Raw genomic sequence first — 60,948 nt, forward strand, 5'->3', positions numbered from 1 at the left:
TCTTTAAAAGACTGGCAGGGCCTCACTTTCCAATGGCTCTGCTCCTCTGCCCCCCACCTCAGAGCTCTAAGGACCCATCACTGATTCTGCAGTTGTATGCTCTTGCATGGTTGTGTAGCAGAAAAAATGACAGGGGACTCATCGAAGAGTCTGAAGATGATGAAAGAGCCACCTCCTCAGTCTGGGAAGGTGTAGAAGGGAGTGAACTAAGGGCTCACTCTTGAGTGGGATTACCTATGATTCATCTGAATCCACCTCAGAGTGACATTGGTACCTATATGCAGGGGACATGGCAATGAGGATCCCTAACATATTGAAAGGCCTTCTGTTTTCAACAGATCACATTGAGCTCCATCAGCATGTGAACTGGATTATTATTATTAGTATTAATATTCATAGTAGTAGTAGTAGTAGTAGCATTTCAATTTTTACACACCCTTCAACTATCAGGTCCTAGGCTGGGTTACAGCCATTTAAAATTCAATATTAAAAATAAATTACTGTCGCAGGAATAGGGTGGGTTCTGAAAACATATCGCTCAAGCATCAAAGGCCAAGGTAAACAGGTACATCTTCAATAGGTGATGGAAATGATATAATGAAGGTGCCACATGCACCTCGATTGGGAGAAATTCAATAAACTGTATGCCCTGGGATGCCATGGGATCTTGATGTTCAAGTCCATGCCCTTACCAGCATGTGCACTAGAAACAAGATTTAATGTCTAGAGAACCTGAGGAGAAAAACCTAGCAAGTCACACTAACAACAAAGCACTCCCAAAAATAGAAAACTAGGGACAAAACAGAGAATGCCATCAACAAGGACCAGAAAATCAGGCCTGTTTCTGGTAAATAAGCTATAAGAGCAGGTACCAAGAGAGGGTCCGTAGGGAGAGTATTTCAATGGCAGGTGGTAACTTCTCAGTGAAAGACCTTCTGACCTGGACTGACCTCACCCACTCAGGTTAGTCATTGGATCCTCCTGGACAGGAAGGAGTACAACAAGGCTTCCTGTTCCCTGTGGTGATCAGTGTCTCTAATGTCAGTGGGGCAGTAAATCTGCCCCAGGTTTTAAGCTTCAGCACCTTAGACAGCACCTTGAAAGTTTGGACTAAAACTCAGAGTGGATTCACTGACTTCAGAGCCACAAGTCTTCACTGCCTATTCCAGTTGAGATTTGTTTGGGCAACGAGGTCTTCCTGAACTGTGGTGTGTTCCTGAATATTTGGTTATTCTTCAGTTTTGACTTCTAGCTGTGCATCGACTCTACCTTCTGATTTCTCCTCTGGTCCTGACAGCTGGCTTCTTGGGTTCTGTCTCACCTCAGACTGGAAGGGCTGAAGCTCAGTGGTAGACCATCTACCTTGCAAGCAGAAAGTCCCAGATTTGATCCTCAGCATCTCCAGGTTGGGCTGGGAAAGCCTCCTGCCTCGAACCCTGGAGAGCTGCTGCCAGTCAGTGTAGACAGTACTGAGCTAGATGGACCAATGGTCTGACTCAGTATAAGGCAGCTTCCTATGTCCCTATGTTCCTGATGGCAGGATGCCACAACTGAGAAGGCCCTCTCCCCAGTTTGGGAGGAGGGATCTGTAGGCAGGCTTCCATAGATTTATCTAAGTGCACAAGCAGGATGTGAGACTGGGTGTTTTTTTCAGGCCCCTAGCTTCCAAGTTGTGTAGGGCTTTAAAGCTAGGCACACACCAGCACTAGGAATTGTGCTCAGAAAACTGCTCAAGAGTCAGTTGCTTAAGGACTGTTGAGACGTGTTCCCATCAGCCAGTCCCAGCTAGCATTGTAAGAGCTATATTTGAACTAGGTGCAGTTTCCAAACAGTCTTCAAAGACAGCCCCACGTACAGCACATTACGGTAGTCTAATGTAGGAGTTGCCAACTCGTGCATAACTGTGGACAGGAATAGAAAGCCAAAGAGAGAGTGTGTAAGTTTCCTAATCATATTTTTGATTGTGATGGAGGAAATGGCAAGATGATGATGATGATGATGATTAATAAATAATCACTTTTGGAAAAATGGTCTTGGGCAGGAAGGATTTCTAAAGGACTTGTATTTCACAGCACATCTGCCCCCTTGTGGCCATCTCTATCTTTAGCAATATGACTTCAGGGTAAATATAACCCCTCCATCTGAAAAAATTGGGGCCTCATCTACATGCGGACAGTAGGAAGAGGACAGAGTGGGAAAAGGTGCGGCCAAGAGACCCAGTGGGCTGAACCAAGGCTTAGCAAGGGTGCTGCAAAATTTCCAAAGAGCGGTTGCAAACCAGGCAAAATCTGGGAAGGAACAATACAAAGTGGCTTCTCAAGCCCTAGCTAACGTGTGTGTGTGTGTGTGTGTGTGTTTCATCTGGAAGAGCAGCTTCGGTCTCTTAAGTATTGCTGGCCTTGTGCAAAGATGGTACAGTTTCACCTCTTAAGGTATTGTCACCAAATTTTGCAAGATGATTCCTGAGATCAAGGAGCAGGCTTTCGTCTGTGTTTGGATAAAGTCGGGTGCCGTTCTGAATCAAGATGGTGGACTGAACCTTTGAAAATGTCATGGATTTGGAACCTCTTAAGATATAACTGTCATTCCCTGCTGGAGGAATCCTCTTCAAAGGAGGACCTGGCGCTACCCAAAGCAAACATTACAGAGGAGCAAGCTGTGTCAATGGACAGTGTGTAGTCAGAACAGGGGGATCTGGGGCCTTCAGGGGTCACGGCACCCCAACCTCCTCCACAAGACACAGAATGGGAGGCAGAGGCTAAGCCACCACGGACAGACTGACAAACAATTTCCACAAATAGATATAGATAAATTGAATCTTTTTCTCTCTTATTCTGGTATTTGTCAAGGGGGCCGGAAGCATAATGTGCCTTTAACACAGGGTGGAGATTCCTAACCCACCCCGTCTCTTAATCTGAGCCTCAGAAGATAATAACAAAACCTTTGCAAGCTACAGATCCCTCTGCTCCAGTTAATGGGATTATTATGCTGTAAAATAAGATTCTTATCTTATGAGAATGACTCAAGAATACTTTTAACTGGATCAAACATAGGGCTCCTCCGGATGACCTGTTTATTGAGCATTCATCTTGATTTGCTTGTACAAAGCTTACACGATGCTTAGACCATGTGCAGTCTTTGTTGAGCATTGATCCTGATTCCTTTATGGGGAGGTTATACAACAATGAGCATTCGTCCTGCATTCATCCTGATTGGCTTGTGAGGAGTTTATATGCTTCCCGTTCATCATTCCTTTATCCCACACTTTTCAGGGCATTTCGCTCTCACTTTCCAAATGACAAAAAGAGGGTGTTGTTGTTTTTAAAGTGCTTTAATCCAATGTAAATGAGCAAACCTAAAGTTCCTGAATCCCTCCCGCAAACTCCTGTCAGTCTGGAGGCAACCTTACATTTGTGTGTTTGGCGCACGCAAAAAGGTTCTGTTCAAATTAAAAGTTGGCCACCCTACCCAACCTGTTGAGTTTCCCCTCTTAACCAAACTGGACTCCTATATCTCTGCTATTAGGCCCTAGTCAAGAAATCAAAGGCACTGAGAAGCCAATCCCTGTCTGGCCCCAACTCTACTGGCCAGTGATGCTTCCCTCATCCATTCCTGCATGGAATATGTCCAGTACTCCATAAATATTTGCCTATTATGGGCCCTGAAGGACATGTGTTATGCTACAGAGGTGCTATGCCAGAGGCATTATGGGAAATTAAAAAGCGTAGCTAGAGTCAGCCCCCTGGCACTGATCAGAGTTTTGAGTCAGCGCTTGTTTTTTTAGCGGAGCCAGGGGCAGGCATCAGCAGTGGGTGCTAGCAGGTCCCCAAAAATGCCAGGGGCTGACACCAGCCTTGTGGCAGTCTGTCCTAAGAATGGGTTGGTGAGAGTCATGCACCAAGTCTACAACTGTTGCATCGGATCCAGGTGTCTTTTGGTAGGGTACACCTCCTGTTTCAAGAACAGTCCAATTTTCTTTCACTAGCCTTGTTCTGTGCATGCGTATGCTTATCAGCACTTCTGTTATTTTGTTTGTCTGACTCAGAACTCTGATCAGCGCCAGGAGACAGGCTCTAGCTACACTTTTAATTTCCCACAATGCCTCTGACATAGGGCTACCCTGGAGTATTGTGGGAAATTAAAAGTATGTCTAGAACAGGGATGGGGAACCTTTCTCAGTTCGAGGGCCGCATTTCCTTCTGGGCAGCCTTCTGACGGCCACCTGCCAGTGGTGGGCAGAGTCAGAAGCAAAAGTGGGTGGAGCAAATGTTACCTTAGGAGAGTAGGTTAGTTTCTACACACACTGGCACACGCCTCTCTTTCCTCCATCCAGAAAGGCAATAAACATGATCAGAGTTCAAGGACACATTTCAGCCAGGCAAAAGTGCTTGGAGCGCAAAGCAGGGTCAGTGTGGGGTGTGGCCTGGGATCCCAAGAGCCAGATACAGAGGCCTGGAGGGCCACATTCGAGCTCTGGGCCTGAGGTTCCTACTCCTGATCTAGACCCAGCACCAGTAGCGCAGTGGCAAATTCAGAAGTGCAGGGTCCCTTCATGATAGTCACACTGCACCCATCACAGCCATGCCCCTTTTCTTTCCACTTGCCCTCATCTCCCTTGCTGTCCTCCACTACAACAGATGTCCCTAGGAACCAATCAGCATGAAAGGGGAGGCTGCATGTTGGCTACTGAGAAGAATCTTCTCAGTGGCTAGGACACTCCCCTTTCATGTTGATTGGCTCATATATAGCAACCTGGCTGGGATCCTGCTCCCAAAGAAGTAAGGGTCTATGGCTCCCCGCGACTCCAGATAACTACACCCCTGCCCAGCACCTAGTGCTAGCGCTGCAACTGCAGACAGATGAGCATGCTTGTCCCCATTGACGGGAGGGGGCCAAGCAGAGGATGCTTTGCACAGCACCCAGTAAAAAAAAAGTTCCAGATGCCCTGCAGCTGCTGGTTCCTCTCTTTAGACACACTTCTAAATGCTAGACCACTAACAGGCAATTTTCTTTCTTGGAATTTCCACGGCATAAGATGGATGGCCTTTGCTGAAAGCTATTTCCATCCACGCCCTAGCTCAAGAGTCAAGCCTGTTTGTTCCCCGGACACAAAAAAAGGAAAGGGGAAAAAAGCCCCTCCACAACAGAGAAAGGGAAATAGCGTCCCAGGGCTGAAATGGACCAGAGAGTGGTTGTGACATGAAGCGTAAGGGGGAGGGATGGAAGCTTGACCTCTCCCAGGCTCTGTTGTTCTCATCATACCAGTTCCTGGCTAGCTTATCAGTCACTGGAGTGAGACCAAGGGAATATCATCTAGCTAGGACAGTGTGGATATAAACATTTGAGCCAAGACTTCCTTCCTACCCTGAATAAAGGGGAGGGAGGAGGGAACTATGATGGAAAAATGGAATTACATGCAAATAACCAACACAAATAAATAAGCGATTGTGTTTCCATGGCGATGGTGTTGAAAATTCAAGGGCTTTGGGAGAACGACCAGAGTCCTGTTATCATGAGGATAGTGGCAAGCTGGTGACAGCATTGGTTGAGCTAACTGTGGTTGGGGGAAGCATGTGCAGGCTTTTGAGCCACACAGGGCTCCAGAGGCGGCTGAGGCCAGAGTGGGAATGGGGTGGCAGAATGGTAAGGCAGGGATGGGGGATTTTTTTCAGGCCAAGGAGGGCCACATTATCTCATGGGAAATCTGTTCCTGTTAGTGGTCCCCCATGGCTCAGATTTATGGTTGGACCCTCCAGGAGCTGGGCATTCAGTGTTGTGGGCCCAGTTTTATGGAACTCCCTTCCCAATGAGGTCAGACAGGCATGACCCACTGAACTTCCAGCACTTACTGAAGACCTTTTTGTTCCAGCAGCAGTTTTAACTGAATTCTGATTGTATAGTTTTAGCTGATTTGTACTGTACTGAATTTCTTGTACTCAAGCATGGAGAGTGTAATCAAACAGTATACAAATTGTCAAAAAACATAGTAATAATAATGCAAGCGGTTGGGGGACCAGAAGCAAATGTGGGTGTGGGGCAACGGATGTGACTCTTCCCATTGTATTGTAAGTTACATTCCAACCATGCAACTTACTCAATTTATTATGGGCGCTATTCGCTAGCCCCCATTGAAGTTAATAACATGACAAATGTAGGTTCATTAATTCCAATGGGTCTACTCTGTACAGGGCTTAGTGGAATACAACCCTATGATTTTATTTTTACTCTGATGGAGCAGGGGTGTAGTCGTCCAGGGTCTCGGGTGGTCTAAGACCCTTACCTTTTTTGGGAGCAGGGTCCCTGTAGGGACCTATATCTCCAGGATCTTACAAGCCAATCAGTGTGAAAGGGGAGCATGTTAGCCACTGAGAAGAGTCTTCTAACATGCTTTCTTGTCCTTTCCTGCTAATCAGAGTGAAGGGAGGTAAGTCAGCTACTGAGAAAACCCTTCTCAATAGCTAACACTCTCCCCTTTCATGTGTATCCTAGGGATGTCTGTTGTTGTGGAAGATGGCACTAACAATGATCTCATTCTCAGCCCAGCAGCAAAAAAAGGAGGGGGCGTGGCTGTGAACTAACATGAAGGGATCCTACACTTCTGAATTTGCCACTACACTACTGCAATGGAGAAGTGTGTGGGGGATGTTCTGTCTCAAGAGCCGAAACAGAATTTGCAAGGCTTGATTTGTTTTAAATTGGAAACCACCTCCAGTGCATTGGCAGAAAGTCAATACCTACATGTAGTAGGTAAATAAAAAAGAAACAGGTGTTGAGTCCAGTTGATTTTCATGGGACAAAAGTCTGCCAAATGCTCACCTTTCAACCCATGCAACTTAAAAGTGTTTGGCTGGTCAAGCCTTTGGTTTTAAACAGAGCGAGGAGGTTGCTGTATATTATAGGAATGGGGAACGTGTGGCCCTCCAGATGTTGTTGGAGTCCGCCTCCTATCAGTCCTGACCACTAGCCATGCTGGCTGGGGCTGATAGGAGTTGGACTTCAGCAACATATGGTGGGCCACAGGTTCCCTGTCTCTGCAAATGTGTCACTTTTCCTGTCCAAGGGAGAAGACAAACCTGCTCCCTTTCATGCAACTTTCCGATGGTTTGAAGTGGGCAACTTTAGAGCAGGGTAACCTCAAGGCCAGGGGCTATATATGGCCCTCCATACCTCTCTAGTGTTTATTAGGAGAAATTTGTACTCAAATGCTGAAGAATTTTCATGAGGATTTTCTTTAAAAAAACAAATTGCAGATTGCAGCAAAAATGTGGAGAACTTATTTTCAAATTGGAAACATGAAAAACTAAGAGAATTGAAACCGACAGATCTTTCCATCCCTTTCTGTGGCCTGCTCTACACCCTCCTCTTAGAATATTACCAGCCTGAAATGTGACAGTGAACTGTGGTAATACCTCTTGCTTGCCTGGATGGAAGATGGAGAGTGGGATGTGCCTGACCGTGTCCACACCCACTTTTGCCACACCCACCATTGGTATGTGGCCCCCAGAAGATTGCCTATGAGGGAATGTGGCCCTCTCTTGGAGGTCACTGATTCACAGGGCCGCCATAAGTCGTAGTCAACTTGGAGGCACATAACAGCAACAAAACTCCTCCCTCCAAGAACATAAGAAGAGCCTGCTGGATCAGGCCAATGGCCTGTCAAGTCCAGCATCCTGTTCTCAGTGGCTAACCAGATGCCCATGGAAAGCACAAAAGCAGGAGCTGAGGGCAAGAGCACTCTCCCCTTCCGCAGCTACTGCCAACTGGTTTTCAAAAGCATACTGCATCTTATTCTTATTTTTATTCTTATTATTTAAATTTATATCCTGCCCGTCCTCCCAGTAGGAGCCCAGGGTGGCAAATAAAAACACTAAAAACACTTGAAAACATCTTAAAAACAGGCTTTAAAATATATTAAAACAAAACCTCTTTTAAAACATATATGAACAAAGCATCTTTAAAAATATCTCTTTTTTTGTATTAAAAATAACTTTAAGAAACATCTTAAAAAGCAATTCCAATACAGACGCAGACTGGGACAAGGTCTCTACTTAAAAGGCTTGCTGAAAGAGGGAGATCTTCAGAAGGATCCGAAAAGGTAAGAGAGGCGGCGCCTGTCTAATATTTAAGGGGAGGGAATTCCAAAGAGTAGGTGGCACTACACTAAAGGTCCGCTTCCTATGTTGTGCAAAACAGACCTCCTGATGCGATTAGAGTTGCCAGGTTCAGGGCCTGAGACTGATCCTGTATCTTTAGGAGAAGAGAAAGTCAGCCAAGTGCAGGTGTTCTCGCAACACTGTAATGGAAAAAACCACAAGGTGGAATCCTCCATTCCCCCTGCACAACTTTTAAAGATACAGAAGACCTCTTGGTTGCCAGGCCTGGTCTCCAAAAGGTCTTCTGTATCTTTAAAAGTTGTGCAGGGGGAAGGGAGAATTCCACCTTGTGGTTTTCCCCATTACAATGTTGCAAGAACATCTGCACTTGGCTGACTTTCTCTTCTCCTAAAGATACAGGATCAGTCTCAGGCCCTGAACGTGGCAACCCTAGATGAGATGGTATCTGCAGGAGGCCCTCACCTGCAGAGCGCAGTGATTGTCTGGGTATATAAGGGGTAAGACGATCTTTCAGGTATCCTGGTTCCAAGCTGTGTAGGGCTTTGTACACCAAAACTGGAAGCTTGAACTTGGCCCGGTAGCAAGTGGGCAGCCAGTGCAATTCTTTCAGCAGCCGGGTGACAAGTTGGCGATACTCTGCCCCACTGAGCAGTCTCACCACCACATTTTCCACTAGCTGACTTTGGTGCACAGCCATCATGGCTAGTAGCCATTGATAGTTTTATCCTCCACTTTTACTTCTGTCTTTCAGCATCCCTCCTATGTCCTTCCCTCCCCCATCTCTTTTAAAAGGGAAATTAAAAAAACATTGCCTGGGAGATATGCTCTCAAATTATCCCATGAGGAAAGCGAAGGCTTTGGCCATGTGGAAGCCCAGGGAGGAAGATGACATCAAGGGACCAGAGGTCATTCCCAGCCACTCCAGGACGGCTGCCATCCGCCATTGGCTGAAATGGATCTCCTTCACGGCCCCACAGAGCGGAAACAACAGCCCTCAGGAATCCCAGGAAGGGCCTGAGAGAAATTCTCATGGATGCCAAAATGCCTCAGTTCTGAAGTCACTGAGTGACTCACCCCATTTTTGTTCCTCTGGGAGCCCCTCGGCATGAGAGCCCATGAACTATTTTCTGGCCCTTCCCACCTCCAGACTACACACTCCAAACATACAGTGATTAAAAACATGTCTGGCTGGGCCTTAAAAGCCGCTTGCAAAAAATCTCTTCCCCCCCCTTCCCATTTTGGTGCAGTCTACCAGACGGGCATCAGAAACAGTTCAAATGAAACCGTTGTCTGGGATAACATGCTCTCTTTTATACACATATAAAATCAGTGTTCACATTATGGGAGTGGAGACAGGAATGAAATCCACAAGTCCCACTTCTGATTTTACCTAATCTTAACCAGCCCCTGAAAGCCTCCTAAAAGGAGTAGCTAAGGGAACCAGGCCCCATCTGGCCCCCCTGAAATTCAACGGCTGCATCTTATTCCACTATTTTACACTAGGGTCATAACCACACCATACATTTAAAGCCCATTTAAAGCACATGGTTCCCCCAAAGAATCTTGGAAACTGCAGTTTATCCCTCATAGGGCTACAATTCCCAGCACCCTTAACAAACTACAGTTCCCAGGGTGGTTATGGGAGTCATGTGCTTTAAATGTATGGTGGGGATGTGACCCTAGGTTTGATGGAGAAAAAGAAGGCTCCATTTCTGCTCTTGTCATCGTTTATAATCAATATGCTATTAATATAGCATCATCTCTCATTTCCATTGTTTACTCCAGGAGAGGGGAACGTGTGTCCCTCTGTCTTTTTATTTGAACCTTTTTTATAATAAATGCATTGTTCAAAAAATCAATCAGCAAAAGATGCTTTTAAGCCATTAAACCTATTTCTTTCCTGTGTTAGTACCTATACATCAAAAGCCAGTGTGGTGTAGTGGTTATAGTGTTGGACTAAGACCTGGGAGACCAGGGTTCGAATCCTCACACAGCCATGAAGCTCGCTGGGTAACCTTAAGCCAGTCACTACCTCTCAGCCTCAGAGGAAGACAGTGGTAAACCACCTCTGAATACCGCTTACTGTGAAAACCCTATTCATAGGGTCTCCATAAGTCAGAATCAACTTGAAGGCAGCCCATTTCCATTACATATACATCTTTTTAATATTTTTTTTATATCTTTGTCAGTTGAACTCATGACCAAAGGACACTGTAACCAAACAGGCCACTGAAGAAGACTCTGCAGCCGAAACATGTTTGGCACGTAATTTTCCAGATAATCTATTGTGGACATCAATTGCATCAATTGTGCAAACAACACCAATTACTGATTGGACCATACGCACAACCATTATATATTTGTATGTGCCATACATAGTCCTTTTCCTAGCCTGATTCATGCATGGTTTTTGTTCAGCGTTTTTCTGTTCAGAGTTTGAGTATTTATGTTGTATTGTGTATTTTTATTTACGTTGTGAACCCCTGCATTTTTGTGTTATTTTTCCTTCTACCATTAGGTTTTATTTATTTCTTTACAATAAAATCTGTTTTTAGATATTGTTAATTTTCCACTCACATTTGTTGTTTTAATAGATTATAGCTTTTAGATATTTGGACACCCTTGACTTTTTTTGTAGTCTCATTGTATTTGTCAGGATTTTTTTTCCCCCTTCAGTCCTTATACTAAGTCAAACCATTGAGTCATCTAGTTCATTATTGTCTACACAGAAAGGTAGTAGCTCTCCAAGGTTTAAGGCAGGAGTCTCTCCCAGCCCTACCTAGGGATGCCAGGGACTGAACTTGGGACCTTCTACATCCAAAGAAGAGGCTCTACCACTGAGCTATGGTCCTTTCCCGGTCATATGATGCCATGGGGAGGTTATATGATGTCACATCAAGCAATTGTTGTTTTACACTTTCCAGCGTGTTTTCCCCATCACTGTCTCTGCCAGAAAAAGTCCAATTATTTATTTAGAAGCAGGTATAAACAGCTTGATAGTTCAAACATGTCTGCTCTTCAGAAAAAAAATCCTTTGAAGCAGGTTTGTTGTGCAAGACCACCAAATCCACTTTAATTGCACAACCTGAATTTGCTGCTTTGCGACTGGATCCCATCCACAAAATAGAGACAGTCAGAAATTGGCCAGGTAAAATCAAGTCTGGTGCTGCTGTGCCGGTAGATGCCCATTTGCTAGACAGCAAATTTCTGCAACAGGCCATCAGCCAGCACTTCCCCAAAAAATGAATAAAGGGAGCCTGAAATTGTTTGAAATACTTAAATTTATTCAATCTTTGACTAGGAGGACCTCTAGTGGGCAGGAATAGGACCTTCACGCAGGCATAGCCAGGGTTGCTAATCTGAGGGATGTATTCTAGCAGGAAATTTTCCATATCTGCAAAGGAGGATGGGGAAATAGGCAGAGACTGAAAAGTTTATTTTAAAAAGGAACTAGTCTTAGTTCAAGTTTAATATGTCCCAGAAGGAACTAATTCCTTCAGTTACAAAGCAAACTAGTTTGGTTTACATTCATTTCACAGTTCAATTCAAGTTCATCCAAATGATCCTTGGCAAAAAGCAAAAGCAAAACAAAACAAAACCAACATTCAGATCATTGCAAGCTGCTGTGCTGAAGTATAAATACTGTATATACATAAGAAGACTAAGAGAATATCAAAACACAGAGAGAGAGAGCAGAATATGAATTCTTTAATTTATTTTTCCCATCCGTTATGATCTTTTCACTGAAAGGCCCCCAGTGTCTCAAGAGAATAAACTTGAAGATGAACTAGAAATTGTTCACAGTTTTATCTCAAACCAAATTTAATTCACATTCACTTCAACTGGCAATTATGGGAACTACTTTCAGGTGTAGTTTGGAGATTTTTGAACTAATTCGGTGAACTTTGTTAAACCAAAGTAGTTTATTCCAAGCAGTGGGAATTGGTGGTCTGTGCCCTACTATAAAAAAGACAGCTGTATTTGAAGGTAGGGATGGAAAGATCTGTCTGTTTCGGTTCGCTCAGTTTCTCATTTTTCCAATGTTAAATTCAGTTCTCTACACTTCTACAGAGATCTGCGTGTGTGTTTTTTAAAAAAATCCTCATGAAAATTCGCCACCATTTTAGTGCAAATTTCTCCAAATAAACACATTTTTGTATGAAGTTTTGACAAGATACACATTTTTGCAAGCCATTTCTCATCATTTCATGCCTTTTTGCATGTTATTTTCACTCATGTATTCATTTTTATGCACACTTTCCCCTAATATATGCATTTCTGTAAATGTTGTTTAGTTGGCGAACTGCATCTCAAAAATTCTAATAAATGTGAATTTCAAAGGATGGCTGTGTTTCATTTCTCATATTGTTTCAGAAAGGGTGAATTTGATAAATTCTGCTTGAAATGCGAACTGAATCGAAATTCTCACCCATCCCTATGTGAAGGATCATTTTATTTGGGCTACTTGGTCGGTTAAAGATAAAGAAAGCTAAGAAGTGAGAACAGGGTTTTTAAAGTTACCCATCAATACTCATCCCCTGAACTGTAGACCAAACAGGTGCAAACAGACCTGGTCACCGTCTTCCCAGGTAAGGAGAACACCAGTGGTTCCCAAGCCTTTTTTTCCCATAGACCACCTGAAAATTGCTGGGGGTCTTGGCAGACCGCTAAATTATTTTTATTCCTGTCTGTTGTAGCAATTGTAATGTGCTGCGCTAGATGCTGTGATTTTTCACTGTATTGGTATTGCTTCTTTTATTTCATATATTGTTTTAGTTTCTTCTATTTTATTGTATTACAATTTGAACTGTATGGAATGCAAATAGTAGAGTTCAAATTGTAATACAATAAAATAGAAGAAACTAAAAAAAACCCCAATACATTGAGTTCAATGAGCTTCAATTTCAGCTAAGTGTATGTAGGACTGCAGCCTGAGCAAGCAAACCATTTAATATTGTTTGGATACAAGCATTGAAACTTCATTATCTCAAAATGAAGCAAAACTGGAGCAACAAAAAAGAGGGTTTGATTCTGCAGGCTTCGGCTGATTTTTGCATTTTAACGTCAACTCCTTTGTATTCCCACTACTTTTGCCCCGCACATGGAGGAGCCTACCAGCTGCAATTAAGAACCAGAAGTCTATGTGCAACATTGCATCACCTGCTTTTCCCAACCAGTGTGCCTCCAGATGCTGTTGGACCACAACTCCCATCAGCCTCAGCCAGCATTGCCAATGGTCAGGAAATATGGGAATTGTGGTCCAACAACATCTGGAGGCACACTGGTTGGGAAAGGCTGCCTCAGAGTGTGTGTATGTATGTATGTATGTACTGTATATAGACAGTCATTCCTTCTTGTTTCCATGGGATGTCCGCCATATGCGGGGTGGGAGATTAACCAAACAGTGGAGCACTTTACAGTATATACATAATTCATCTCCACAGTGCCCAAGCCTCTTTGTGTCTTGGTTGCCCCGCAGCTTCAATTAGGAGCCGGACGTGACTTTGTGGCTTCATTATATCTTGCCTCTTGCCCTCCTCTCTCTCGCTCTCTCTCGGATTCCTCTTCCTGAAACCGCTCTGCTGTGTGTACTCTATGGTAGTGGGATGGCTCATTCTTCCTTCTGCAGGGGCGGGGTGGACTGCTGGTTGGTGACCCCAGAAGGTAAGGGGTGCCGGGAGAGGAGCGGTTGTATAATTAAAGGGGGAGGAGAGGTACGGGAGGTAGTGGTCAGAAGTATTTAGGGACTCCTGGAGATGCCTGTTACTGGGTTTAAATGACAGAGCTCGCCTGTGGAACGTGCGAGCCTAAGGAAAGAGTGCTTCTGAGCACGACCAGAGTGCATACCCCTCGCCACTTAGGAACCACCACCGGAGGCCACCCATCTGGACACTTTTGCAGTGTTGGGGGTTTTAAAAAAAGAAAGAGAGAAATTATTGCTAGGCAGTGGAGTGGAAAATATAGGACCCTTTAGTCCTGCTGGGTAATGGGCTGCTGGGATAGAGAGCGAGGCTGCTTAAAACACCCACATTTTATGCAGGTTTGTTCAGTTTCCTAAGAAGTAAGTGTCCTATTGTTTCAGTGGTCTTACTCCCAAGTAATTGAGGGTAGGATTGCAGCCCATAGGTTCAGATGTTGCTGAATTACAATTCCCATCAGTCCCTGCATTTCTTGTTTAGAAATGAAATAGTGGTCATCTGTTGTTTGACTCTTGAAATGGATACCTGCAGTATTAAGCCTGGGTAAATCTAGATGGAATAATTTACCCTGGGGAAACTCCCCCTTGCAAATCTTGTATGCTTGTTTCCATTATTTATTTGTTTGTTTATTAGATTTATATCCCACCCTTCATCCCAGAAGGAGCCCTATATCTGAATAATGTCAGTAATGAGCACCAGTGTGGTGTAGTGGTTAGAGTATTGGACTATGGGTTTGAATCCCCACACAGCCATGAAGCTCACTGGGTGACCTTGTGCCAGTCACTGCCTCTCAGCCAAAGAGGAAGGCAGTGGTAAACCATTTACATTTTAATGAATCCATTTAGGATTAATCCGGCCCCTCTACTGTGCCTGCTCCTACTATTTACCCAATTAGCCTAATGTTGTCATCTCTGACTGGCAGTGGCTTAGTAGGGATTTGGACAGAGGTTTTTCCATTTCACTTACTCCCTAATCCTTTTTTTTTTTTGAACTGGAGATGCCAGGGACTGAAGTTGGTGATGCTGAATTTGGTCAATCATTCCTAGTTTTTGGTTCAAAGGTATGAGCAGTCTGAATAAAGAGCCAAAATTGAAAGTTGAGCCTGGGACTTTCTTATGTGAAGCTTTGCTCCTCCACTGAATCTCTTTAAGCATTGATAATTCAACTCAGCTTTGACAACACGTTATTTTTCTATCAGTCCTTCAGCAGATTTACCCAGAGTTCTGGATACCTTGATGCAAATACTCCCACCCCAAAGTAACCTGGGTGAGCCTATGTTCATTGCTTTACAGTGGAGTAGAGCAGGAATGATACTGAATGTTCAGTGGCCAGCTTTCCTGCCTGTTTGCATTCCTGCAGGGGATGGAAAGTGGGATGGGACAATTTTGCAGTGTTGGGGTTTTTAAAACAGAAAAAAATTATTGCTAGGTAATGAAGTGGAAAATGTAAGACCCCTTAATCCCAGTGAGTAATGGTGCAGATCAGAGCTGGCGCCAGAGGGCGGCCAGGTTGAGCCCTGGCTGAGGGTCCCTGCAGTCCAGAGGGGCTCCTGAAGGGCCCTTCCCGTTCCGCAATGCCCAGCAGCGTCAGCTCCCCACCCTGCCTCAGATCACAGAGAGAGAACTCTCAGGCAACCCCTCCATACAGACCTTGTGGACTTCAATAAGCCCTCACGCATGCCCCACCTACCTCTCCCATTGCTGTGAATGCTGTGCACGCTATGCACGCATGCCTGCCATCAACCAAGATGGCGGTGAAGGCTTCCCTAAGGGGCTGATGGCCCTGCTGCCATAAACCAAGATGGCAGCTGGGGCATCAGCCCCTTAGGGAAGCCCCCACCGCCATCTTGGTTGATGGCAAGCATGCACATGCAGCGCACAGAGCATTCACGTGAAGCGACGGAAGAGGAAAGCAGGGCATGTGTGCAGGCGGGGTGTGCATGTGCTGCGGGCCAAGGGCAGGCTGGTACCCAAGGGCCCAGTCATGCCTGGTGCTGACCCTGACACAGATGGGAAGAGATGCTTTGATTACATCTCTTAGGTTGCAGTTAAGTGCAGGTGATTCTGGCTTTCACGGTTGGGTTATTTGATTTTCGGCTTTGAATCTGTTCCGCTTACTGCCTTGCATCTCCAATCACACGAGGGCATACTTTTGGCCTCATTAAAATGCAGACCAAAATATGTGATGTGGGAGTTATAATAGAGGCCCTCTCTGCACTATATATTTAAAGCACTATTATATCACTTTAAACAGTCATGGCATCCCCCGAAGAATCCAGGGAACTCTAGTTTGTAAACGGTGCTGAGAGTTGTTAGGAGATACCTACTCCCCTCACAGAGCTACAATTCTCAGAGGTCCCTCGGAAGAGGGATTGTCACTCTACTCTGGGAATTGTAGCTCTTTGAGGAGGACAGGGGTCTGCTATGAACTCTCACACCCTTAACGAATTACAGTTCCCAAGATTCTTTGGGGGAAAGCCATGACTGCTTAAAGTGGCATGATGCTTCTTTAAATGTAGACTGCAGATGGGGCCATAGTTGCTTATAAAAACAACTTATTGAGGATATTTTGGCAGTAGCCATGTAAAGATATTGGCTGCGGTGTCTGCAGTCGTGTATGTTAGTGGCCTGTATAGTTCATCGTTGCTTATCAGAGTAGTCATGCTCCACTTCTGACTCTTTAGCAGGACGAAATATGTACGACTCCTTCTGCTCGGTGCCTTGATTCTTAACAGAATATATTTTCTACCGGTATCTCACTAGGGCATTTTGTGTAAGCAGTAGACTTATTTTGACTGCTGCAAAATCCTGTTTGCTTCTCCATAGCATTTGCTAACCAGCCAATATTTCTTCCTCACCATCCTTACCCTTCCTCCTTTTGCTATCTGCATATAAGGTATCAGGGGTGTAGTTGTTCAGGGTCTTGAGGGATCTCAGACCCTTTACATTTTGGGGAGCAGCGTCCCTATATCTTCAGCATCCTATGAGCCAATCATCATGAAAGGGAAGTGTTAGCCACTGAGAAGAGTCTTCTAATATGTTTCCTTGTCCTTTCCTGCTGCTTGGAGCCAGTTAGAGTGAAAGGAGGTGAGTCAGCCATTGAGAAGAGTCTTCTCAATGGCTAAGACTCTCCCGTTGCATGCTTATTGCCTCCTAGGGGTATCTGTTGTTGTGGGAGAAGGCATTAACAAAGATCTCATTCTCAACCCAGCAGCAAAAAGAAGGGGGCATGGCTGTGACTAATATGAAGGAACCCTGCACTTTGGAATTTACACTACTGTAAGGTGTTGCTGTATTCTAAGCACTGTGATCTGCTTCCTCATTACTGCAGTAAGGCATCTGGCACAACTCTGATGCCGAGAACAGCATGGCAGATGTTTGGTTATGATTCTTTAAGGCAGGTGTGGGGAACCTTTGACCCTCCAGATGTTGCTGACAACAGCTCCCATCAGCCCTAGTAAGCAAAGCTGATGGCCAGGGATAATGAGAGCTGTAGTTCAGCAGCTTCTGAACAGCCAAAGGTTCCCCACACCTGTTTTAAGGTTTCGAGGAGAGCACTCTTCTAGTTTTGCTTCCTAACACTCTTTGATCTGAGAAGTCAGGGATCTAACTAGGATCATTTATATGCAAAGTGTCCTTCCCATCAGTGATTCCTTCCTTGTTTTCTCTGATTTCCTGGCCATTCACCAACATCTGGAAGGCTACAGGTTTCCTATCCCTGTTTTAGGCAAACTGAGCAAGGCACTCTTTGGGATGATCTTTTCCCAATCAACAGAGTGTGGCTCTAAAATCAGTTTTAAATTCCTAGAAGCTGAGATGGAAACATTTGTAGGGGCCTGAACAACTTGATGTTTTTGTTGTTGTTACTAGCAAAAAACAAACAAACAAGTCATGTACCAAGAAAAACAAAGCTAATGTATGACTATGAAAATGAATGTATGTGTGTGACATGCATATATATATATATATACACCATAAATATCTCAACAATCAGAAGGAATACAAAAGAATGCGAAGCTGGACAACAGTGAATGAGTACATAGTCCACACGCTGTATACACAATGAAAAAATAAATTCCTGTATCACAATACAGTTGATATTTATAGCAGTATAATATTTCCTTTATAACAGTAGAAATATCCAAATATTGATGGATGCTCTGGAATATGTTTCCGTTTCAAACATCAGAAAAATCTACTGTATTGAATGGGAGCCAGGCTTGACTCTCCCACTGTTGCTGTTAGTGACACGCCTTGCTTGCCTTGGTAAAAATTGTTTGTGTGTGTTGCATGGTTAAGGAAACAGTTGTGATGCCAGTACTGTCCTTTATTGTTCAGATGTTGGTAACCAACATGATGCCCTCCAGATGTCATTGGATTGTAAGTCCCACCATCCCTGACTAATGGCTGTCTTGCCTGGAGCTGATGGGAGTTGGAGTCCAGCATCATCTGGAGGACACCATATTGGCTACTTGCCCTCCCGCACCCCCCAAAAAAGGTGTGTTTGAAGTTGCCTTTTGGCTTTCATGACTCAGTAAGAGGAGGGATGTCAGGCATCAACAAAGACTTGCCTGGTGTTTTTTTTTCCTTCTTTTTTCTGTTGCTGGTACGAGCTCTGTCTAATGTTAAGTGGCCATTTGCGTCACTGTGAGCCAGTCCAGACTTTCTGGCCTGATCCTAATCTAGCTCCTGTATGCCCCAGAGGTACCTTGCCATCTGCTAGATATTAATGTACCCTTCCAGCATCTTCGCTGTGGCTTGGCTGATCTCCCATCAGCGCCAATAAGCATGGTCCAATGGTCAGGGGAGATGAGAGTTGTAGTCCAAAACACCTGGAGGGTACCAAGCTGGAGAAGCCTGTGGCTGGACAAACTAGCCTTCATTTACCTCTCCTTCCATTGTTATATGATGACTCCCTCCCCATCCTGATTACCCTTTGGCAATCCCTGGCTGCGTATACACCATAGATTTAAAGCACATGACTGCCCCCAAAGAATCCTGATAACTGTAGTTTGTTGAGGGTGCTGGGAATGATAGCTCTGTGAGGAGTAAGCTACAATTTCCAGGGTTCTTTGGGGGAAGTCGTGTGTTTTAAATGTATGGGGTGTATGAACCACTCTGAGGTCACAATCATGTCTGTTTTATGCAAATCCTCTAGGCAGGGACCAGATAACATCTGTGTTCCATGCAGTATTTAACCTTTTAATAATCCTTCATCTGCTATTTTTACTATCTCTTTGTTAGTCTGTATAGTTGGGATCATTATGATCTCATATAATGATTAGTGTCATTAAGATGGCGGGCTTCTCTAATGAAACCAGTTTTGTTTGTTACAGCTAAAGCCTGCCTTTGTCAGCTGGTTTAAATATAACATCTCTATATTTCTCAAAGTTAGACAGTGTTACACTTTCTTCTCTAGTCAAACTATACCAAGTGTGAACTTCAGAATGTTCTATATTTTTTACCTCCTCGATAACTAAATCCTCAAAAACCTGAATCCTAGGATTTTTTTTATTTTTTTTTGTAGGTGGATTAAACATGGATTTTGGTCTGAATAATACAGATCTGGTATGGAGTGGCGCACTTGTCCTTTTTTTAAAAAACCTGCAATCTTTATTTTCCTAAATAAAGATTGTAACTCAGCCGTGGAGCTGAATGAGTTTTAACCATTGAAAAAACAGTTTGATGACAGTGGTAAATACAGAAAAGTAGCCATAAAATGCCAAAACAGATAGGGAGAAATGCAACCACCAATGTATGATGTCGGGTCTCATGAAAGGGTAGCAAGTTAGTTATTTAATATAATCATTATTGTATTTTGCCAAGAAGGGGGAAGAGGTGCTCTTGGGATTTTCTGCATCAGGTGCCAAAATAACTCACCTTGACTACTATGCAATTTGACTTGGGAGGGGAAAATATTTGCTATTCTGCCTCAAGCAGAAATATATTTTCAGCCAGCCCTACAGATGAAACGGAAATAAGGGCAACAGACAAATAAACTATTGGTAAAATAGCAAAAGATCACACTCTGCACCAGGTATCACTCCAGAAGGTGAGCAACCCTTTATAAAGGCTCAGAAGCTTTCCTGAAAGGTTGTGGTCTTGAGGAGTCATGAAATGTTGAGGTTCAGTTTGGGGGAGGGGAGAAGCATTAAAAAGGGGGAGAGCATTGGCTTTCTTGAGCCCCTAACATGGGTGCAGCCCACCAAGCCTCTCTGCCTGACCCTTGCAACTCTCCCCAGGCCATGCTCCTCACTACCCCTGCTCTGCTTTTCCCTGGCTGGAATGTGTCCTTGAACTAGCCCCCCTGGATCAAAGATGAAGAGGGGTGGGTGAGGCGTAGAAACCTCCGACTTGTACTGGGCTAGAACTGTGCTGTTCAAAAGTAAGAGTCAGAGCTGTTGCTCTTCCCCCTTTTGCCTCTGGCTTTGCCCACCACTGGTTGCCCACGAGGGGATGCAGCTGCAATGCTAAAAAAGGTTCCGCACCTCTACCCTAGCAGTTCATGTTATCCTGCAGGAAAGTATGACTGGCTGAGTGGAACCATGAACAGGCAGATTAGTATGTACTGCAGCATTTTGTAGCAGCGCCCCAGTTGCTCTGTTTTTACTTTTCAAAGCTACAGCTGTCTCTGTACAACCAGAGCAAAGAGCTTCCTCTCTGGAAACCTGAAGTTAACATGGCCTTTTTTTTTCCATTGGGAAGCAATTAGCGTTTTGTGTTTTCAGTTCAAAAAACAAACACACCAATCCTTGATGAAAGACGCAGTAAGCTATCTTGACCTATGCCCAGCATTCGGGAGGGGATAAACTAATAGCTGAAGCACTGTTTCCCCCTTCTTAGATCTCCGCAGTGATGCTGTTCTGATGCTCTGCAGCTGCCCACAGGCTCCAGCCATGCTACATTCCTGCCTTTTCCCGATTCCTGCCTTTCCTTATATTTTGCCTTTCCCCCTGAGAGCGTGTGTCTTAGGTGTGGTTGGGCCTCTCTGCTCTGCTTAAGAATCTGCTGAAGAAGGTTCTTGATCACTTTTCTTTCCGCCTTCTCACCTTTGGCCTCTTGGATCAGATCCAGCTCAGCGTAGGCCCCTCGAAGCAAGAGTCTTCACCAGGGAGATGACCGGTTCGCCTTCTCTTAAAGTTCCAGATTGTCTTCGCGTTTGCCTTCAGTGGGGCTGATCTGTGGATTTTATCCTGCCTATGTTCAGCTGAAACTTGGAGGTAACTTTGCTTAACAAATGAATAATTATTGTTCAGCCATCCCCTAAAAACGAGATTGTTCAGGGAAGCTGAGAATAACAGTGACACAAAGACCAGGTTGGGAAAGCATTGCTAGTTTTTAATTCTTGTATCCTTATTTAAGATGAAAATACCAAATAATATGTGGGTTCTTCATTGGCTCCTTCAGCAGCACCCCCCCCAATGCTATTTGAAATATTTGGGCATAGTTTTTCAATCTTCTCGGACATGGCCAGCTCAACAAGAATATGTGGTAGAAAAGGCTATGCAGAGAACTAAATTTTTGCTATGTGTTTATTCCAAACAAAAGGTCATGATTTTATACCTGCTGTGCTTGATATTTCTTAAGCCTAACCCTCTAAGCGCTCTTATTTTATGGGATTCAGATTTAGGCTGATGCCAATTTAAGCCCACTGGGATTTGTGCAGTCTCAGTTCCTTTAGACAACTTTTCTCTGTAGCAGGATGCGTTTCAAATGTGTTCTACCATTCAAAGCTGGTCTCTCCTCCATTCTCACACTGGCCTGGTTCGAGACGTACAGAGTCCTTTTACTTTACTATTTGATACTGAAACAACAGAACGATCTGTCTGCAATGAGAGAACGATGTCCCTGTTTCCCAACCGGTCCTTGTGATACAATGGCATCTTATCTACAGGATGTTACTATGCTAAAGTACAAAAGGGCTTTCTCGAATGTGCAGTTGAATGTGCTGCCTTCAGCAATACTCCACTCCAGGGTCATTTCAAGAAAACTCCATGCGAAAATTGTATATGTGCTAGAACATTGGCTCATGTCTCCCTGTTTTGCTCTTTTTATGGAGATTCGCATAAAGAGTTAATCACACCATTATTGTTATCTTATCCAGGGATTATTCAGCTGATAAGCTTGTGAATTTTCTCCTTTGCAGACCAAGATAAACGGGTGACAGCAGAGGCTGCCCAATTTCTAAAGGCTGCCACTAAAATAAGAGCCACAATCATGCTCTTATGAGTTTTAATTTGAATCATGTCATTTTGCAGTTTTATCTGCTTCATTGTGTTTATGCGGTTGCCCTTTGTACAAATACTGTATGGCAATGGCTGGGGGCTGATGCAAATATCTATTTTTGGCACTTTAAATGCCCTGAATTAATGTGAGGGTTAAAGGTGCGCATGCAAGGTCTGAATGCAAGAGACCTTCCAAAAGCACATGGAATCCAGCACGCAGAACAGCCCAAACTGATTAGACTGAAGGGCGATGGTCCCTTAGCTGTGAAGCGTATTCAGGCTGTCTCTGGCAACCTTTGATACTGGAATGGGAAAGGTGATAGAGGCAGTGTGTGGGGAAGAGATAACAGCTTTTAACTTCAGGCTCTTGGGAACCCAAGAGACTCTCATAGCAGGCTTGTTGGAGCAAACATAGGTTTGTAACCTCTTTCCTCTCAGTTTCTGTCTACAGTCATGTTACATAGACTCTAGGAGTTGTAGTCACTGGATGGATGGATCTGTCCAATTTTGTTCTCTTAGATTCTAATTTTTCTGATCGTAAATTCAGTTCTCCACATTTCTGCAGTAATTTGCAAATCTTCATAAAGCTTGTCAGCATTCTAATGTGAATCTCTCCTGATAAGCATGTTTGTATGCAGTTTTGCCTTATACGCGTTTCTGCAAAGCAATTTTCCCTACTACAGTGTATTGTTGTATGTCATCGTCACTAACATATGAATTTATGTGCACGCTTTACCCTAGTATATGTGCTTTTGTACACATTACTTGGCTGGAGAATTGCACTGCAAAATTCGGAGAAATGTGACTTTTGAAGGATGGCTGTGTTTTGGTTGATGTATTGTTTTGAAAAGTGCAAATTTTGCAGGTTCGCTTTTAAATGCAAACTTAAACCAATTTCCCCCATCCCCAGCCACTTGAATTTCTTGTTGATACTTGGAGAAACTTCATATTGAAATGAACATCTCCCCTCTTCCGTTTTGTTTTTTTCTCAAGCTTTCTTTTAGTAATCAAAAGTAGGGAGCTAAGGGCCAGTTCTGTAGTATAGTTTGCTGAATGTTCTGCTGTTTTTTTCTTCCTTTCCAATTTTTTTTTTTGCATTTTATCTAGGAATCACCTTTTCTATAAGTTTCACATTTTATCAATGTGTAAATTAGTTTCTTCCTTGCAAAAAGCTTGAGAGGCAAATGTATTAGGCAACATAACAGAAGTGTTTTTGTTACTGTCTAATTAGAGATGCAAATGAGATAAAGTAGCCTCTTTCATCAGACAGGCTTAAGTTGGCATCAGAAGAATGCAAGCTTTTGAGTTGCAGAGCTTTTGGTTCATTGGAACAAAAAAGTAGCGGAATCTCGGGAATAGAAAGCAAGTGGTTGAAAATGCATCCTTGCTGCCAACAGTATAGTCACTTGAAACTCAGAAAAGTTTGCATCCCCTTGTAGCAGCCTAATTCAGTCCAATAAAAGTTATATCCTTTTATCTTTTGGGACAAGCATCACGGCCACTGCCTGGCAAGTAACCGCTCATTTATAATGCAGGGGTCTCAGACAGCTGAAGCTATTAAGAATCATTCTTGTTGCTTCTGTGTTGATAACAAATGTGAACTCTGATGTTAATTAAACATTTGCCTATGTAATATTCTTCACGTGGATTGCTTCACACTGTCTTCTTTGGTGACACTCTTAAAAACCATGATAGGAACATGGGAACCCACCTTATATCGAGTTGTACTATTGATCTGTCTAGCTCAGTATTGTCTGCATTGACTGGCAGCAACTCTCTAAGGTTTCAGGCAGGTGTGCTACCTGGAGATGCCAGAGATTTGGACCGTTTGCACACAAATGAAGCATCTCCCCTTAGCTACAGTGCTTGCCTGGTGTCACCATCACACTAGTAAGATAGGAAGCTGCCTTATACTGAGTCAGACCATTTATTCATCTTGCTCAGTGTTGCCTACACTGACTGGCAGCAGCTCTCCAGGGTTTCAGGCAGGGAATCTTTTCTACCTCTTCCTGGAGATTCTGGGGGTTGAACTCGGGACCTTTTGCATGCAAAACAGATGCCCTTCTACTGAATTGTAAGTCTCTCCAAAATGTTCTTTATGCAGGGCATCAAAACTACTGACCTTATCCGAAGGTTGCTGTCTCAAGATTATTGTCCGATTGCGGGTTTTGGCCTGTTTAACTTTGTAAGGGCCTGTGTGCTAATTGCACTGTGTCAACAATGAAATCATAATCGGGATAAAATTGTAACGCTGGGATTGGCAGCCTGATCCTACGTATGCTAGTAAGTGGAGCTGGGATTGCAGTTCAGTTAGATGAAAGAAAGGTTTAGGCCATGCTGAACCTATGTTTCATGCCAGTAAGGTCACAAAATAATTGCTGTGGCCATGGCTGCCTTTATATCTTGAGTTATTCTACAGTTATGAACAACTTTTTCCTTCTTTCCCCCCGTCCCGCAATCCCTTAAACCGAGAGTAGCCGTGGTGCCCTGGAGATGTTGTTCAGCTCTAGTTCCCATCAGCCCCAGCCAGCATGGCCAGTGGCCGAGGATGATAGGAGTCATAGTCCAGCAACATCTGGAGGGCCTAAAGGTTCCCCTTGAGGAACTGCCCATTTGCAGCCAATTTCTGTTCAGTCATTCTATCTCCCAGCAGAACAACGAGCTAGCTGGAACCTGGCACTGCTGTACCATACCACAGTTCATGGCAAACAATTACCAGAGGCAGCAGACTGGTTGATTACAGCAGGCGGTTTATGTGGCTATTGCTGGCAAAACAACCAACAGTCACTGGCCTACATCTCTTTTCCTACCGTCATTTTTATTTTTTATTTATTTTATTAAGCTTATATACCGCCCGACTAGCAACAGCTCTCTGGGCGGTGAACATTAAAAATACAATAAAAATAACACAATACAGTATATCACAATACAAAACTGTACAAAAAACTGTACAGTCTAAAATCAAAATATAATAATTTAGAATTAACAGGAATTAAAATGCCTCAGAGAAGAGAAAGGTTTTAACCTGGCGCCGAAAAGATGATAGTGTCGGCGCCAGGCGCACCTCCTCGGGGAGACCATTCCATAGTTCGGGGGCCACCACTGAGAAGGCCCTAGATCTTGTCACCACTCTCCGGGCTTCCCTATGAGTCGGAACCCGGAGGAGGGCCTTCGTAGTAGACCGTAGTGTACGGGCCGGTTCATATCGGGAGAGGCGTTCCGACAGATATCGTGGTCCCGCGCCGTATAAGGCTTTATAGGTAAGTACCAACACTTTGAATCTGGCCCGGAAGCATATTGGAAGCCAGTGCAAACGGGCTAGCACAGGTGTTATATGCTCAGACCGCTTAGTTCTTGTTAGCAGTCTGGCCGCCGCATTTTGCACTAGCTGTAGCTTCCAAATCCTCTTCAAAGGTAGCCCTACGTAAAGCACATTGCAGTAGTCCAGACGCAAGGTTACCATAGCATGTACCACTGATGTGAGGTCCTCCTTACTCAGATAGGGACGTAGCTGGGCTACCAACCGAAGTTGGTAGAACGCATTCCGGGCCACCGAGGCTACATGAGCCTCAAGTGTGAGGGAAGAGTCTAAGATGACTCCCAGACTACGCACCTGTTCCTTTAGGGGGAGTGTAACCCCATCCAGGACAGGGTATATATCCACCATCCGATCAGAGAAACCATCCACCAACAGCATCTCAGTCTTGTCAGGATTGAGTCTCAGTTTGTTAGTTCTCATCCAGTCCATTGTCGCAGCCAGGCAACGGTTCAGCACGTCAACTGCCTCACCTGAAGAAGATGTAAAGGAGAAGTAGAGCTGCGTGTCATCAGCATACTGATGACAACGCACTCCAAAACTCCTGATGACCGCCCCCAGCGGCTTCATATGTTAAAAAGCATGGGAGACAGAACCGAACCCTGCGGGACCCCACATTGGAGAACCCACGGTGTCGAGCAATGTTCCCCAAGCACTATCTTCTGGAGGCGACCCGCTAAGTAGGAGCGGAACCACTGCCAAGCAGTGCCTCCAACTCCCAACTCCGCAAGCCTCTCCAGAAGGATACCATGGTCGATGGTATCAAAAGCCGCTGAGAGGTCAAGGAGAATCAACAGAGTTATACTCCCTCTGTCTCTCTCCCGACATAGGTCATCAAACAGGGCGACCAAGGCAGTCTCAGTGCCAAAACCAGGCCTGAACCCCGATTGAAATGGATCTAGATAATCGGTTTCATCCAATAGCGCCTGGAGCTGGTCAGCAACCACACGTTCCAGGATCTTGCCCAGGAACGGAACATTGGCTACTGGTGTGTAGCTGCTGAAATCCTCTGGGTCCAAGGAAGGTTTTTTCAGGAGTGGTCTCACTGCCGCCTCTTTCAGACAGCCAGGGACCACTCCCTCTCGTAAAGAGGCATTAATCACTTCCTTGGCCCAGCCAACTGTTCCTTCCTTGCTAGTTTTAATTAGCCAAGAAGGGCAAGGATCCAGTACCGAAGTGGTCGCTCGAACCTGTCCAAGCACCTTGTCCACGTCCTCGAACTGAACAGTCACCCTGGTGACTGATGCCCAGACACATGCTGCAAGGCTCATTCCCATCCAGCCTTGACCCACAACTCGGCCTTGGCCTTCTCTCTTTGCTACAGATATTTATTTATTTATTTGTTGCATTTGTATACTGCCCCATAGCCGAAGCTCTCTGGGCGGTTTACAACAATTAAAAACATTAAAAACAAATGTACAAGTTTAACTACACATTTTAAAAAACAATTTAAAAACACATGCTAAAATGCCTGGGAGAAGAGGGAAGTCTTAACCTGGTGCCGAAATGATAACAGTGTTGGCGCCAGGCGCACCTCGTCAGGTAAATCATTCCATAATTTGGGGGCCACCACTGAGAAGGCCCTCTCCCTTGTTGCTGTCCTCCGAGCTTCCCTCGGAGTAGGCACCCAGAGGAGGGCCTTTGATGTTGAGTGTAATGTACAGGTGGGTTTGTGTCGGGAGAGGCGTTCCATCGGGTATTGTGGTCCCAAGCTGTGTAACTCTTAATTGCTCTCAAGGTCCCCCTCAAGATGAATTCAGATAAACCCCATGTGGGATTGGGGGGCAGGGAGGTGTTTTCAACAGCTTGGGGTTCCATGGCACAACAGCCTTTGTTGCCTGTTTATGTGCCAAGGGTGAAACCCATCAGCAATTCCCAACATAGCATCTTGGTTGGGGCTGCAGCAGTGTTCAAAGAGATCAGTCCCATGCAGAGTGGCATAGTTGCCACACGTGAATACGTTTCCAGGAGTGAGGGATAGGGAAGAAATTTGATTCAGATCGCCTTTAAAGGCAAGCCTACCCAGTCTGCACTTTCTGAAACAATACACTAACCAAAACACAGCCATCCTTTGAAATTTGCCCCTTGCCAAATGCTGCAATGCAGTTCTCCAGCCAAGTAATTTGTACAAAAATGCATTTACTGAGAAAGTGTGCATAAAAAATGCATTATATTAAGGGAAATTGTTTTGCAAAAATGTGTATATTAGGTAAAATTGCATACAAAAAAGGGTTCTATTAGGAGAAATCAACACTAAAATGCTGATGAATTTTCATGAGGACTTTAAAAAATTCGCAAACTGATGTAGAAATGTGGAGATGTGAATTTAAGATTGGAAAAATGAGAATTGAAAGAGAAACCAAAACTGACCGATTCACCTGTTCCTGCGAGGAGCTGCCCGGCAGTGGGATTTCAGTTGGATTCCTTGCACTGCATGCTTTATCTGCAGCAGCTTTGGATATGACAGAGGAGATTTGGGGATCAGATCTAGGAAGCTGCCGTTGTTGGACTCTCTCCTATCATCCCCAACTAGCATGGCCAGTGGTCAGGAATGATGGGAGTTGTAGTCCAACAACATCTGGAGGGCCACAGGTTCTCCATCCTTGCCTTAGCATGAGGCATTTTCTCTCCTGCTACTGCCATGGACAGCCCCTTGTGCCTAGAGAGTCAAGCTTGGGTTGGGGAGTGTTTTCGGCACTTCATGCTGATCATGGTGCCCGTGAGTGAAGTCTCTTTCTGTCCCTTTCCCAGGATGTGGGGTCGTCAGCTGATGTACCTCTTCTCCAGCTCCCACCGGCTGCTGAAGAAAGGTTACAGGCACCGGACACCATGGCTGCTCGGATTCAGGATAAATCTTCCAAGCCTGACACACTGGCATCACACAGCCCCAGAGTCGCTGAAATGTGCCTGGCAGTTAAATGATGATCACTTGGGTAAGGAGCCTACAAGCGAGGGAGTTCGAAGGGCTAGGGGGAAGAGCACATGGATACCTTCATGAGCAAAAGTGTTCAGGCTGCCAGCCATGCCCTTTTTTCAGGGCATTCCATTCCATTCCAATTTCCTCTCCAAACAGTCAGTTAGCATTCCATACCCATAGAGCAAACACAGTCCTGTTAGGAGCCTGGGGGCAGGGGGCTACAAAGAACCAAGAGGGATGGAGGTAAAAGCACATGTATGCGTTCCTGGGCAAAAGTGCTCCTGTTCAGGATGCCAGCCAACCAGCCATGCCCTTTTCCAGGGCATTCCATTTCATTCATCCTCTTCCCTCCTAAACAGTCGGTCAGCATTCCATGCCTGTTGAACAAACTCAGTCTTCATTAAGTTGTTTGGGTCCATTAGGACTCTCTCCATTAGGGTCTTTTTCCCCCTAAAAGTGCTTTTGTATGGACTTCCCCCAAGCTTGCTTTATAACCTTCTTGTGAGTGGGTGGTGCTGTTCTGGCTACGCAAGGATGCGTGCTTGGAGAAGTGTGTTCACTATTCGTACATGGCTGCATCTACACCATACTTTTAAAGCACATTTGTACCACTTTAACAGTTAAGGTTGCCCCCCCCCAAGAATCCTGGGAACTGTAGTTCACTCCTTACAGAAGTCCAGTTCCCAGCACCTTCAACAAACTACAACTCCCACAATTCTTGGGGAGAAGCCATGTGCTTTAAATGTATGGTGTAGATGTGACCTAAACTGGCTGCTAGTAGCAGCTTCTGGTGAACTGGAGGAAAATCCTCCCTGCTGTTGCTTATGTTTGACCAAGTGATATGTGTGGCCTTCCTAGAGCTGAAATATGGGAACACCCTCATGCGCTTCAACTACATCTGGCTACGCGATCACTGCCGCTCAGCTTCCTGCTACAACACCAAGACCAACCAGCGCAGCCTGGACACGGCCAGTGTGGATCTGGGCATCAGGCCCAAGAGCGTCCGAGTGGATGAAACGACACTCTTTCTCACCTGTGAGTATATGGAGCTTGCTTTCCTGGGTCTGGAGGAGGAGGGAGCAGGAAAAGATGGGGTTTTGCAGGGGGCCACCACCGTTCTGAAACTGGCAATCTTCAAATTAGACTGGAGACTCTCTCTCTCAAGGAAGGAAGGAAGGAATTTTCCCCCCTGCCTTCAGGATTTGCAGTGCAAATTGTCTATACTGTTTCTGCATGAATCACCATCTCTTCACCTGCTGTCATCTACTGTTTTTGTTATTACAGTTCTTTGCCACCTTTCTTTCAAGGAGGCATCTCTAGGTAGGGCCAGCTAAAACCCTTGTCTGAAATCTGGGAGAGCCTCTAGCAGTCACTGTAGGCAGTGCTGAGCTAGATGGACCAATGGTCTGACTCAATGTAAAGCAAGGTTCCTATGTTCCTATTTTGCAGGTAGGAACACTGAGGCTTAGCGATAAGCAATTAGCACAATTTTTTGCTTGATATCTATTGGGAGTCAGAGACCCTTGCAGTCTACTGCAGATCACCCATTGGCCTGCTAGTGGATCCCCCATCTACCTTTTGCTCACCCCTGAGCGACGGTCCTTTTCACATCTTCTGTATTGCTCTGCACCCCTCCCCTCAAGTCTCTCCTCCGGGTGCTAGGATTTTTTGCTTTCAAGAACTGGCAGCTCCATCTATGAACTCCGGTTCATGTGAAAATGTTTTGCACTCAGAATACTTGTAAAATAATACACAACTGCTTGTCAGTCACTGCATTTGTTTTGTCTGGTGGCCAAGATATTTATTTCTCCCTGGAGCATGTCTGATGCACTCCAGGCCTGGAGAAAACTCTGTCGCACTTTCCTAAAGTATAACAGCATTAAGAACAGCCTGCTGGATCAGGCCAGTGGCCCATCTGGTCTAGCATCCTGTTCTCACAGTGGCCAACCAGAGGCCTATAAGAAGGCTGTCAGCAGGATCAAGCGTCACTAGCAAATCTGAGCTTCTCTTTTGGTTAAGTGTTGTTTTGAGAAGACGCCCTTCTGTAAACGGAGGGCATGAGATACAAGTGCTCTCTGGCTGCAAACCTCCACCCGGCATCAAGGAACTGGCTCTGGTTTTAGATGAAAGTGAAGTTGTCTGCACTTAATTTGCTGGGACTTCTGTATTCTTATCATAAGCGTACAAAATTACAAATTGAGTAAGCTTGGTCATTTTGGCCATATGCTAAAACTTATTAAACCACACTTTCAGTTGGTGTTTTGTGTTTGGTTGGTTTGTTTGACTTCCTATCCTGCCTTATTCTCCAAAGAGACGGAAGGCAGCTAACAAACAGTAGTCAAAACAAACACAAACCCCAGAAGATCCCAACATGCACTCAAAATAGCCTCAATATATAACCAATCTAACAAATTCCAGTTGAACAGAAATAGGCATAGAACCAAGCCAGCAAAATATGGCATAGTTAATGCAGGACCAGCGCAGAGAAGACAGTGATTCTTAGGGCCACATCTGCACCTTCCAATTAAAGCACTATGATACCTCATTAACAGTCACAGCCAAAGAATCCTGGGAATTGTAGTTGGTTAAGGTGCTGAGAGTTGTTAGGAGATTCCCCCCATTCCCCCTCGCAGAGCTACAATTTCCAGAGTGTTTTAACAATTGATCCCTCTTTCCAGGGGATTATGGGAACTGTAGCCCTAAAAACTCTCAGCACCCTTAACAAACTACAGTTCCCAGGATTGTTTGGGGGAAGCCATGCCTGTTTAAAGTGGTATGATACTGCTTTCAATGGAAGGTGCAGATGGGCTGTCTCAGCGTGGCTGGTCTCCCATCTCCTATCCATCCCATGCTGGCTGGGGCTGATAGAAGTTGACGTCCAACAATATCTGGAGGGCCACTGGTGCCCCCAGCCCTGGATTAGATTGATGATGCAAACCAGATCAAAGGGTTGTATGCAAGGCTGCTGGAAGAATCAGCCAATGGACTCACTCTCTCCCTTTGAACATAAAAGCTTCTCAGTTATTCAGGTCCGTCCTTAGCCTTTTGAAGAACATTTGCACTAATCCTGTCTGTCTGCTGCCACCCCCACCAGGGCCAGATGGCCATGTGACCAGGTACGGGCTGGAATGGCTGCTGAAGAACAGCTACGAGGGGCAGAAGCAGCAGGTCATGCATCCGCGTATTCTCTGGAACGCTCAGATCTACCAGGAAGCCCAGGTGCCCTCCGTGGACTGCCAGAGTTTCCTGGAGACCAACGAGGGCCTGAAGGAGTTCCTGCAGAACTTCCTGCTCTATGGGATCGCATTTGTGGAAAATGTCCCTGCAACTAAAGAAGACACTGAGATCTTAGCAGAGAGGATTAGCTTGATAAGGTAACCATGTGGGTATTTTGATAAACAGGCCTGCTCCTGATTTGAAAGAAGCCAAAAGCTTGTCTGGGTTGGGTCAGAGCATTACTATACAACTCTTCTGAGATCAAAAAGGAGCATAAGATTCTAGAGTGTGCAGTCGCTGCATTTCCCATCTCTTGCTATTTCTCATAGGGCTGGAAATAGACTCAAAAGCATGGGTGGGGAACCTGTGGCCCTGCAGATGTTGCTGGTCTCCAACTCCCATCAGCCCTAGCCAGCATGGCCAATGGTCAGGGATGGTGTAGTCCAGTGACACCAGAAGCACCACACCCTGTGCTAAGAGTCCAGAAAGAAGTTTATGTGCAACGAAGAGCACTCTTTAAAAAATGAAACTATATCAGCAGGACCAGAAACGAACACAAGGCAAAGAAAAATACAGGAGTGTGTGTGTGAGAGAGCGAGAGAGTGCTTACAAGATTATTTTAGCATACCCTTGATGAGACTAAGTCAGGAGGTAAAATATATTACCTCTTATTAAACAAAAGGAGACAGGAAGCCATCCTGTAGAGCAGGGGTCACTAGTGTGGCGCCCTCCACATGTTCTTGAACTACAACTCCCATTATTGTTATCATCATTATCATTAAATTTATATCCAGTCCTTCCTCCCAGTAGGAGCCCAGGGTGGCAAACAAAAGCACTAAGAACACTCTAAAATGTCATAAAAACAGACATTAAAATATATGAAAACTAAAAACATATTAAAACAAAACATCTTTAAAAGCATCTTTGAAAAAAGAAAAAAGCTTTAAAAGCATCTTAAGAAACTATTCCAACAATCCCTGGCCATTGGCCTTGATCACTAGGGTTGATGGGTGTTGCAGTCCAAATTGATCTGGAGGGCATCACGTTGGCTACCCCTGCTGTTGAGAGGAGTTTTGCAACTGGTTCAGGTATCCACACGGCAGCCAATCAAGACAAGCCCTCCATTCACATCGCCCATGTCAACCCAAGGAAGAGAATGACCCCAAAGATTATCTTCATATATGGCAGTTACACTCTCATCAGGGTGCCTGTGCTGGATGACTGAAAAACACAAAATATGCAGATCAACACTCATTCCAATGTTGCAGATGGTGTAGTATTGTTTGTATGTATGTATTGATGCTGCTTGTGGTGTTTGCTAGTTTTGATTTAATTGTTTGTACTTGTAACAAGCCTGTTGGATTATATTAAGAGTGACATTACAGTGAGTGTATTTATTATGCTGCAAACCACTGTCTGCATACAAAGCATATGCTGTACCACTAAGCTATGGTTTAGTCCTTGCCTTATATAATGTTGTCTTCTTCAGTTGCATCCGGGCTCTGTAGGCTGGGCCGTCTCCTCTCCTGCCCTAGAAAATGGCTGCTTTGGCTTTTCTAAGTCCTTGATGGTATCTAATGAGGGTCACTGTGTTGTTGGACAGACCTGGGGAAAAGCTTTATTTTCGCCTGCTCCCACCATCCCAAAAGGAGGAGGAGCAAGCATCTTTTCTTTAAGCCAGGGGTGGAGATCTTTTGGAGGCCAAAGGGCCACATCCCTTCCTGGGCAACCTTCCCGGGGGGCGGGGGATGGACATTCCAGTAACAAATGTGAATTTTGACTTTTGTACACTAGGCTAGTTTCTACACATTCTCACTCACCCGTCTCTTTATCCTTCCATCCAGAAAAGCAAAGAGTCTTTCTCAGAGTTCAAGGGCACTAGGCAAAAACATGCAAGGAGGGTGCAAAGCAGAACTGGTGAGGGGTGTGGCCCGTGGAGAGTCCCAATAAAGTGGCCTGGAGGGCTGCATTTGATCCCCAGACCTGAGGCTCCTCAACCCTGCTTGTCTTTCTGAAAGCTGATAGTGCTGAGCACAGAATGAGGAGCTGAGTTTTTAGCAGGCTGGGAACATTTTTCGTGTTCACGCTGATCAACGTTTCCTGTTTTGACTGGAAAGGTTAGGAGGACAGCCGTAGCCCTGGGGGCTCAAAAGATCAAAACAGTGGGACTCCAGTGGGAAGCAGAAGGAAAGTTTCTGTGCTCCTCCTCCCTCCATCCCCATTTCCAATTAAAACTGAATTGTCAGGCTGACTGGATTGCCCTGGAAGATTAGGGAAGAAGAGATTTGCACCAGTGCCTGCCTGCTGCCTCTCTCCCCAGCCTGGAGGTACCCTGAGCCTTTGGCCTGGGAACTTCTAGTCCTCTTTCCTGCTGTGTCTGATCATTATTCCTTTAGATTCCTCCCATGTTCAGCTTGTTAAGACTGGCTTCTATTTTCTTCTCAAATCCACCCAGATTTGTTCTAGTTTTAGTAAATATTTCTACTCCTGCAAGTTTAACATGTGCACGCAAGAGTCTTAACCCTGGAAGAGAACTCGGTGCTGGATTCAGAGGAGTAGCTGAAGCAGGAACAGTATCTAGCTCAGTGGCAGAGTAGATGTCAAGGGTGGGGGACTTGTGGCTATATGGATGTTGCTGGTCTCCAGCCCCAGCCAGCGTGGCCAGTAGGGGATGAGGGGAGTGTGATTTAAAGGAAGGTGCATGGGGAAATTCATCCCAGAACACCTTCCTTCCAGTGTAAATGTGCCTGCTGTTTGACAGGCTGAGGGGGGCACAGTGAATTCAGCAATGGGATGTGGGCCATGGGACACAGGTTGCCCTCCTGTGGAATACGTGGGCCAGTGGTCTGTTTCGAGGTAATTTGTTTGACTTGGCCAACATTCCATTCGTGCAACTCTAGGCATGGGTCAAGTTTGAACTCTGTGGGAATTGCTTCTGAGCAAGCGTATGTAGGTATTTCTGGAAGTGGTGAGCTAGGATCCTGTCACTTTTCACAGGAATATTCATCAAACCACCTGTTGTGGCATCAACCATTTGTTTTGGAGAATTCTGCATCTGGAATATTGGTTGATGTGTCTTCTCTCTCTCCTTTTCTAGGGAGACTATCTATGGCAGGATGTGGTACTTCACCTCTGACTTCTCCCGGGGAGACACAGCCTACACCAAGCTGGCTTTGGACCGCCACACAGACACCACTTACTTCCAGGAACCCTGTGGGTATGTTACAATTGACGAAGAGGCAGGTGATGGGAAACTGGCATGACTCAAATGGGCCCTACTTAGGAGGCTGCCTTTATACTGAATCAGACCATTGGCCCATCTAGCCCAGTACTGTCTACAGTAACTTGCAGTGGCTCTCCAGGGTTCCAGGCAGGAGCTTCTCCCAGCCCTACCTGGAGATGCTGGGGACTGAACCTGTGACCTTCTGCATGCAAAGCAGATGCTCTGCCACTGAGCTATGGCCCTTTACTAGACCCCTGTTACCATATCACACCAAACACAGTATTGTCAGTAGAAGGTAGCTGAACATCCAACAGGGACCCAGTAATTGAGTGATGCCAATGTATGAATCCGCTCTTGAAAACAGGCTGCTGAACATGTGAACTTCTATTCAAAAGCCCTGCTTCTGGATTGCTGTTGCTTACATAGGAAGCTACCTTATACTGAGTGAGACCATTAGTCCATCCAGCTCAGTATTGCTCACACTGACTGGCAGCAGCTCTCCAGGGTTTCAGACAGGGAGTCTGTCCCAGCCCTACTTGGAGATGCCAGGGATTGAGCTGGAGACCTTCTGCATGCAAAGCAGATGCTCTCCCACTGAGCTATGGCCCTTCCCTAAAACAGGCACACTCTTGGAGTTCAAGCTGTCATGCAGATTGACTCTGAGCCAAAGATGCATAGGAACATAGAGAGCTGCCTTATACGGAGTCAGACTAGTGGTCTATCTAGCTTGGTATTGTCTACACTGACTAGCAGTGGCTCTCCAGGGTTTTAGGCAGGGGATATTCCCAGCTCTACCTGGAGATGCTGGAGATTGAATCTGGGACCTTCTGCATTCAAGGCAGATGCTCTACCATTGGGCTACAGCCCTTCTGACTCTTTTTGGTCCAAGTGCATTGAGGGAATGAGTAGCTTGATGATGATGATGATGATTCCTGCTACCCCTTTAGAGCAGCTTGCATAGGACTTCCAATGGTCTTCTATCCAGGCACTGACCAGGTCCACACATGCAGAGTTTCAAGAACACAACAGTATCTGCTGCTCCATTTGTTGAGCTATTTGTAAAGAGGAGTGTCTAACCACATTCAGATGTCACATTCCTGATTCTCCAACCATGATTTGGAAGACTGAGAAGGAGCATTGACTTTGAGCATTCTCCTCCCCACCTGTGCCTAATTTAATAAAACATGTCCTGGCTTATCAAACCTCAGTTTGCTGTGCCACCTACACTGGCAAACTGTGACCTGAGCAGTCCCTTTGAACCAAGATCAAAACATGATTTGCAAGCCTCATTCAGAGAGGCTTACCACTTTGAATGTCATGACAAACTATGGTTTAAGGAAACGAGAAAGTCTTCTTTTAAGGTGACGGTGGGGTGCTTATTGGCTTAAGATTGCTGCTCATTCACAATCCTTCAAACCGTGATCTGAAAGATTGAGGGTGTGATGTCTGAAAGCAGCCTATGTGTTTAAACTCTGTAAGCTTTATTTGCACAGCAGACATGACTGACCAACACTCCACCAAAATTTTAAAGAACAGAAAAGTTCTGCCTTTTGTTTGCAATAAATATACCTGCTTTGCTTTGTGACAGAACCCTTCTCAGGGCTGTGCATTTCAGCGTAACGAATTTAGATCCTGTAATTAAATAAATGATGCACATTGGTTTAAGTTATTCTGAGGCCTGACATCAGAGGTTGAGCATCTACCTGGGCCCTTCACCAACCGGAGCCCCCAAACCAAGGGTGTAGTAATCCAGGGTCCCAGGGGGTCTTAGACCCCTTACTTTTTTGGCAGCAGGATCCTTTCCTGTTCATTGGAGCCAACCAGAGTGTCAGGAGTTGAATTAGCCACTGAGAAGACTCTTCTCAGTAGCTAATACACTCTCCTGTAATTTTAGAATGGCAACCAAGAAGGGAAACTCAGCCAAGGTAGTTTCTTAGAGCATCTTGGTACATTTGCCCATGTACGTGCACAGAAAATAGTAGATCTAGCTGAAAGACAATACATGGAGACTTGCATTGATCCATCTCGAAGGGAAAGTACTCCAAACAAAGTAAGAGACTGAAAGCTCATTTCATTGTATCATCTTAGAAAGTTGTATAATCTTAGAAAGGGAAGTGGCTGTGAGGGGTCATGGCTGTGAGGGCTCATAGTGCCACTACGCTACTGCCCCAAACCACTGCCTTTTTCAGATTTAATTACTTTCTCATGCCTATTTCATGCATCGCTGCAGGTATGTAAGGTGGGAAGGAAGAGGAGTTTGATCACAGTAGAGTTATTGAACTGACCTGCCCAGTTTTCAGCTGTTGGACCGCAGGCTGTTCCCTTTCCAGATTGCCTCACTCACTCCCCCCCCCGTCCCCTTAAGAGGATTTGGGGAACCCATCCAGCCACAGCGTTCAAGCTTAGTTTGGCACAGGCACTGCTGTGGAGGTTGTGGGGAGCTTAACCCTTGAGTCTGCCATGCCCCCTGTGACTTCATGTGATCGTAGGAACGTAGGAGCTGCCTTTTCCTGAGTCGGACCATTGGTCCATCCAGTTCAGTATCCTCTTCACTGATTGGCCGTGACTCTCCAGGGTTTCAGGCAGGGGAACATCCTTGGCCCAACCTGGAGATGCCGGGGACTGAACCTGGGACCATCTGCATGCCAAGCAGGTACTCCACCGCTGAGCAGTGGCCTTTTTTATTTGTTTGTTTAACAGAATTCATGTACCTCTTGATTGTAAAGAACCCTGTAAGTGGTTTACAGAAAACATTAAAATTATCAATAAAACAGTTATCTCCCATGATTGGTGAGGCAGGCTCACCTGCAGTGGCCGCACCTGCCTGCTGGAGCCCAGCCACCCTATTAAAAGCATAGGAAGCTGCTTATGTATCAGATCAGACTAATTGTTCGTTAAGTTCAGCTCTGTCTGTTCTAACTGGGAGGGGTCCTCCAAGGTCCTCCACATCACCTGCTTCCTGGACCTTTTTTTAAAGGGGGTATAGTTAAAGGTAGAGAGCCAGTGTGGTGTAGTGGTTAAGGTGTTGGACTACAACCTGGGAGACCAGGGTTCGAATCCCCACACAGCCATGAAGCTCACTGGGTGATCTTGGGCCAGTCCCTGCCTCTCAGCCTCAGAGGAAGGCAATGGTAAACCACCTCTGAATACCGCTTACCATGAAAACCCTATTCATAGGATCACCATAAGTTGGGATCAACTTGAAGGCAGTCCATTGTTGTCCATAGTTAAAAGTATAACACAACAGTGGGGAGCCTGTGTCCCTCCAGATGTTGCTGGACTACAACTCGCATCAGCCCCGGCCAGCATGACTAGTGATCAGGGATGATGGGAGCTTGTAGTCCAACAACATCTTGGGGCGGGGGCCTAAGGTTCCCCGCCACAGGATATTAAGGGACTTCCCAGCTGCGATTATCTCTTCCAGCTTCTCAAGAGTGTTTCAGAACATCAATAGGAAAATAAGCAGCCCTGCCTTCGTTACTGATGATGGCAGTCTGATGTTTTTCTTTTGCTCTTGTGTGAAGTTCCAAACCTGGCCATCATCCTACCACAGCCATGCCCCAGAGAGCTCTGGTAGAGAGAAATCTGAGGCGTTTTAACCTGTGGTAATTCCAAACAGCCTGAGCCTGCTTGAATAGCACTCTGAACTCTTTTCAGGCCCTAAAAACATTGACCTTGGAATCAGGTTTGGGGAGAATGTCTGTGGTGCGGAGACGCCAAGGTTAAAATCTCACTGAAAAAAAGAAAAAGCAAACAAGCCGAAAAGGCAAGGGGTTGCTCCATTATATTCACAGCTGTGTATAATCTATTATGTTAAAAGCATAAAAGAAAGCTTCTGGGTCTTAAGATTCCAAAGGGATACAGAAAAACTTAGTGAAATCTCAGACGCTGGAGGATTTCAGTGCTGTGTGTAGGCGCTTTGTCTCCTCTAGTAACTAGCAGAAGCAGTATATATTATTTGTTCATTAAATTTGTATCCTGCCCTTCCTCCCAAAGGAGCCCAAGGTGGCAAACATCAAAACATAAAACAATACCATTTAAAATAAAAAATACTTAAAACATATTGTGTGCCCCCTCCCATATGCACAGATGCATTCATATATACAGACTCTCTCTCACACACGCACACCCTGTCCCTACACGACAAGTGGACAGGAACTACAGGTCAACGGCATATGTTTTGCATGCATAAGGCCCCAAGTTCAGTCCCCATTGAAGCCCTGAGTCGGAACAGGCAATTCCGAACTAGAGGGAGCAGCAGAAGTTAAATCCCAGCATGTGTAGCTGAAATACACACACACTGGAAGGACAGCAGCTTGGTGGCAGAGTGCCTACTTTGCACACAGGATGTCACAGATTCAGTCATCCTTTGGCTGCTACCTGAGGGCTGATGTCCCAGGAGCCAAAGCAGAGGGGAGCCAGGTACCTTTCTACTTGAAGCTCCTCCTGTATAATTGAGTGGATGCTTTCTACTTATTTCCTCCCAAGGACTAGAGCTCTTTTAATGAGCCAAGAGCCATCGTAAAAAGGTAAAGGTGTCCCCGCACTTGTAGTGCGAGTCGTTTCCGACTCTTAGGGTGACGTCTTGCAACGTTTACTAGGCAGACTGTATATATGGGGTGGGATTGCCAGTTCCATCCCTGGCCTTTCTTTACCCCCCAGCGTATGCCGGGTACTCATTTTACCGACCATGGATGGATGGAAGGCTGAGTGGACCTCAACCCCTTTTACCGGAGATTCGACTTCCTCCTTTCGTTGGAATCGAACTCCGGCCGTGAGCAGAGCTTCGGCTGCGTTACCGCCGCTTACCACTCTGCGTGAAGAGTAATATATAGAACCTCTGGCCCACAGACCTAATTAGACCCCCCCAGACTGTTTCAGCCAAGCCTCGCCCATCCGCCCTACACATGACGTCATATAAGATGCAGGTGGGCCAAAAGGAGAGTTGCAGGCTCTGCCAATCAGCTGATCGGTGCTACCTGCAAAGCCCAACAATCAGATAATCATCAGTATGTGCAAAGCGCAGGGCTATGTCTTTGCCCATGCGGTTTGAATTTAAACCACACAGGCAAAAATGGGTCTCCTGATGTCATTGTGGTGTTGAGTGCTTGAGAAGTGTTTTGGCCCTTCTCACTTGTGTGGGAGGGTGACAAGGATCTGGCCTGTGGCCGGATCTAGTTCCCCACTCCTGATTTAGAGCGAGGCCACTGTGAAGGACAGGTTAAGAAAATCAGTTGTCCTGACCAGAGCTTGGAAAAGTTACTTTTTTGAACTACAACTCACAGCCAGCATGGCCACTGGATTGGGCTGATGGGAGTTGTAGTTCAAAAAAAGTAACTTTTCCAAGCTCTGGTCCTGACCTATCAGGGCTGTCTGATAGCCATTGCACTTTTCTAGTCTCTCTCTTCTGTTTGGCACCACTGCGCTACCAATTTTTACTCCTTTAGCTTAAATTGCTGTCCTTGCCATTGACTAACCGACACCTTCCTTGCCCTCCACAGCATCCAGGTGTTCCACTGCCTCCGGCATGAAGGGACAGGTGGTCGGACATTGCTAGTGGATGGCTTCTATGCAGCAGAGCAGTTGCACCAGCAAGCCCCGGACGACTTTGAGCTCCTCGCCAAGGTGCCACTGAAGCACGAGTACATTGAGAATGTGGGGGGCTGCCACAACCACATGATTGGGGTTGGGCCTGTGTTGAATGTCTACCCTTGGAACAATGAGCTCTACTTGATCAGGTGAGAAGGCTGGTGATCTGTCCTCTCCTAGTCTGGCCAAGTAGCCCATGGAGCAAGGCAGGCATGTTTGGTGTTTCAGGACTATGGAGAGTTCCAAGTGAGCAGCTTGCTCTGGCAAATGTTATGGTTGGACTGAGGCTTTTTGAGTCTCTGCCTCCAATCCTAGGCTTCAACCCTTTGTGATAACTACAGACCTTAAAGGGCCAACACTGAGGCCAGCAGTTGTGCACTTCTTCTGCATTCCCTGGCCTTCTGCCTGGGGTGCTCCCTGTGCTGTTGAACTGAGGAGGTACACTGAGAGGCACTACTGAGCTCAGGGGAAGGCACCCATGAGGGCTTTGGCTTGAGTACTGCGGGATCTGGTCCAGAGGGCTCCCTGATCCAAATTTGGTGCCCCTGTAGTCAGCAGCATCAGGTTCAGAGTTGGGAACCCAGTCTGGCTCCTTAGGAGGTGACTCTGCTGCTTCTGACTTAGTGTCTTGGTCACTGCTGGATTCTGGGTCATGACAGCATCAGTCAGAGCTGGTTGTGTTCATGCTGTCTGTGACAGAGCTTGGAAAAGTTACTTTTTTGAACTACAACTCCTATCAGCCCCAGCCAGCATTGCCACTGGATTGGGCTGATGGGAATTGTAGTTCAAAAAAGTAACTTTTCCAAGCTCTGGTCTGTGATCTGACTGTATATTCCATCACCAAATAGATTTTGTTGGTGGAAATGCAGGGTATGACCTCTCCTGTGGTAGTGCACCAGTTATGGAGTTCCCTCCCTAGTGAGATTAGACTGGCCCCATCTCTGATGTGGCAGACAGTATAAAAATTTCCCTTGCCACCCTCCAACGTGGCTTTTAATGGTTTTTAATTTGAGTTGGAAAGTTTTAATTTTGCTCTTCTTGAACTTTTCTGCTGTGTTTTAATATTGTTATTGTTTAAACTGCTTTTGTGAAATTTTCCTTTCCCCCCCCCTTTGTAAACCATGTTAGAGGCCAAAAGGTGGTATAAAAATGTTTTTAAAATAAGTAAGACGGGGATGGGTCAACTATCAGCCCAGATCTGACACCTTGAGCTGTTTTCTGTGGCCTCTGGCAGCCATACCAAACTTGAACCGAGGTGTGATAAAATGTTTGCCCAAGTTTTGCTTGTAAGGAAAAATATTTCTGTTGCATCTCTTTTTCTCTCTTGGATTTGGCATATATGTAATATTTATTTTTGTTACATTTTTAACATCCTGCCTTTCTTCCGACAAGCTGGGGAATCAGGCTCATAGCTCACCATCCCTCATGCATGCACGTGCACAGTAGTTCTTCCTCCCAATGTCTCTGTGACATGTCTCTTAGGTTGAGCTGAGAGAGAACTTGTTAACTGGCCCAAATTCAGAGCTGAGCAGGGATTTGGTCCAAGAAATTCACAGTCCTAGTCTCATTCTGTATCCCCCCAGCGTGGTGCTTCTCATTAGACAGCTCAGGTGATGCCGAATTGTGAATCCCTTAGTGATAACATAGTTAGAATTTTATTATGGAATCTAACCAGTCAGGGTCACATTTCCGCTGCAGAATTCCCTTCCAGCTTCCATGTGAGTGTCTTGAGAATACAATGACCGCAAGATTGTCTTACCCCTTATATACTCAGTCACTCACTGTACTGTGCAGATGAGGGCATCCTGCAGATACCATCTCATCAGGAGGTCCGCACAACATAGGAAGTGGGCCTTTAGTGTGGTGGCACCTACCTTTTGAAATTCCCTCCCCTTAAATATTAGACAGGTGCCATCTCAATGCCTGCTTAAGACCTTCCTCATTCAACAAGCCTTTTAAGTAGAGACCTTATCCCAATCTGCATCTGTGTTGGAATTGTTTTTAAAGATGTAAATGTTTTTTTAAGATGTTTTGTTTTTAAGACATTTTTATAGATGTTTTTAGTGTTTTGCCACCCTTGGGCTCCTTCTGGGAGGAAGGGCAGGATATAAAATTAATAATATAATATAATTTTTAAAAAGAATTCATGTTTGCTTTAAAAGATTCAGATTTTTCATTGGGGAAGCTATTAAAGATGTACATTTGGACACAATCAGTGGCTTTGCACACTTTATCCTGGGAAAACAATGGGCAGATACCATTCTTTGTCCCTCCCCTAGTTCTTATGAAAATCCAGGGTCCGATTTATGCCTCTATGCATGCATAGGAACGGCCATGCTGGCAGGGGCTGATGGGAGTTGGAGTTCAACAACAGCGGCTCTAGTGGTTCTGCCCATGGCACAGAGGCCCTTGGGGCTTTTTTGTTTCCCATTGTAAGAATTGCCACTATTAACTTAAGCAGATGCACACTGAGGATGTTTCTTCTGCTGCGTTCTCTCAGATACAACAACTATGACCGAGCCGTCATAAACACAGTGCCTTATGACACTGTGCACCGCTGGTATACTGCACACCGCACTCTCACCACTGAGCTAAGGAGGCCAGAGAATGAGCTCTGGGTCAAGCTGAAGCCAGGCAAGGTAAAGTCAATGGGGAACAGGTTGGCATATGGCTTTGGTGGGGACACTTGCAATACTAACATTTCATAGATATTAAAGGTAAAGATGTGACTGGGATTGGCTGTGTTAGGGAGTTCCCCATCAGGAGCTCCCTCTTCCGGCCTTTGGGACTGCTCTCAGCATCAATCAGCTGACGGGGGCTGCTGTTGGCACAACACTGTGATCAGCTGATAGGGGCTGAGAGGGAATCTCTTTAAAAGTTATCACTTGGTGTCATAACGATGCTAGGTGATTGACAGGCAGGTAATCCCACCCACCTGTCAAAGTTGGTCTGTGTAAAGTGGAGGAGGTAAAGAGCCAGCCCACTGGCTGGATCCATTTCCCCACCCCTACTGTACTATGTGCCCTCATCATGGCTGTACAGATTTTTGTACATAGGCACACACACTCCTCTCTATCCCAGACCACCAGTGTTTGGCATCTCCAGTTACAGTGATCACATACTAGTGGAAAAAACCCCTCTCTGCCTGAGACCCTGAGAGCCAGTCACTGGGCAAAATAATCTGACCTGGTATAAAGCAGATTCCTAAATTTGCCTCTCATTCCCATATAAATGGGGGAGGGGGCTAGATGTCTATCCCTGCTAAGATCACCTACCAGAGACCAATGGCATAACCAATACTTGAAGAGCCTTGCGATATGGACACAGTTCTTACCCCCACCACCACCCTGGTCATTCTCTCTGCAGGCCCTGTTTGTGGACAACTGGCGTGTTCTGCATGGCAGAGAGTCTTTCACCGGTTACCGCCAGCTCTGTGGCTGCTACCTGACGAGAGACGACGTGCTGAACACAGCCCGCTTCCTCGGGCTACAAGCCTAATGTGCCCTGAATTTCTGGAGGTTTGAGGGTTGTGGATCTGGGAAGGGGAGAACGTTTTGTATATACCTCACAGACTTGACCTTCTGCTCGCAAGAAGTCCCCACAGGATTACTTGATTGTGAGCCATCCCATGCAGTTTATTGCCTTTTCCTCTCTCTGTTCTGTGCTCCCTGATTGTCTGGCTCCCTTTGGCTTCAGAAGCACAACCAATTGGCTCAGCTTGTGCGGGAAGAAATTGGGAGGCATGTATGGGGCTGCAACAACACTCCAGGTGCCAGATCCTTGTGCCTTTTGCTATTTGAAAGCAATCAATAAAACCAGCCTTGGTTATCTGGCATTCTGTACACAAGTTTTACTGACTGTGGCACAAGTGGATGTGCTTGGAAATGGGGGAGAGGAGGACTCTTCCCCCCACTTCGTCTTCAAACACTTCTGAAAATACAGAAGTGCCTGGTGGTGGAAGGTTTTAGAGTTCGCCGCATCTTTTCTCTCCACTGCCTGCTACTAACCCTGGTGGTTATGTTCTACCTCCACTGCTGGAGACAGTTTGCTTCTGAATACCAGTTCCTGGAAACTGTAGGAGGGGAGAGTGCTCTTGTGCTCACGTCCTGCTTGGGGGCTTCTCATAGGCATCTAGCTGGCCACTGTGAGAGCAGGATGCTGGACTAGATGGGCCACTGGCTTGATCCAGCAGGGCTCTTCCTATTTTTTAAAATTGTTTAATATATATTATGTATATATATATAAAAAAAAAATATTCAAAGGATATTCTCCACAAATAATGGCACATTACATCTTAGCCAAGCAGTGTCATAAACAAATACGTTTCCTGTCTTGCATTCCCATGCTGAAAGTTCCAAAAGTCCAAAACACAATTCCATCTTTCTGCATAATCGTTGGCTCCAATCCTCCCCTCTCTTCTTCTGCCTAGCTCTGTTCATTTATTCATCACTGCTAGCTCCAAACACTTCATCAGAAATTCCCATTTCCATTTCCTTGCCCAAACAATCTTCACCGCCATGATAATTATATATACAAGGAAGTTCATATTCTGAGCAATATCATCCTCAATTATATTAAAAATTACTAACATTAGGTTTGATCTTATCCTAGATCTAACTAAACTTGGGATTGTTTGAGCAATTAGCCTCCAGTAGTCCACAGCAATTGGGTAATCCCATCCCATATATTTAAAGTTAGCATTTGGTGCATTACGTTTCCAGCACTTCAAATGGTTAGTCGAATAGATTTTATTTAGTCTGGCAAGAGTCAAATACTGTCTCAATAATATTTTGCATTGAGCTTGGCTAAGAGAGATCTTATTGACCTGTTTCCAGATCATAATCCACTTTTAAAATGGGATAGGCCAGCCCAGTTCTCTTTCCCATCTTATCCTGGAGGCAAGATCCTTAGTGTTCAGATTTGTCAAAATGCTATAGTTCTCTGCCAACAACCCTTTTTTCTTACATATATTCTTTTCTTAAACTGTCTTATGCCCTAACATTAATGTAGGACCCAGCAGTTCAACTAAAAAAAATCTAACTTGTGTATATTGAAACCAGAATGGCTGCCAGCCACCTGTTCTTAAGCCAATTTCTTGGCGTGTTAGTGTCTTCCAATTCTGTATCAAATCTCCCAACTGGATCATATCATTCTTCTCCCCATCCCCTGAAATCGGTTTAATGCAAGATTCTAATAGCTCTGTGATGTCTAGTAAGCGATTCAGTTTTACCAGTATTTGAGCTAAGTGTGGATTTATATCTGCCCCAAGTTTTTAATACCTGAAGTGGTATTATGCTACAAAGACAAACCTCTGTCCCTCCTAGGAGTCCACATCAGGGAGACTAGTGGGGGTGCAACAAACAGTTGCTCCAGATTGTATAAATCCTCATTCTCCTCCCAGTAAACCCATAATCTCAACCAAGTTAATTGGGCTGCTTCATAATAAGTTCTTAAATTAGGAACGTCTAAGCCTCCCAGCTCTTTTGGGGATTGCATTGTCTTATTATCAGTTCCGGGCTGTTTATCCATCCATATATAATTATCTAGGATTTTCTACTTCCAACTCTCAATTTACAGCCTTAACATCTCTCAACAATGTGCTGCAATCCTCATGATTTTCCTGCAATTTTTAAAAATTTTCCTCATGTTCCAACATCTTTCCTGATAAGTTAGCAACTTTGTTCTCTAATCCATCTGCTTTCTCAGATATTGTATTTCTTCTCAGTGCTTTGTCTCACTCTTCCAACTTTCTATTAAGTCCTCTAAACCAATTCTCTTTTTTCCCCCTCTCCCCCTGAACTTGAGTATTTCTTTCTTCAAATGATTTCAATTCTTTTACAAAAGCCTCCTGTATTTTTCACTCAACTTCTTCCTCTCAAGGCTCCTGTCCTCTGTTATGTTTCTTTGAAGGCATCTTTTCTATAAAAGTTGTAATTTTTGTCTTGTTAAACAACTATTCCATTAATTTAGTTTCTCCAGTTTTGCTAGATATCCTACCCCTATGTCATTAATTCTACAATTCACTAGTTGAAAATTTTCATTAACAATATAGTTGGGATGCCTAAGTAAGAATATAAATAAATAAATAGCTATTCCTCCCCCCAGAAAAGGGGGATAAATAAATAAATAGGTGAGTAATTAGGAGGGAAACACCTCTCCTAAATCAATTAGGTGATCAATCAACAGATTAAAAGGATAACAATTGAGAAATTTATTAGAGAATCAAGTAATCAATCAATTTAAACTAGAGAGTTCATTAGCCAGTCTGATAAGGAATCAATTACCAACTAATCCGTTCATTAGAGAGTCAGTTACAGAGAGGAGTGGCGCTTGTGCAATTCATTAGGCAGTCATTTAGATAATCTGTTAACCCTCTGTTATATCATGCCAAATTACAAGGCTGAAATTATACTACAAACTGATAATAAAAGGATTAGTGTCTTAATGTGTACGAAAGGAAAAGCTCCAAAAGTGCATTAGCTCCAATTCAGGAAGTGTTTCTTTTGATACCCGAACCTTCCTTTGCCTTACAGTGCCACACCCAGATCAAGCTTGTTCCTTGACAGCAGAGTGAGGATCTTCTCTCCCTCGGGCAGCACAGTCTCCTCGCTGCCTCGCTGTTCACCAAAGCAGCAATGCCCCTTTGGTGACACTGTGCCAAGATGACGCACCCTGCGCTTTGCCCAAGAATTTATGTGAGATGCTGGGGCCGGTTTGCTGCAGCCCCCCTGCCTTTTGTTCTGGGCTGGGGCTATGCTCTGCTGCAGTGGGAGAGATCAGCATCAGCTTCCACAGGGAAGAAGGGTTGGTCTCTGGAAGCCCGTCCTCTCCCTGGTTGCTTCCTCCAGTCTCCTAAACTCGCTATGTTGATGGGAAAGCTGCTCCAGGAACCTTTACAGCAAGACAAGGGAGGAGAGCAGCGTAACTAGAGCTGAAAGATGGCAGTGAGGGGTCTTCCTTCCCAGCTCTCCACAGTGTGATTTGTGTACAGCACAATCTCCCCTTCCCCATTTCCTTTATGGCAGCCTTTCTTTCATTTTTTAACAAATCATTTTTACTAGATTTTCAAATCAAAACAAAATAAAACTGTACAACAAGGACAGTGACAACCAGCAAGTGTCCAAAACGTATTACAGAAAAACCGCACAGTACACTCTTAAGAAAGGCTCAAAAGTGGCACATGCTTGAGTAATACAGACTCACACACAGCGTATTTAATAGCACAGGAGATTATCTGTCCAGAAGGGTAAGTGACTGTCCGGGGGATGTCTTCTATTGCAGCCTTTCTCAACCTTGGATCCCCAAAAGTTGTTGGGCTACAATCCCCATCATTCCTCACCATTGGCCATTCTGGCTGGGGCTGATGGGAGCTGGAGTCCAACATCTTCTGAGGATGCAAGGTTGAGAAAGGTGGCTGTCTGCCATGATAGCACCTCCCAGTCTTCCTGATGGTATCTTACCGGCCCTCTTTACATTCAGGCAAATGTTTTCTTTCTCGCATATGTCTTTCTTTGTGCCTTCTTTTCCCCTCCCCCTCTGTCCTTCCAAGGAATCGCTCCTACTCACTTCACAGCCTCCCGCTTTACAAGGATTTGGAAAGTAGTTGATTTGGAAGCAGCAGCACCACCATAAGAGGAGAACTTTGGGGCAGATGTCTGGGGCCCCACTCAGCAGAATGAGCAGGAAGGCCCCCAGACACAGCAGCAAGATTGGCTTACCACATTTTTTTAAGCAAGTGGAGCAAGACATGTGACCATCTAAAGAGGGGCTGCTCCCCATGTTGCCTTTTTTATTTAAATGAGGTGCCGGTGCTCATATCTTGACAACTAGCACAAAATGGCTGCCATGGGCAGCAAAAGGGGTGACCGTACACTGTTCCCGTGATTAAAAAATGAAAATGTACTGCCTTCAAGTCGATTCCGACTTATGGCTACCCTATGAATAGGTTTTCATGAGACTGAGAGGCAGTGAGTGGCCCAAGGTCACCCAGTGAGCTTCATGGCTATGTGGGGATTCGAACCCTGGTCTCCCAGGTCATAGTCCAACACCTTAACCACTACACCACACCAGTGATTACTGTCACAAAAAAGTACTGGCTCCTTGTAAGACTGTTAAGTCCAGCATCTAAAGTTAACTATCTGCACTGCTGTTTGGAAGGCCTGAAGCTGCTGAATCCTATTCTGGAAAATACCTCAAGAAAGTTAAAAAAAAATAACCCACAATAAACCAACCTCACTGACCTCTGTGCTTCTCGAGTTGAGAATCTCTCTGCTGGCTGAGCAAGAATTAGTTGTGTTTTGGAGCTACAGGCCTTTCTGCCTATATACCAGGTCCCTACTTGGAAAAGTGCACAGGACACTTCTGCTAGAACTGAAGTGAATGTCTTGAGTGAAGAAACTGTGTGCAGTGGGCACTCTTGTGGAAACCTCACTGCAACCTACAAAAAACCTTTTTTCCCCTTTTTGTTTTTGGCTAGGAACAAAGGATTCCGGATATGTGCCAATGAGACATGAATGTAAGCCATTCACCAGGAGTGCCTTTGCATGAATCTGACCAGCATGATGGGGTATCTTCTGCTGTTGTCACAGCTCTTGGCCAGGGCTAAGTAGAAACATCAAGGGCTGCTGCTTATGGTGACACAGGAAGCCATTATCTGCCATTGCACGAGCCCCTCGAGTAGCAGCCAAAGATCTGCTTTTTCTGTCCCTGACCTGAACGTAAACTTCCTGCTTCCTACCCACATTGGATTTGTGGCAACACTAGTTGCTAATGATTGCATGGTGTAGCACTTTTTGGATGCAGACTGCTTGCCCAGGTCCTCAGTTCAAACAGTGTCTAGAAAATTGATTTTGGGGGGTGTTTTTATTTCTGTGCATTTACCATCATGTATTTTGGAGTCAACTAATATTTTTAAAATATTTTTTAATAGCAGGTGGTAGAAGATCCTCTATGTCTTGAGCCACCTCATGTATTCGCAGATTTCCACCAGAGAGCTTGTCAAGATTTCAGCCAAATCCATTTCCTGTTGGTGAAGTACCATCTGCAAAATGGGGATTAGCAGTCTGTTTCAGCCAGCTGGCCTAGTAGGAGTGTTTTTTTCAGGAAGGAGGAAAACAGCTCCACATGATGCAGGCCAAGATACGACTAGAGTCAGATCTCTTTTTCTGATGAATAGGATTGTTGCTAGGATTGGCCTTGGTCATGCAAAGCTGAAGAAGGAGACCCATTAACCAGCTAGGGAAACCTGATCTCTGTGTTAGTAACAAAAAAGAGTGAAAAAAATAAAAAGATGCTGTAAATAGTGTAGTTGATCAAAGAACCCAGTGCATTTCAGCTGTGTAAACTTCAAGCCTTCATCAAGGGCTGAAAAAGTAGGGAACAATACATCACAAGAAGAACGAACTTAAAATACTACAAAAGGGTTAAATAAAAATAAATTTCTTTTTACTTCATGCAAAGAATATAAATCTCAGAGATCTCTTGACAAGCCAAACAGTCTTTGATAACGCCTAAAATTACTGCCTAAAGGCTTCCATATTTTATACCCTATGAGAAATCATAATCGAGTGTTGTTAATACAAATAAAAGTTTCATTTTTTTTTTCTTTGGGAGATGACATGGCAAAAAGGATGTGAGGGAATATCTACAAATCTCTTGGTTTTACAAAAGTGGAAGCAAATCCAATTCCTCATTTAAACCACAAGGTGTCAGTTTTTATTCTCAATATCTGTTCCATCCCTGTCTTTAATAAAGACTTTTTTTCATCTGTGTGTACAGAACTTCAAGGGTCCAGAATTTTAGATCTGTTAAATAATGTTTTTGTTCAATAAAATGGCTAACAAAGAAGCCCCCAATTTTTTGTTTTTGATTTTGCTAAGATGTTCTTCCTTTCCTTTAACATCCTAGAGGTTATAACCATATCCATCTTTTTGCAATTACATTGTATTGTGTAAAAAGTCAGCCTTTCCCAAACTTTGGGTCCTCAGATGTTGCTGAACTACAACTCCCATCAGCCCCAGCCAACATGGCGAATCATCAGGAATTATGGGAACTGTAGTCCATCTGGGTACCCAAAGGTTGAGAAAGGCTGTTGTAAATGACACATGTTGTGGTACAGGTGGAAGTGCTTCAGAATGTATCTTTCATTATTGATATGATTCACAAATTCTGTCACTTTACAGGTATATTTGCAGTAAACACAATGACCACAGAGAAAATGACCTCTGGGCCCATTTCTTCCTGGTAACACATAAGAATGTGATTTTCTCAGGTCCCTGCATTCGCTTCTTATTAGAATATCCTTGATAGTTCTCATTCTCTTAAAGGAAATTACAGTTTTTTCCTGGCAAGCAGGAATGCGTGTAATAATGTCTCAGAATTTTTCATCCTACTTTGTATGCTGTTAGTCACATGATTAAACACTAAACTGCAATTTAGACGCTGATGCTCCTTTCACTCCTTTTTTCATAAGGTCAATCTGCGATACCTGTGTGGCTTTTTAAAAGTTGTTGGCAATGACTTTTTTGAGGATAACCCATGTCAAGTAATTGATTACTTAAGATATTAAGTCCCTTTCTGTGATACAGTTACATTTGAGTCTTAAGAACTGATCCACAGTGCTAGTTGTGTCTGAAAGACTTTGGATAAGAACTATCAAGTCCCAATAGGTGATCCTGTCTGTGGGATTTTTTGTTTCTTTGTTTGTTTTGTATAAAGAAGTTCTCAGGTGTCCTTGTATATTTCTTACTGTCAAATAAAAAAAATGATCATAATTATATTGGAAGTTAAATTGAATATATTCATTCTTAGAGTTTACCCATTCAAAAAAACTTTTAAGCTGTTTCTCGGTACCCTCCAATCAAGAAAACATCATTAATATACCTCCACCATTTCAACAGTTGTTTTGAAAAATAATTATCAGGGGAAATAATGTCATTTTCAAATATTTCCACATAGATTTGCTACCTCATGCCCCATGGCCACTCCTTGATTTGCCAGAAATGGATAGGAGGGTGTTCTCTGTTCGCCTATCTAATGTAAAAAAATGTATAATGTCTAAGGCTCATCCCGGGGTATACTGATATGGAAAGATCTTGGATCCTTAGCTAGTTGAATGTCTTTTAATGGAATCTAGTTTACTGATGAAATCTGTTGAGTTCTGTATATAAGATGGAATTAGGGATATAAACGTGTGTTTTTTTTTTAAAAATCCAGAAATAGTGAGAATGTGGCAGAACATAATTACATCCAAAAATAATAAGATGACCTGGGGAGGTCATTAATCTCTTTGTGAATCTTAGGCAAAGTGTAAAATACCAGTATCCTAAAGTTGTTGTTCATTAAAAACCTGTATTCTCCACTTGGAATGTACCCCAATTTGTAGGATTTTTTTGGACATACCATATGGTGTTCTGTCAGACAATTGTCTCATTTTTATAATCATTACTATCTTAAATAACTATAGCACCCCCCCTTATCAGCTTCTTTGACAACAATAGACAAGTTTCTGGATAACTCTTAGTATACATTGTTCTCTATAGCTCATGTTATTCCAGGGACATCACTTTGTTGTCTTAATTTTGTCTAGATCCTGAAGAACCCATCTTCAAAAGTTTGTATAGCAGGGCATAAATGTGGATGGAGCACCCAACCCTTACTCTTGAAATCATGAATTTAGACACCTCCAGAATAATGACACAGTCTTATATTTCTGAAAAACCGAAACAAGTCAAGTCTGACCTGTACAGGATCATGTTTGGGAGTTGGCACAAAAACCTCTTTCTACGGCCTGTTTTTCTGGACTCTTCAACATCCTTTTAGAAAGATTTTACTGCTAGAGTCTCCTGTAGCGATTCGGCAGAGATATGTTCCTCGTTGGCTTTTTCTGTTCTTTGTTGTAAGTTGCTCCTTTCTCTCATTTTCCTCTGTCTTTTAAAAAAGCTTCGAATGAAGACTGGATTGGAAACATCTGCATCACTACTCTTGCCAGTTGTTGATTTCCGTTCTTTGTGAGAACCTGTTGAATTCTTATGTAGGGAAAAAGACACCCTCTTAGATTTCTTATTTAATCACGGGTATACTTTATTAGTAGTGTAGTCTAATTCGTCTCTTTAGAAACAATTGTACTTAAAAGTTCTCAAATTATTATGACAGTCTTTGAGTTGTTTATCTAGAGTCAGAATTCCTTGTTCTGCTTCTCTGTTATTTTTCTTGTATTTATCAATTTGTTCATTCAAAGTCTGTTTCAACTGAGTATTTATTTTGGATAGGGTGTCCACAATCAAAATCGTACGGTCTTGAGAACATTTGTTAAGAATGGCACACCCATTTGTTCACAAATTCCTCGTTATCTTTAAACATACCCGGTTCTTTTAATATTCTCAATCCCCTTGGTATGCGTTGAACTCAACAATATTCCAATAGGGTAGAAGCATGTAGTTCACTTCTTATCATTTTTTCATGTTGTTTAACTCTTCCCACTCCATCCCAGCTCCCTCATTGTTATTCTCAAAAATGGAAGATTGTGGTAGCAGTTTATCAAAAACAAAATCATTGGAATAACTGTGAGTATTGTCCTATGCCATGAAGTTACCAGGAGCAAAAATGAAACACAAAAAATGCTAAACATCCAAGTAAAACCACAAAAAAGAATGGAAAAAATCACAAGGTGCTGTAAATAGTTTAATTGATCAAAGAGCCCAATGTGTTTCCGCTGTGTACATTTGAAGTCTTCATCAGGGACTGAAAAAGTAGGGAATAATGCATCACAGAAAGAACTAACTTTTATAACAAAAGGATTAAATATTGAAAATAAATTTCTACTTTCTATTTCTCTATTCATGCAAAGAATATAAATCTCCGAGATCTCTTGCCAAGTCATGAAATCATAATCAGGTGTTAATAGAAATAAAAGTTGCATCTGTACTCAGTGAAAGAAATATTTATTAAAGAAAGAGGTGGAATGGATATTGAAATTAAAATTTGCTTCCTCTTGTAAAACCAAGAGATATGTAGACATTACTTCATTCCCTTTTTGTCATGTCATCTAAAGAAAAAAGTCTGAAACTTTTATTTGTATTAACACCTGATTATGATTTCTCACAGAGTATAAAAAAAATGGAAGTCTTGGGGCAGTAATTTTAGGCATTATCAAAGACTGTATGATACACACACCCACATCTGTAGTCTGAAATTATACAAGTTGGTCGCCTGTAAATAGGGATGTTGGAAACAGGAACAGAAATTTCTGCATATATTCATCAGGAGTGGAAAGCACACAAGCAAATAAAAGTGGTATTAACTATTCTAGTCTGCAAACTTTAGATAAACTGGTAGGTTATTTACTGCTTGGTGTCTCCCTTCCATTGAAACGCATTGAAATTATGCAAGTCATGACCATAGTGGATAATGAGAGGAATAATGTAGGTTTTAGCAGAAGCCAAACTGAAGCAGAACAGAAACCACGCTGATTGCAACGCACCTACGACTGGACAAAGCTTGCTGACTCCTTGCATGCCAGCCTGTAAATCATGCAGGTTACTTCCACCACACCAACAGCCCTGCACTTGAGTACTTGTACTACATTGTCACTGTAGGGCAGGATGGGGGACCTGTGATGCCCTCCAGATGTTGCTGGATTCCAGCTCCAATCATCCCTCACCATTGGTCATGCTGGCTGGGGCTGATGGGTGTTGGAGTCCAACAATATCTAGAGGGCTACAGGTTCCCCAGCCCTGTCCTAGGACTTCCAAAGACGCCTAACATAGTTCGCATTTTGCATTGATGTTTGTTTGGAAAGAGGATCACTCGGGCTCTTTTGAGGGGGGTGTATGTGGGGGAGACTTTTCCTATTTGTGGCTTTTTCAAAAGTGTGGGACACTGGTCATGCTGATTGTAATAGACATGGTGATGGCCCATTGTGGAGCTTCAAGCACACCTCTGTCGTGCACCTCTCCACCAGGCACATGCCCTCCTGCTTTGTAAACTGGGACCTGATTTTGTAATAGTAAAAGAAGGGTGAAATGCAAACGTCAGAAGTGTTTGGTTCAGAGAAAGTCATTGCAAGATGCAGACCTAGAGGGGGTCTTGTGCTGTGCCACTGCCCAGACCCCTGTGCATATTTTTGCAAGCAGGGAAGTGATGGCATCAGAGGTTACTTACTCAGCACTCACACACCCCAGCCCTCTGCAAATCTATGTTTCTGTTGCTTTAGGTTGAAATAGCTTATCTTCACTGTTGTATGTTTTGATCAGATTTTGAAATCAATGTTTTCTGTATCTCTCTCTCTTGTCAATCAAAAGATCAGTGGCATTTCATAACAGCAGGCTTGCGGCTTCATATTCTGTTAAGTGGAGGTTTTGTGCATAATGCAACCTTAACTTTTGCAGCTATAGCTACCTTGCTGTTGGAAGAAAGTTCTTTCACCACTGAGCTTTCTCAAACCTAATACCAAGCCTGTCTCCATCCAAAGAGGAAAGAGTAAGGAATAAGAAGCTTCTGTTTCTTCCGTACCTTTTTGCTTGCTCCCTGTGGAGCAGAAGCTAAACAAATGTAAGTTGATCTGGGTTGACCTGCCTGCAGAATTTTATAGGGATGAAGTGTGCAGAACATGAAGGCTTGGCTTGCTGACTCACATCGGGGGTGGCTAACCTATGGCCCTCCAGATGTTGCTGGACTCCAATTCCCATCGGCCCCAGCCAGCACAATCAATGGTTGGTGATTATGGGAGCTTTAATCCAGCAACATGGAGGACCACACGTGTCCCCCCCCCTTTTTTTTTGTATTACGCTAGCATGGCTCTGACAGAAGTATTCTGCATGAATCTGTCTAATAATCGCTTTTTAAAAGCCATCTAAGCTTGCGGCTATCACCACCTCATCTTGTGGTCCTAGATTCCATAAAGTGGTGTGGGGAAAGTCTTTAATGTTGAACTTCCTGCCAATCAGCTTCATTGTTCCCAGATTCTAAATGTTACGAAATGGGAGAAAGCTTTCCATCTTTTCTACATCAGGGATGGAGAATCCACCGACTCCCGTAAGCCTTGCCATGGGTTTCCCTTCCCTGTTCTACACCATCAATGCCTGTCTTTAAGTCTCGCAGCCTTTCCTGTACCGCCAAATGGAGCATAGGTTGCCTAGGAACAAGATGACTGGTTGCGTCTGTTTGTTTTCATCAAGCCTTTGGGTTGTAAAATAACACCAGCACTTTGTGGCTGCTTCCACCCTCTCTGGGGTAGCACATTCCCCCTTCCTCCAGCTCGAGGACTGCAGGACTTTTCACCACCTGAGGGGCAGAAAGGGAGGAACGAACGGGCCTTAGATGAGCTGTTGACCAATGTCATGTTAACTCAGCAGTTGAGCATCTGCTTGCATGCAGAAGGACTCAGGTTCAATCCCCGGCATCTCCAGGTAGGGCTGGGAAAGAACCTCGGGAAGCCGCTGCCAGTCAGTGCAGACAATATTGAGCTAGATGGACCAGTGGTCTGAGCTGATGTAAAGCAACTTCCTGTGCTCCTTTTCATGAGTGCAAATGTTGGTTCAGCAGCACCCCTTTGCGAGTATCTTTTAAGGGATGAGCCATAACTGGTCTTCAGATCAGTCATAACATAATACTGACAGCGGTGGCTCAGGGCATGGGAGGGGGCACACTCTCCCAGGGTTGGTGCTGCACTTGTTGGGATGGGGCAGAGTAACTCCCGAGTGGTGGCCCTGCAGGTGTGTGCACACTTGCGAAGCTGCCAACAGCAACCCAGGGCTCCACTGCCACCTCGTCCCACCTCCATCTCCCACCTGGGGCAGCAGCATCACCAAGAGGACCCTGCTGCCAAGACCCCCATGAGCCACGCCTAAATACAGGATGGAATATTTATTTAACAAATCCATATCCTGCTTCTTGGGGGAAAAGAATCCTCACAAACCAGCGGACGCAAGAAGCTGCCTTATACTGTATCAGACCCATGCTCCATCTAGCTCAGTATTGTCTGCACTGACTGGCAGCAGCTCTCCAGGGTTTAAGAGAGGGGACCTTCCCAGTCCTGCCTGGAGATGCCAGGGATTGAACTTGGGACCTTCTGCATGCAAGGCAGATGCTCTATCACTGAGCCACGGCCCTTCCCCACAGATAAAGAGCAGATGTCAAAATGGCCCACAAGAGGTGGAACTGCTGAGGATCAGATCCTATTTCCCACTTTTGTCTTGCAGCACAGTAAGAAATGAAACTTGGGCTATGAGAAGACAAGGCTGCATTTGCTTTATTGCTATAACTGCATGAGAAACCACACAAAAGCTTATGGTAAACCTCAGCTATATGCCTGTTTCTCAAGAAAATGCTCTCATTTGCCTAATCTGTAACACCCTCTATATCTGAATACTTAAATTAAAACACCTCGCAGGAACACCCAGCACTAAATACATTTTAAAAGTATACACCTTGACCTTTTCTCTCTCTCTGTATGACACCATCTAATGTAGACCCTTTTTACACTTCTGTGATTCTCCTCTGAATGCTTTCTGATTTCTCAAACTTTTCCTTAAATGCTGTGCATAAGAACTCATATTCTGATACAAGATTTTAAATAAGAATCAGCTACTGGGGGGGTTTCTAAGATGCCAGCTTTTAATCTCCCAGGTGTTCCTCTGCTAACTAGGGCTTGGATTTGGATCTGATTGGAGTTCCCAAGTAGAGCAGTTCCCTGCTGAAATTGGGGCTTGTAGCTTTGCGCTGGGATAACCCTACTCAAGAGCTCTGGGGTGGGAACAAACCTACTGTGGCTTGCATTTTTTGCAAATTTTAAAAGACACTGAATGCAAGCCCTGCTTGCCAAGGAACAATCAGTATCGCATTTTTCAATTGTTCTTTTGCAGCCACAACCTTACCTGCCCCGCACATGATGTCACATGACATCAGTTGCTGAGCAGGTGGCCATGGCTTAGAAAAAGCAGGACAAACTGTTCATTACTTATCGCTTATTGCATCTCTTCCGGTCCTGTCTTTCATTTATTTATTTATCTAAAATATTTCCATACTGCTATTCATTTTTTAAAAAATCAAAGTGGTTTACAACATAATACATGGTAAAACCACGTAAAAAGGTAAAATCAGCAATCATTAACTATTGCAGAAAGCGATCTTCTCAACTGCCAGCATAAGGCTGGTAACAGGAAAATTTTCAGCAGGCATTTAAAAGTCAGAAGAGAAGGCGCCTGCTGAATCTCTGTTGGCAGAGCATTCCACAGGACTGGGGTGATGACACTGAAGGCTTGATTTCTTGTCAAATGAGCCTCAATAACTTGGGGGATGACCAACGATGCTCCTGCAGATGATTTCAGTGACTGAGCTGTAATATAAGGGTTCAAGCTGTCCCTAAGGTACCCTGGATCTATGTTGTTCAGGGCTTGGTTAATGAATCCAAGGACCTTGACTGGGCTTGGTAGTGGATGGGCAGCCAGTGCAGATGTTTTAGCAATGATGTCACATGTTGTTAGCCATGTGCCCCCATCAGCAGTCTGGCCACCACATTCGGCACCAACTGAAGCTAATGAACTCACTGAAAAATAACGCACTGTTAGAATTGACATACATCATCCAAAGAGAGTGCAGGGGGCAGAAATATCTGATGTTTGCATGGTTGGAACGTAGCCTATTGTACAAAGAGTCCCATGCTTTGCTCCACCTACTTTTGCCTATGGCCTCACCCACCCCTGGTATGTCTTCCATTAGTCTCCAACAATTGCTGATCCTGAACCTCAGCTCCCCTGGATTTTAGAGTCAGTGATGGATTTTCTATGGCTTACAGCTTCTGGATTCTTCTGGAGCGCCTCCTTCAGCTTTCCATGGGTGGTTGCCACCATGGCTCTCTTGAAACTGCTGGACAAAAAAAAGAAAATCACGGGGTCAAAGCAGCAGTTGAGGGCTGAGATGCAAAGGACGAGTTCATTGGCAAGGTGGAGGGCCTGAGTGCTCCACTTGGCAGAGATGATCCCCACCTGGGCAAGAATGTAAGGCACTCGAACCACATGGTAAGGGGTGAAGCATATTATGAAGATGACCAGGACTACAAAGGTCTTTGAGATGGCTCTGGTGCTGATTCTCTTACTTTGCTGTTGTGTTTTCTTTAAGGAGACTGTGTGGAGCTTAAGGGAGATTTTGCTGTACGAGTAAAGGAAAAACAGCAGCAGGAAGAAGAAGATGACCACTGCAATCATGTTGAACACTGCTGCCAGAGTGCTCCTCTTCTTGAAGTGGAAGCATTTGTGGCTGCAGGGCTCACTGCTGCTGCCATTTTCGAAACAGTAAGGTAGCATTGCGGCAATGCAGAGCAGCCACACCGCTCTGGAAGCATTAGTGCTGTGAGGCACGGTGTGGATCTGGAATTGCTGGAGGGGCCTGATGATCTTCAGGTAGCGATCCAGACTGATCAGGCTGAGAAGCAGGATACTGACGTACATGGTGATGTAGAAGACTATGCCAACCACCTTGCACAGGATGAAGGGGCCACTCGCGTTCACATAAGCCACTCGGAAGGGCAGGCAGAGGGCAAGCAGGAGGTCTGAGATGGCAAGGTTCTTCATGTACACTGTGATGGAGTTTGTCTTCTGCATGCCAAATTGGAACACCCAAAGGGCCAGCACGTTGCTGAAGAAACTGAATAGAGAAATGACCGAGTACAACACAGGCAAAGTCTCTGCTAAGAAGCCATTCTGGATTTCACAAGCTGATGCATTAGATGCATTCCTTGGGAGTTCACCATGAGGGGAAAGCATACCCATAGCCCTGCGAAAAAACAAGATGCAGATAATGAGCTGATTTCTCTTGGCCCATCCCTGCTCAAGCTGGAAACATCTCTGATTAATTTATCAGGTGCGTTGCTGGTTCATGATGGTCTGTTATCCAATGAAAGCCATTGCTACAACTATCCTATGACAGCTTGGCTCCATAACATGGCTCTCATAGGGAGAAATGGTGTATCGAAGACTGCAGTACCCAAGGCCATTCTTGGAAAGAAAATTGACAGAGCTATCATCTGATTTTAAATAATGTTTAGTTGAGTTGACATTTAAATTGATGTTTAAATGAATTACATTTGCATATTGTCAAAACGTTAAGTCTGCGTTTTTCCTAAATGTTAAAAGAAATCTACGATTTACAATTCAATATACCAAAAAGTGCCATTTAGGGGGAAGATTAATAAATTCTTATTCCCCATTACGGTAACACACCAGAACCAAACTAGCATCACAAAATGAAGACATCTGTGCATAACTTGGCTCCCATCAAGTAAAATGTGCTTGTAATGATTAATCATACCCTTTGTTGGTTAATCTACTGGTTCAGAGTGTCTAAGGACAGAGATGTGTCAGCTCTGGATTATATACCAGATGAATTGTAGGGATGGAGGGCAAAGCGATAAAAAGAAAAGAAACAGTCAGACAAACAAGCACATCCAGAGTTGCCATGTCTCTGTCAATGTATAGAAAAGGGCCATAACTCAATAGTAAAGCATCTGCCTGGCATGCAGAAGGCCCCAGGTTCAATTCCCGGCATCTCCAGGTAGGGCTGGGAGGGACCACCCCTGCCTGAAACCCTGGAGAGCCACTGCCAGTCAGTGTTGACAACATTGAGTGTTGACGGTGCCACCCTGGGCTCCTTTTGGGAGGAAGGGCGGGATATAAATTTAAATGAAGAAATAAAATAATGAGCTAGTTGGATCACGGGCCTATAAGGCAGCTTTCTATGACAATTTGATCCCGCAAGCAAAAAATGTCATGGTATTAGAAGCACAGCTTTATTTTAGATTTTGTGATCTCCGTTGAATGCTGGCTGGTTTTAGTATTTCACTGTAAACATTTGTATGTAAGGCTTGATATTTTATGCGTGAGACCTACACACACACGACATATCTATTTATATACTTCTTGAATTTATCTGTTTATGGGATTTGTATCCCACGCTTCCTCCTGAAGGAGCGCAGGGCAGCAATCGATGCTTGGTTTCCCCACTTATTTCTTACTCTTCTATGATTTTTTTGGAGAGAGAAAAATGAGACTATAAACTAGTAATTCAACGCCCAATAGCTAGCTTAGATCAATACCTGCTCTAGATCACCACCATGAAGCAAAAAGAACACAAATGGTGTCCTCAGACAGACCCCACTTCCCTTTCATACCTACCTTGGCAGCTTCTCTCATGTATCCGACTCACCAGGAGTTCACCTGCATTTCTCAGCCCTTTTAAATGCCCTGCAGGCATGTGGCCACACTTTCCTGAAACATATCCGCCTCTTTTACCCTTAGTGTCAAGATGCCGCTCTGTCAGCAAAGGGCTGGATGTGGTTTTGTATGTTGGGTGTTGTTTTAAAAAAAACTAGATCTTCTACGAAAAGCATCCCGCTTTAGCGCCTGAGGCTACTGCGGAAAGCGAGCAGAAACTAAAGAGTTGTTTTTCTTGCACCTCAGGTAAAACAGAAGCAACTTGATGGGGGAGGGAGTGTTGTGGACACTTGTGCTTGGGGTGTGAGGTGTTGCTTTCCCAGCCATACGACCCTTGCGCGTAGACCAGTGGTTCCCCCCTTGAAATTGCTGGTGGTCTTGGCGGACCAGGCAATGATCTTTCTGCCTGTTATAGCAACAGTAAACAGTAGCGTAGTGGTAAA

The 60,948-nt window shown here is 44.5% G+C and overlaps 2 protein-coding genes across 10 annotated transcripts; one reads left to right on the forward strand and one right to left on the reverse strand.

Moving 5' to 3' along the window:
* Nucleotides 1–13,689: 13,689 nt before the first annotated feature.
* Nucleotides 13,690–51,855, forward strand: TMLHE (trimethyllysine hydroxylase, epsilon). 8 transcript variants are annotated; one of them, XR_009759265.1, is made up of 10 exons: nucleotides 13,690–13,778; nucleotides 20,881–21,032; nucleotides 28,105–28,286; nucleotides 29,129–29,305; nucleotides 31,365–31,644; nucleotides 34,584–34,703; nucleotides 40,211–40,447; nucleotides 42,799–42,937; nucleotides 43,665–43,914; nucleotides 48,775–51,855. XR_009759265.1 is itself a non-coding variant. In XM_061598194.1 (10 exons), the coding sequence occupies exons 3-9, from the start codon at nucleotides 28,106–28,108 to the stop codon at nucleotides 43,794–43,796; spliced, it is 1,266 nt and encodes a 421-aa protein (XP_061454178.1). In that variant the 5' UTR covers nucleotides 13,690–13,778; nucleotides 20,881–21,032; nucleotide 28,105; the 3' UTR covers nucleotides 43,797–43,816; nucleotides 48,775–51,855. The 8 variants fall into 8 exon arrangements, 6 of the variants coding, with proteins under 6 accessions (XP_061454178.1, XP_061454179.1, XP_061454174.1 ...); XR_009759266.1 differs by lacking the exon at nucleotides 48,775–51,855 and adding an exon at nucleotides 46,832–48,768; XM_061598194.1 differs by having other exon boundaries at nucleotides 43,665–43,816.
* Nucleotides 51,856–52,967: 1,112 nt separating this feature from the next.
* LOC133371135 (probable G-protein coupled receptor 34) lies at nucleotides 52,968–60,517 on the reverse strand. 2 transcript variants are annotated; one of them, XM_061598198.1, is made up of 3 exons: nucleotides 60,467–60,517; nucleotides 57,996–59,069; nucleotides 52,968–53,039 (listed from the first exon to the last, which is right to left on the reverse strand). In XM_061598198.1, exon 2 carries the CDS (start codon nucleotides 59,063–59,065, stop codon nucleotides 58,043–58,045), a length of 1,023 nt encoding a protein of 340 aa, XP_061454182.1. In that variant the 5' UTR covers nucleotides 59,066–59,069; nucleotides 60,467–60,517; the 3' UTR covers nucleotides 52,968–53,039; nucleotides 57,996–58,042. The 2 variants fall into 2 exon arrangements, with proteins under 2 accessions (XP_061454182.1, XP_061454181.1); XM_061598197.1 differs by lacking the exon at nucleotides 52,968–53,039 and having other exon boundaries at nucleotides 56,296–59,069.
* Nucleotides 60,518–60,948: the final 431 nt, after the last annotated feature.

This window comes from Rhineura floridana, chromosome 16 (assembly GCF_030035675.1).
Source record: "Rhineura floridana isolate rRhiFlo1 chromosome 16, rRhiFlo1.hap2, whole genome shotgun sequence".
In the NCBI taxonomy this organism is placed as follows: domain Eukaryota; kingdom Metazoa; phylum Chordata; class Lepidosauria; order Squamata; family Rhineuridae; genus Rhineura; species Rhineura floridana.

Coding starts and splice junctions, on each gene's coding strand:
- TMLHE (XM_061598194.1), top strand. CDS start 28,106: ATGTGGGGTCGTCAGCTGATGTACCTCTTCTCCAGCTCCCACCGGCTG. Junction 29,306..31,364: donor AACGACACTCTTTCTCACCT/GTGAGTATATGG, acceptor CACCCCCACCAG/GGCCAGATGGCCATGTGACC. Junction 31,645..34,583: donor GAGAGGATTAGCTTGATAAG/GTAACCATGTGG, acceptor CTCCTTTTCTAG/GGAGACTATCTATGGCAGGA.
- LOC133371135 (XM_061598198.1), bottom strand. CDS start 59,065: ATGGGTATGCTTTCCCCTCATGGTGAACTCCCAAGGAATGCATCTAAT.